The following is a 65,043-nucleotide window of genomic DNA, read 5'->3' on the forward strand; positions in this document are numbered from 1 at the left end:
ACCACTCCCACAGCTGGGGCTTCTTGACAGCCTGGAGAAGAGTCAGAAAAATCTTGCATGCCAGGCAGCTGGCCCTTAAATGTTTATGTGCAAACAATCTTCCTAAGGGGACCATAGTCCCTGAATTTGAAGCCAGATAAGGCCTCTCTGATAACATAGCTCCACTCAGAGATAGTCTTTGTAATTAATGGTATGGAAAAAGAAACACCAGTGAACACCTGCAAGGGTTCTGTCCTCCACTGTGGGACTGACTATATCCATGTGGGGCCTGGGGGGTAGACATACCACTCTCAACACCACCTTTGATCCATGCATGGAAGTCTGGCATGCTGTGTGACAAAAGCGCATGAGATCATATGTCCCAGAAGTCAGAGGGTGATCTCACTGGTATTCTTGGATGGGTTTGAAGTCTGTTGATGATGATCTCTGTCTGAAATCCCTGCTGTGGAAGGTAGAGTCTGACAGTGCAGCTATGAACTCTATGGTGTGAGCTGACAGCTGTGAATTTATTGACTTTGAAACATAACAAGGGAAAATTTTAGGATGCTGTGCTTTGTTGGTCACCTGTTGCATTAATCTTTGAATTAGCAGGTCATCAAGGTATCTCATTTCTATCTTTTTCTCCTTAGAAGAACTGCTTATTGCTGATAGACACTGGGTGAAAACTGTTGGAGATATAGAGAAGGCAAAACTCTGTACTGGAAGTGGGAAACTAGTATTTCCTGTGATTGCTTTCTGTTAAGAGTTGAGACAGAATTGCCCTAGAATCCTGGGAGGAGTTGGGAGCACAGAACTGCCCTGGAATCCTGGAAGCAGTCAGCACTACATCCCTGCAGCTTATGGGCAGGGGGGAAGAAAAGGGCTCTATGCACAGCCCTTGCCTACAGGCACTGCCCCCCAGCAGCTCCTATGGGCTGGGAACAGCAAACCATGGCCAATGGGAGCTTCAGGGGTGGCACCTACAGGCAAGGGCAGCACATGGCAGAGTGGCTTGCCCTGCCCCACCCCACCCCCAGGAGCCACTGCTGGGCATGCTGGCCACTTTCAGGAGTGGCATGGGGCTATGGCAGGCAGGAAGCCTGCCTTAGCCCTGCTGCACACCACTGCCACCCCACACCTGCTCAAGGTAAGCAGGGCCAGAGCCCAAACGCTTCCTGCCCCCCAACCGCCTGCCCTGAGCCCCCTCCCACACCCTGCACCCCCTCCCACACCCTGCACCCCCTCCCACACCAGCCCTATATTCATGGTCCTGCATACAATTTCCCCATCCAGATGTGGCCCTTGAGCAAAAACAAAAAATCATCAAATCTACTTTAGGCACATTATGCTGACATGACTGTAGAAAGGCTAAAACAGGTGATTCTGGAGGATCGCAAGGTTGGTACTATCATCTAGGACACTTGTTGGAGGCACATTTTTGCACAGGTAAAACACTAAGTAAGTTTGTATATTTATTGTCATGCATAGACCATGTAACAGAATATACAAGTTGAGAGGCAAGGTAATGTTACACTTTGGAACTAAGGCCCTGTTCCATAGAGACAGGAGCAGCAGCTGGCCTGAAACAGAGTAGGTTACCTGAAGCCATCTTTGGGAGTCACATGCAGTGTTTGCACAAGCCCGTGAAGAATTACTAACTATAGTAGTTTATACACACAGACAGGGAAAGAAACTCCTTGCTGGTGGGTCAACTCACCCACAGGCCCCGCTTAATATTTTTTACTAGAGGGCAGGGCCTTGAGTACTGGTGATCGCCGGGCACGCAGGATACGGCTATAGGGGCTGCTCTCTGCCATACGAGGATGTGCAGGTGAGCGGGACAGAAAGCCGTGCAGGAAGGGTTTCTTGCCAGGAGGCTGACTTGGCTGCAGGTTTTCCCTATTAGCACAGAAGCGTTTCTTTAAAGTAGATGTTGAAGGGGCCTGGAGCTTCTGCACAGTATGGTACTGTTCAGCAATACAGGTTGCCTTCTTGCGCAGATCTAGCTTCACCAACATCATGTTGTTTTGCAACTCCGCCAGTGTTTGGTCCTGAGAGGGGGAAGCCAGCACTATGGTTACTCTTACACATATGGTCCCATGGAATAATAAGGGACAGTACTAACTGGTGGCTTTCTTTATCCTGATCTGCCCTCCAGCAACTGAGAAAGGAAGGGGAAACGGACATGGGATTCCTTTCTATTCTCCATCTTGCCCCCAATAAACATATATTTCCATACATTTAAGCAGCCAAGTTTTTGGTGGCATTCAAGTGCCTAGGCTGAATCCCATGCAACCCCACAAAGAGCAATTGTCACATAACCTGTCTAGCCAGGATGTCATCACAGGTGCAGAGGGCTTCTCGAAGTTTTCCTGCACTTGTAGTGTGACAACATGCTCTCTCAGCAGCCTGGAGGGATGCCCCAAGTCTTTGCAGCTCTGACCGCAGCAGCTTCACATTCTGAAGGAGGGTGGGAAATTCAGTGCAAGCAAGAGACTCAGCAAGGCAGGACAAACACCCAGTCCTCAAGGCAAAGCTATACCACAGCAGCCCTGACCTACATCTCACTCCTCAAAGATCCCACTGGAGCAGGGATCAGTACAGCAGCTCCCTGAACTGGGGAGGCAATACATCCCACACTCCAGAGGAGAATGTTACCAGCAGAACACTGGCTTCCATAAGGGTGTGGCTGAAGCTAAGCAGGTGATCATGAAATACACAGTGCTGATTGTGAACTGGTAAGAGCCCTCCAAAGGGGTTCCCATATCCTCATAGGGGTGCAGTTACCTTTTGTCCATCCTCCAGCTTCCTGTCCACATCCAGAGTGAGGGGTTTGGCAGAAGGAGGTGGCTCCAGCTGTTTCTGGTACCTGTGCAACTCTGAAAACAACCAGGAGCAGAGTGGGGAAAAAACATCTCATGCACATCCCCAGCACAGAGATCTAGGTTCTGTATAATCCAGGGCCCTGTGAAACACCTGGAAGCAGCAACAGGTGCACTAAACCAAAACTTTAGAATTGCACAGGTCAGGCAGTTCAGATCTAGAACTGCTCCATTTGAAACTCCTCATACTCAGGGCTTCTCCTTTTATTTGGGTGAGGGAAATTTCTTCTCTTAACTCTGCCCCCAACTCTTATTTACAGTGCCTAGAGGCCCCAGTAGGCTAGGCATTATTCGTACATATAGGGAGAGCCTCTGCCCCAAAAACCAGCTTTATCTAAATCAACAAAGGGTGGGTGGAGAAGTAGCAGCACAGAGAAGTGAAGTGCCTGGTCACATGGTAGAGCTGGGACTAGAACTCTGGTCTCAAGATTCCCATTCCCACTGCCTTGAGCACCTTTCTAATCAGAGCTCTTTGAGGAGAGCCCAGGCCCCATTCAGGCCACCAAGGCACGAATGCCACACCTGCAGTCGTGGTGTTCAGCTCTGATTGACACTGCTCCAGCTTGGCTTTAACTTCCAGCAACTCCTGCTGCAGAGTGGATGCAGCTGGTCCTGCTCGTTTTGATCTGCGCAGGGGCTGCTCCTGCTCTTTCCTCTCCAGGGCCTCTGACTGTAGCTTTGCCTCCTGCAGAGCAGCCTCCAGCTCTTCAATCTTTTCATCACGCTCCTGGGGAGGAAGGGCGGATTTGCTCAGAGCCAAGCCCTGTTACTAGGAAGAGGTGCCAAACTTTCCCATGAGGAAACTTAAGTGGCATGTGGGCTGCAGTTCACTAAATTGTAATAAACACACACAGCTTCCAGCTACTCCTAGCTGGGCATTTTAAAGGTCTGCACCTTCAAGAGGGGTCTGCAGCATATCCCCAGGCACCCGCCTGCTCAATTGAATGAAACCAAACAGTTCTGTAGCTACCCACCATCGCCAATAAGAATAGGTGGGAAGAGAAATCTACCAATCCTTAACATTAATCTGTCAATTTTACTATTTTCTCCAGAATGTACACTAAGACTGGAGGGTGTGTTTGCAACGTGTTCAGAACACAGGAAGCAAAGATGCTGTTTTTCAGCAGACTGGCTGCCTGTTAGCCCTTGCCAAACAGTGGCCGTTCTAGAGCCCTGCAACCAAATGGGACCTGATGACAAGTGTTGAGACTGGTTCAGGTGGGTAAAACCTGGACCCTCTCAAGTGTGGGTCAGTAACAGCTGTGTGCTCTGCTCCTGCCCACTGCCACCACCTGGCTGCGCTGCACGTGCTATGGAGTGAGTGTGCCAAGGAGTCCCAGCATGCTGGCCCCAGGGCAGGAGATGGTGACTGCAGCTCTGGCTCAGGTGGCGTGGTAACTCAACCTGCTTACGTTTTGGTCCAGTTTGGGCCCAAAAATTAGGCCCACGCTGACCGTGATGCTGTGCTACATAAAACAGCAGCCAAGAAGTTGGAACTGGGGACTAGCCAGAGCCCAAGGCCTGTAGGGAGGAGCAGAAGATACAATTGGAGCGGTCACATAAAATGGGAGGCTGGAAAGTCTTGCTATTGTGAGAGTCACAGAAGATTCCTGGGCTCAGACAAGCTCTTCTCACATCTCTGGCTCTGCTCCCAAGCCTGGTTTCCTCATGCCCCCTCCCTACAGTGGGTCCATTTTCCCCCACATATACCTGAATCCTCTCCTGGTAATAATCAGTCAGTGACTCCTTCAGATTGTTCAGTTTATCCTCATACAGTTCCACCAGTAGCTCCTTCTGCGTGTCCAAGTGTTGGCTGCAGAGGGAGGGTACAATGTGACATTGATGCCATGTGTACCAGATAAGAGATGTATAGGGGAGGCTCAGAGTTGAGGGGTGATTAGCAGAAATGAGTTCCCATTTCCCTTGCAGTATGACAGTACCTGCACCACTGCTCCTTCTGTTGCAGCTGCTCTAGCATCTCATTGCAGAGCTCCTCACGGAGGCGCATTTCCAGATGCATCCTGTCCTGCCGCTCCTGCACCAGAAGATCCCACAGGACCTCCACCGCTCGCGGAAGGTCCTGCAAGGAGGGCACAAGATGATGTGAGCCTTCTACCTATGTTTATGCATCAAAGAATCCAAGCATAGAAAAGGTTTCCCTGGCCCAGTAGAGATTTCACTGGGCTGGCCCTTGATCTTGGATCTGCCACTGAATTACTGTTCACTCCCCGCTCTTTGTGAAGGGCTGAGTATCATTCTTACTGTGCATTATTTGTCCTCACTAGGATTTGCAATTCCTCCCAACTTCACGTCACTGAGTCAGTGGATCTGCTGCTTAGTACCCTTTTCCCAATGGGCAGATTGTTAAATGAGGCTAACTCCACACTTTCCAGTAGCCCTTTGCTGTCAGCTGTTGCCCTTTCCTGGTCAGCAGATGCTCCACTCATGGGACAGTGTCATGTCCAAGCTGATTTGAGACATGGATGCAAGTGTCCGTTGTGCATTGAGGGAACCTGTGAGGCTTAGTACTAATGGTTCTCTGACCCTCCCAGCGTTCACTGATTCAATAGTTGTGCTGGCAGCCATCTGGAGCTGTTCCCATTCCCAATAATTTACAGTGCCTGAGCTCCAGTCCCACCTTCCTGCTCCCAAAGGCTGGGGCTGAGACCAACTCACCCCTCCATCCCTGCAGGTCAGGGTGGCTTCACAGGGTACAAGATAAACGATCACCCACCTCCTTATCATACATGGACACTTCTGCATCATCGTCGCTCTCTTCATCGGTCTCCACTTCTTGCTTTGAGCCTGCCCCTGAACTCCTACTGTCTCGCCTGGTGTGTTCCTTGATTAATGATTGGATAGACGGTAGTGCCAGCTTTGTGGGAGGCGCTTGAACAAGCTGAAGAGACAAAAGAAGTCCATGGTTATGACCCCACAAGGTCTGTGGACCAGACTACAGGCTCTTGGAAGATCCAGAGCAACTTCTGCATTACTGGGCACCCTGGCCCCTAGGCACTGGCCCACTGACCTGGCTGGCTATGGCTGAGAACTTGGCCACATGCAGGGTCTCATCATACGTAGATGCGCACTGGTTAATGTTGACAATCATGCAGGAACGCCCACGTCCCGTGAAGAAGCCTTGAAACACACGGGTCAGCTTGCTGTCCCGGAAGGGAACAACATTCTGCTTCAGCCTGAAGGGAGAAAGGAGAACCTGCTCAGCCCAACAGCTAAGCACCTGGGGAATCCTCTTCCTCCCCCTCATCTCCTGTACACACTCACTTGGACTGCTGATTCTGGCGTAGGGCAGCGATGCAGCGGCCGAGCGTGTGCAGGGAGGTGTTGATGTTATTTGCCTCCTTCATGCGGTCCCCGCTTTTCTGGTTCTTGCAGCGCTCCGAGCCAGCGAGGTCACAGAGGGACAACCTGAGGAAAGCCCAGGGAGATATGTGATCTGGTCCCACTGGCTCTGCCCCACCCCCACACTCCAAATATCCCATGATCCCAGCTCTAAGATCACCCTCCCTTTAAAAGCCCATCTTCCAGTTTCTTTGAGAAGGTGCACAAGCTGCTTGGGCCCCAGGACAGCTGATGGGGTAGCTGTCATTACAAACCTAGAGGCCAGTCAACACTGCCACCAAAATCAGGGTTGGGGACCAAGACAGCCAGAAATCCCTGATTCCCTGGTAGCAGCTGCTTTCCAAGCACAGAGCCAACTTGCATTTGTAGTTTATTACGTTGCTGGTAGGCAAATCCATTAACAGCAGCTCAGCCACAGGGAACCCCACAACCCCGAGATGGGAGCAAGACACCCTATTCACAACAATTCAGTGGGGACCTGGTGACTCAGATGGTGCTTTCCAACACCTTTCATAGCAGTTCTCCTTTCTCCCCCCACCCAATTGCCAACCCCAACAGCAAACCCCCCATCCTTAATGGCAGCAAAAATGGGAGAACTGAGCACACAGGAGCTGCCAACTTCCCTGCCCCATACAAAGAAGTGCAGGACTCACTCGCTGATTTTGGGGAGCATCTCACTGCTGCTTCCCTTCAAGTGCAGAATCCGAATTGAGAAGACGCTGTGACTGCAGGGAGCAAAGACAAAAGAAGCTTGAAAGGAACACGCATCAAATGCTCCTGGAAAACACCCCAGTTCCACAGCTCCCAGCCTCAGAATAAGACCACCACCACGCCACACCAATCCTCTTCCCTGTCTCAGACCTGCGGCTGGAGTTCTCATTCAAGTGGGTGCAGGCAAAGCTCTGGTTTTTCCGCCCCAGTTTCAGGAGCTTCCAGGCCTCATCAGCATCTTGGACATTGATCCAGTTCAGATCTGAAAGAGCAGACACAGATCAGGCCAGGCAAGTGGGAGAGTGACAGAGACCAGGGTTGCCTTCCCAGGCACCGGCTACCTACCTTAGCCCAGGCTCCATTACCAGGAGCCAATCTGAGCTCCCCCAACATTATCCATTGCCGGGACCAAACATTAACACAACAGCACAACTGAGAGCAGCTGCTGACTGGGTAGAAGATACCACAGAGCACGCTCCCTTCCCCATTAGTGCCCCTCTTCACACACATCACATCCTCCACCTGCTCTGTCACCCGCTCGGTCTATAGCTCCCTTCAGTCTAAACCTGAGCTGGCAAGGCCCTTCCCCAGATGTCCCCAGAGCGTAAGACTGGGTAGCTTTACCTTTCACATAGGGGCTGCCAGTCTGGTCTTCGCACAGCCGCAGCATCTGCCTTTTGCGGTATTGGCCAGGCAACGGCGTGTCCAGCAAGTCATAGATCTGCTCATTGTAAATCTCAAAGAAGGAGACCCAGATGGAGACCTGCACATCCCCCGTGAGGAGTGAGATGCGGTCTGGATCAGTCCAGCGAGGACCCAGCTCTGGGAGGGAGAGGTAAAAAGGATGGCAGTGATTGCAGCAGTGCCCAGCATGTCCCAGCTGAATAGCTTGGGACTGCGAGAGGCTGCAGACACCCCCTGGCCCAACAGAAACTCTCTACCCCAGCCCAAAATGCACTCCATATGCCCTGCCTGGGAGTCCCCACCCCCAACACGGACTTCAAGCCAGGATATGCTAGGTATCCCCTTAGCTCTCACATCTTTCCCTTGTCAAGAACTTCCTACATGCCCTGTCTCTGATCTGGAGAAGCACACAACCTTCTATACTGGATCCCTCTATGGCTTTGGTCCTGGCTACCCAAGACTCCCTACTCTCCTTGGGTTCAAATCTATCGGATAAGATCAGCTGACTGTCCCTAGGTTTCCCAATCTAGGGGACAAATGCTTTCAGTGGGGCCCCTCAGCTCCAGAGCCTGCTTCCTTAGTAGTCTGACAGAGCCCAAGCCATCAGCCAGCTGGGTGTGGTGGAACACTCAGCTACTCAGGTAGGTACCCCCTTGTGGGAGGGGCATGTCTATTTCTTTCATGTTGATTGTTGCCCCAGGATGACACAGTGGGCAACGTACAGAACAGAGAAAAGAGGTATTCACAGCCCAAAAGAAACAGGGAGCCCCAGAGAAAGCAGAATCCTTACTGCCCCTCCCACAGCACAACTATCCAATAACAAGGGTGAAAAATCCACTCCTCCCCAATCGAGGAATGGGTGGCAAAGGACAGCAGGGCGCTGGATGTACCTTCTAGCTGGCTGATGCTTGACTGGTTGGCAAACTGGCTGGTAGAAGAGAGGCCACCAACCCCACTGTCAAAACTGGCACTAGTGGCAGCCTGGAGCTGGGACTCTGCACTGTGGCTCTTCTTTAGTGGAGTCAGCACTTCCTCCTGGAAAACCATGGACAGTGAGAGTCCGACACAACCAACATGCTCTCCTACCTGCCCTGAGACCCAGAAGGGACACTTACCTCCCGCAGCCCCCCGCACAGCAGGACCAGCTTCTTGGTCTCCTCCTGATGCACCTGTTTGCTGTCCAGCCAGGCAACCTCACTGGAAAGCGAGGGCTTCAGATCCATAGCCTTGTAGAGCCGATCCTCCACACTATTAAAGATGACAGCTAGGGAGCGAGGCAAGATCCCACCATCTTTGCTGCTCCCTGGAGGAGAGAGCAGCAGCAAGCTGAGCACTCATACAGGGAGAAATCATCAACCTATCACTGGATAGCAAGGGCTCCTCTTACCTTGGATGGTGTGTGTCTTCCCAGAGTTGGTGATGCCATAGGTGTAAACCAGCCAGTTCTGCCCATGGAGTACATCCTTTAGCACTTCGCCCATCGTTTCATCAAAGAATGCCTTCTGCCCCACCTCTGCCCCAAAGATCTGCAACCACAAACACCACAGGGGAGCAAGGATGACGCCACATGGTGGCTTCCCTCCCTTGGCTGAAGCACCCACTGCTATTCCAGTGCTGCCCTTCCCCCCGCTCCCCCTTTGCCAATACCCCTCAAGCCTGACACACAGCCCTATCAGCTATTCCAGTCCCAGCCTTTCCTGAGCACACGCTGCCAGTTATGCTTGATCCAGTACATTTATGGTTACATGTTTCTTTAGAGAGAGAAACAAATCCCGCTAAGGTGGGTTGCATGATCTGGGCCTGAGCACCTACCTGGGTGAAGGTGAATTTATGCACTGCCTGGCCTACCCCCCGTGCAGTGCTCCGCATGGTGAAAGAGTCCTGGGGCGCTCTCAGAAGGAGGGTCTCTGAATTCTCAATGCAGACACAGCCCTGCGGGGTACAAACAAAACTCCATCATCGCAGTGGCTCAGAAGAGAAATCTCCCCCCCACCCGCGACTCCACCACCCAGACACAGCATGAGGTTATGGAATCTCCACTTGCAGCACAACCACCCTGTTCCCGGTGGGTTGGGGAAATGGATTCTTGTATTTTCCACATGCAGCTCCTGCTTGGCCCCAGGCTCTCACCTGATCCTCCTGTTTCTCCAGCTCAGATGGCTTCAGGGGCCGGACTCTCAGATACACCTTCACTTTCCCATTATTGTCCTCAGATGCAGCCTGCAAAACCCCACACAGGTTAGATACATCAGCCACAGGGGAAGTACCAGAAAGTTCTGTAAAATTCAGTGCACCAATGGGAACCATAGCATGCGGCACAGGTAGCTCATAGGACTCATGCCTCAGAAGCTTCTGGGCACTTTACTGGTACCTGCTCCAGCTTCAGCCTCAAGTGCTCCAGAAGTTCAAAAAATAAGCTTGCTCAGGCACATCCACTGGGTTCCCAGGCAGCCACTAGGCAGCTCATCCAGCAGTACTGGAAGTGAGGATCTAGCACAACTCTCACCCCATCAGAGGCACCACCCACACAGATCCCGACTGGGGACAATGATGGCGCCCCAGGCCAGACCATACTATTTAAGCCAGAAGGAGGCACAGGAAGTTGACTGAGCAACTGAATGACTTCCTGACTCATGGGTGTACCAGACCTGACTCTTGTTTGATCCCTGGACTTATTCTGGCTCTGGCCTGTAGAATGGTTTAGATGAAGAAATAAGCAGAAGTTAGGTTTTGGGCCTAAGCATAGAGGAGTATGAGAAAATGAAGTTACTACACTGAGAAAGCTAGAGGTAAGTTGGAGACAAAATGTTATGGGAAAATAAAAGTTAGCAAGTGCATGACCCAGGGTTATGTTTTGGTTATAAGGTTTCTGAGAATTATGAATTTATTAAAATGCTATCTATATTGATAGTATGGGAAGGACATTGGTGCAGATGTTAATTTAAATAATGTCTAATAAAAAAAGCCCATAAGAAGGTGATAGAAATAGAATTATGGTAAAGAGCAGTTTAATGTTAATTAGTATTAGAGTATAAAATGAGTAGCCTTGCCAAATTGCAGGGAGCCCCAGTTGTCAAAATGGTACTGTTTGGTTCCAGGATTATAAGGCTGTACTTCCCTGTTAGTGGACTGATACTCATTGATTCACCATTCTATCTTTAAGTGAGAGTATAACAATATCATTAGTGAAAGTGGTAATTGCATGCGTGTTTGTTAAAAAGAAAATAATTAAGCAAACTTTGGCTGCATAATTCAAAGTGTCACTTAGTGGTCCTCTATTAAATAAGTTTTTGATAACCAGCTGAGAGGCTTGAACCTGAAAACGGAGTTTGATTTGATTACACCCTTATCTTAGTCACTTAATATTAATTGGGAACATTTTCATCATTAAGGTTACAAACCCCTGGCTTGGTTCCTGGACTACAACTCCAGTTCTGACCCCCTGGTTTGGTTCCCGCTCTGTTGGGCTGATATCTTAACCCGTTGGTGCAGCAAACAAGCCAAAGCTCAATGTGCAGCCCCCTCTGCAAATGAGTCACCCCTAGGTCAGATCTCTGACCCATGAACTAGAGAAAGAGAGCCTAGAGCACTAGACCTGGTGCTGAGGCATGAACCAAAGGCTGTAAACCAAAGTCAGACCATTCAAGCACTATTAAAGCAAATGATTACAGGTTTACTGCCCAATACATAAACTTGGCAAAGCTGCTGCTAGTGTTGCTAAAACATACATTTGTAAGTACTAGGCACTAAATATTTATGTAAATACATTTCAAAAAGCTAGTACATGTTCATCCCAATCTAGTACTAAAAAGATAGTTTGACAAAATAAAGGTTTTTTTCAAACTATCAGCAACAAGGGGAGATGATAATCATCATGAAGCATGCAAGGTGATACATAAGTTGCTTGTCTCAGTCTATAAATGTCGGGGTACCTCGCCTTAATTCTTTGTGTGGCTAAGGCAGAAGCAAAAATTCCCACTGCTGATTAAGCCACGCTGTGCCATGGGGCTCTCATGTTAAAGTACTTGTGCAAGTCATTAGAACTGTACCATAAGGGCAATAAACCTGGCAAAGTGCCTTTATCACGGAACTGCGCCTGTGGTCTTTCTCTACAAGAACCAGGGAGGTCTGCTAAATTAGCAGGCTATGCTAGCTGCTAGCAGTGAGAACATCAGAGCTCCAGAAACAAAAGCATTAAGCAGCCTTCACACACTCACCTGCTGGGATTCCCCCAGGCTTGGGGAAATAGCAGAGAAATCTGATAGCAAATCTTTGCGCAGGCCGGACCCAAACTCCGCAGCTGTGGATTCGAGCAGGGGCGAGGCTGTGACCTCCTCGTCAGAGAGCAGCCCCTGCGGGGAGAGGAGTCCCTGGGCCATGGTCCTCACAGGTGGCTCCGGCCAGGAAGGGGAACAGACAAGGTGAGCTCGACTGCATTCCCTGCCCACCCCCCCTCCGCCCCAGCGCCCCCCCCACGCTCCCGCCAGCCCCTGCCCACCCCCCCTCCGCCCCAGCCCCTGCCCCCCCCACGCTCCCGCCAGCCCCTGCCCACCCCCCCTCCGCCCCAGCCCCTGCCCCCCCCACGCTCCCGCCAGCCCCTGCCCCCCCCACGCTCCCGCCAGCCCCAGCCCCCCCCCCCGCCCCAGCCCCCCCCCCCACGCTCCCGCCAGCCCCTCCACGCTCCCGCCAGCTCCTTCCCCCCCCTCCGCCCCAGCCCAACACATCCCCTCGAGGCCCCCCGGCCCCGCCCCCACCCGCTCACGGCCCCCCACTCACTTTAGATTTGGGGGCGACTCTGTCCTGCTGCTTGTTCAAACCTCGCGGTCTGCCCGCTTAACCAATCAGAACGCGAGCAGCCCTACCGCCAATCACAGGCTGGGACGGGGCTGAGGGAGTCAGAGCGAGGCTGGGGGCGGGGCAAGGTGACGGCGTTTATTTCCCAGCCGCCCATGGGCGCCCGCAGGCCGCTGAGTGAGTGTTTCCCGGCGAGCTTTGCGCTTGGCTCTACCCCCTTCCCGTGGTGGGGCTGTCGGGGAAAATGGCGGCCGGGACGGGGAGTGAGTGAGGGGCGCGAGGCGGGGAGGTGCCGCCTGCGGGACTGGGGCCGAGGCCGGGGGCTGGGGGAATGGGGCTGGGGCTGGGGCTCGGGAGGGGGGGAGACTCGGGGGGCGGGGGCTCGGGAGGGAGGGAGGGAGGGGAGGGGAGGGGAGGGGGGGGGCACCCCACCGCAGCACCCTGAGCTTTCCCTTCTGCCTGGCAGAGCACAAGCTGCTGGGCGCCGGCCCCACGGAGCCATGGTCCGTCCGGGAGAAGCTCTGCCTCGCCTCCTCGGTCATGCGGAGCGGGGACCAGAACTGGTAAGCGGCGAGAGCCTCTCCACGGCTAAAATCCGCCTCCCGGGCGCCGGCCCCACGCGCCGCCGCCTCGCTCGCTCCAGAACCCGACCCGCGGTGGGGCTGGGAGAGCTCACACTGACCAGAGCCCCGGTTCACAGACCTCCTGCTCCAGCCGCAGCGCCTGCAGGGAGAGCATCTCCTGGAGCTCTTCGCTACAGGGAGAAGGACCCGTCGTGACTGAGCCGCGGGCCCATGTCCGGGAAGGACTGAAAGCAGAGTAGAGAGGGTTGAGAATCGAACGACTATCTGTCACGGCAATTGGCTGGATCCATTAACTGTGTCTTTAAAGACTTGTAACTAGGGCTGTTCAGCGATTAAGAAAATTAATTGCATGATTAATCGCACTGTTAAGCAATAATAGAATACCATTTATTTAAATACTTTTGGATGTTTTTTCATTTTCAAATATATTTATTTCAATTACAACAAAATAGGAAGTGTACAGTGCTCACTTTATATTTATTTTTGATGACAAGAATTTGCACTGTAAAAAAACAAAAGCAATCGTATTTTTCAGTTCACCTAATATAAGTCCTGTAGGGCAACCTCTTTATCATGGAAGTTGAACGTACAGATGTAGAATTATGTACAAAAAAAGCTGCATTCAAAAATAAAACAAGGCAAAATTTTAAAGCCTGCAAGTCCACTCAGTCCTACTTGTTCAGCCAATAGCTCAGACAAACAAGTTTGTTTACATTTTTTAGACATAATGCGTCTGCTTCTTGTTTACAATGCCACCTTAAAGTGAGAACAGGCGTTCTCATGGCACTGTTGTAACTGGCATTGCAAGATATTTACATGCTAAATGTGCTAAATATTCATGTGTCCCTTCATGCTTGAACCACCATTCCAGGGGACATGTGTAGATAAGAAGAGGACAGCATTATCTCCTGTAAATGTAAACAAACTTGTTTGTGTTCGTGATTGGCTGAACAAGAAGTAGAACTGAGTGGACTTGCAGGATTTAAAATTTTGCATTGTTTTATTTTTAAAAGCAGCTTTTTTTATAAATAATTCTACATTTGTAAGTTCAACTTCCAGAATAGAGATTGCACTACAGTACTTGTATGAGGTGAATTGAAAAACACTACGAATATTTGCACTTTCAAAATGATAAAAGAAATAATCAAAAATAATATATACTTTGATTTCAGTTACAACACAACACAATATATATGAAAATGTAGAGAAACATCCAAAATATTTAACACATTTCAATTGGTATTCTATTATTTAATAGTGTGGTTAAAAATGAGATTAATCATTAATTTTTTTGAGTTAACTGCAATTAATTGACAGCCCTACTTATTACCATAGTTTTTTCCTCAATTGTGCATGTTTTTGCAGAGTGAGTGTAATGTTGTCCTTAGGGTATTATCAGGAGTCTGAAACTCACTTTCTTCCAAAGGAAGCTTTAGTTTGTTTGGAAATGGACAGATCCCTTCAACAGTCCTAGGGCTAAAACTGGACAATTCCCAAGAATGCACTAGCTAACTTATTTGTATTACGAAAGTCTCTAGGACCCAAGTCAGGGACCAGCACCCTATTGTGCTAGGTCTTGTACAAAGACAGTACCTTTCCCAAAGAGCTTATACTCTTAAGTACCTAGGAAAGTTCTGTACATTACACATGCTATGGCTAAGTGAGCAGTGAGACAGGCTAGCACCCTTCTGCCATGTGTTTGGTGAGGACAGGAAGGCAAGTTTCCAGTCATTTACCTGCTCTTTCTTGCAGGGTATCAGTCAGCAGAGCTATCAAACCCTTTGCAGAGCCAGGCCGCCCACCTGACTGGTTCTCTCAGAAGGTAAGATGCTGGCTTTTGAATTTTGGAAAGGGGCTACAACTTGCCAAGACTGGCTTCTGGGGGTATGGCTGCTTGAAGGTCAGTAACTTGAGATAGCAGGGAAGGAGGTGTTTATCTGGAGGAGATGGGGAATCACTTTTTTAATATTGTCATTTTTCTAGTCCCAATTATGTCCTATGAAGAACTGGTCTTGGTCCAGTTCTAGCCAACCCAATGTCTTTGAGATATTCTTGGCCTGTACCAACTCTGAGAACATCCTGCAGCTGCTCCTCATAACTGTAGTATTTCCCTTCTTAGACACATACATTATTAGGCTGGGGAATCTGCTTTTCTTTCCTCTGGCAGATCGGTATGGACAGGAGCTGGGAGTGGGAGGAAATCCTGGTACGTTGAACCCACTTGCAGTCATAAATGTGACTCCAATGTGTGCAGCTGTGTCCCTATCCATACCTCTGAGAACACACTCAGTGGGTGATAGATCTTTGAAGAGGGGAGCCCAGTACCCACATGAGCTTTGCTGATAGAATTGTCTGTGATGACTGTTCTCTGTGTGCTCTAACTCCCTTTGTTTTTTCCCTAGCACTGTGCATCTCAGTATTCAGAGCTTTTGGAGACCACAGAGACCCCCAAGTAAGTGCAAAGGATGAGGCATGTGGTTTCTGCAACAGCTCTTGGAGGGCTCAACAGTTTATCTGGCAGTGCATTTGCCCGAACTGTTAAAGGAAGAGCAGGCAGGGACAGGGAAATCTAGATGTGATATCTGGGCAGGGAGGGTGACTGCTGCCAAGGGAGGAACAGCTGGGAAGGAAGCATAGAAATATTCACCTAGAATGCTCTTTCTGTTCATCCAGTTTCCTACTTCAGAGGACTAGACCCTTTCAGATCTAAAAGTTTCTGTAACTGGTTACTGTAACATTTATTCCTGAAATGGTACTGTTCATTCATATATATCACTTCCTGCAACTTTTATAATATAGCGCATTGTGGAGCTCCTGAATTATCTTGGCCAGAATTCTCAGCAAAGCTCCCCAAAGTAGCATTTTATGATAGTTGCAGTCCACAGTTAGAAAGATAATGTAACATAATGCATCCCAGTAAGGCAGTAATATTAAACAAGAGTGTATTTCATAAAATATATGGCACTGGTGTTGCACCCAAATAGTTTTGTTTTTTTTATACAAAAAAGTCTTGATCACATGCATTGCCATATAAACCAAAAGCTGTATGCATAAAACTACAGTTCAGAATAAGAAAGGAATCTGGGATTATAAAAGACCAAGCTTTTTCCACTTCTCACTATATGCTGCTCTTTATATACCCATAGCATTTTGGGATTGTGCAGGGAAGAGCAACTGAACCTCCTGTTCTTTCCATCTATACTAACACTACAACAGTTTAGACTGAAATGTTTCAGTCTGTGCTTGGCATAGGCCCAAGTTCTGAGCTAGGGTGCTTATGCTGGCCCTTAACACCCAATGAAATTAGAGGGAAAACATTTCCTAGTAGTAGCTTTTTTTTTATGCTACACATAATTAGCATGTGGAACTCACTGCACAGGTTACTGAAACAAAGAGTAGAATTCAAGAGCGGGATTGAGCATTTATGGATAGTAAGAATCTTATCTGAAGTTATACTAGCTAGGGTAAAAATTTGACAGGAAGGCAAACCCTCCTGCTTCATGGTATGAATCATCCACTTTTCCTTTGAAGATAGGAAGAAACTAGCCCCGTGATGGGGTTTTCTGCACCTTCTGAAGCATTTGGTGCTGGCCACTGTCAGACAGGCGACCTGGCTTGGTCAGCAGGAGGGTGTTTGAGCAGTGTGAGTTCCAGTATTTTCTCTGGGAAAAGAAGGGGAAGAGGTAAACTGGGGACCAGGTTAGTTGCTAAGGAAGAAGCTGATAGGGCATGGCTGGAGTGGTGGGGTTGTGTGGGCAGCAGATGGTGTTTATAGGAGGACTGGGGGTTCCTGTGGTTGGTGCTTGTATCATTTTCCTGTCCTTGTTCTGTAGGAGAAAACGTGGTGAGAAAGGGGAGGTTGTGGAAACCGTGGAAGATGTCATCGTGCGGAAACTGACAGCAGAACGAGTTGAGGAGTTGAAGAAAGTTATCAAGGAGACACAGGAGAAGTATAGGTACATATTAGAGGGGTCAGGCTCTGGTCTGACTGAAGGGAGTGAGTATAGCAGAGGGAACTGAAGAGTGTACATTGCAGGCTTGGTGTGGAGCTGAGGTGACGCTGTGTCTGTTTGCAGGCAGCTGAAGAAGGATGCAGAGCTGATCCAGGCTGGACACATGGATAGCAGACTGGAGGAGCTGTGCAATGACATTGTGGTGTGGGTTATCTTATTATTTCCCTGTTCCAATTCCCCCTGAGATTGTACTTCTCAGAGCCCTTGGGCTTGGGGATATTCCCCCTTCTCTCTGTCTCTCTTTCAGTCATTGCACTCCCAGGCTTGGGAGGAATAGCTAAGCTGGACAGATGCTCTGGCTTTTAAGGGTTATATTTGGAATGGGAGCGCAAGCCAATATGGAGTGACTCTTGGAGCTCTCCAGCACTGGCATAAGGAGCCTGGTGCAGGCTTGCAGTGTCCTGTTGGCATCATCTTGGGTGTAGAGCTGAGTGAGACTCCCTGGAATGTCTCTCATTCCCTGACTGAAGCCTGACTACTCCTTTGCTCAGGGCAATCGGCCCTTAGCTAGGAGGGACGTCTCATTGACATATGAAGACTATGGAACAGATGTCTGACCTGCTGGCCCTGGGGGAGGCACCAGGTGGCTTTTGGGTCCCGGGGGCATTGTGCCACCAAGTACTTTGTTTGCTTTGTTCAGGAAGAAAAAAATGGAAGAAGAGGAGGCAGAGGTGAAAAGGAAGGCTACAGATGCTGCTTATCAGGGTGAGATGGGACTAACACACAGGAGCGCTTGTTTATTTAAAAAAAAAAAAAATTTGGGGTGAATTTAAGGCTGGTTAGGATCCAGCCCTGAGAAAGGGAGGAACCTGCAGAGGCCCAGGTAAGAAGAACCTGGATACTCTGCTCTCCTTGGCTCAGGGTTAGGAGGAAGAGGGATGCACGCAATTTTCAACACCATATTGTAAAAGTGCAAAATGAGGAGAGTTGAAAGAGGAACCCATAAAGTAAAAATGCCCCATTAGGCAAGGGGGAGAGCTGGATGCAGTCCTTTGCAGAAAAGGCACCTGAAGGGAAGCAGGAGAATGGCCTGATAAGGAATATTAGAAATGGACCGGGAGTAAGACTCTCACTAGTCATGGAAGATAAAACTTACATTCATGCCTGAAGGTGCAGCAGCAGAAAGATGGGTTAAATATTCAGAACAACTTAGTAGCTTTCGGGACAGTTCAGCCATGGAACCAGTGGTAGGGGAGCTTGTGCAGACCCTGCCACTGGGCAGGTTCAAAGCAGGGATCCATCAGCCATTCATTAGGGATGGCATATGATGGTCAGCCTTGCTGTGGTACAGGAGTTGAATTAGGTGACTTTGTGGCAATCACTGTAACTGAAGTGGTTGATTTGGTGGTGTCTGCTAGGCCAGAAGCAGAACTGATTCCAAGGAAGTTTCCCAGCTGGAGCCTTGGGGTCTCACTTTCTTTCCATTCTCTTCCAGCTCGTCAGGCAGTTAAGAACCCCCCACGAAGGTTGACCGGTGTGATGGTCCGCTCTCCTGCAGGTTCATCCTCCCCTGGAAGAGACTATGCTCTGGGGGACTTGTCTCAGCAAGCTGTGGAGGAGACCAGCCCAGGGGTAAGGATGCTTCCCCTGGTAAGAGAGAAAGCAGCAGGGACTGGGGAGCTCTGTGCAGCTTAGGAGTGCCCCTTGCCTTGCCCTATCTTAGTGCTGTAGTATGGCCAGTGTGCAGTATCATCCAGGATACAAATTCCCTTCAGTGTCTGTGATGAGGTAATGGAGCAGGTATCTGGGGCAAAGGCAGGGAGTGAAAAGGTGAAGGCACATGCCTGGAGCGGTGCAGTGAATGAATGGAGCAGGCCCCTGGGGTGTGCTGGGTCAGTGGCCTTGGGGGAAGGGATAAGTGGGTCTAGTCAGTATGGTGAAGGTGTGGCTTTGAACAGTGTGGTTTTTCTCTTTCTCAGGTAACTCCAGGGACATTGCCCAGCACCCCAGTTGCCTCCTTCATTGGGATCCCTGACACCCCTCCAGGCTCAGCTCCCCTGGATGCCCCCATAACCCCAGTCACTGATGATTCACCCCAGAAAAAGATACTAGGACAGAAAGCAACTCCGCCTCCTTCCCCTCTGCTCTCGGAGCTACTGAAGAAGGGCAGCCTCCTCCCCACAAGCCCCAGGCTGGTATGGAGCACTCTGCTCACATATACAAACATACTGATGAATTTATGCTTCAGACTCTTGCACTGAATAGGAGAGCTGTAAAGGGCTTGCAAGATCTGGATAGTTGTTGAAGATTCCAGCACAGGGAAAATCCTAAAGCTGTCATTAAACCCTGTGAGCCACAAAGGTGGAACTTTTTCCTTGTGAATTCAGGACTGAAGAGGTTGGGTAACTCAGGGCTAGTCTTTGCTATCAGCTGCTGGAATCGATGCAACGGTTGTCGATTTAGCAGGTCTAGTGAAGACCCACTAAATCGATGGCAGAGCGCTCTCTGGTCAACCCTGATATTCCACCTCTTGGTAAGCCGACTGGAGAGCTTCTCCTGTTGATGCAGCGTAGTGTGGACACCGCAATAAGTCGACCTAAGCTACGTCAACTTCAGCTACATTATTCACATAGCTGGAGTAGCGTAACTTAGGCCAACTTACCCTGGTAGTGAAGACAAGCCCTCTGAAAGCAAACTGTCCCCTTTGGGACCTGAAGAGTTGGAGTAGCAGACTGCCATTGAGTGACACTGCACTCAGAAGGGAGATCAGAGCAGAACCCCTAGTTAGTCTACTTGGAGGCCTTGTATCTGTATCTGCTTGTCCGCATCTCAGCCCAAAGTTGAATTTTAATTTTCAACAAAAATCAGCTTTACTTATAAGTAGGGAGGTCAAACAAATGCCCTTTATGCAAATAAAAACTGAGACCAGGATTGACAGGTTTGTCCTGTCCTGGACTAGTCCCTCAATGGCTCATGTCCATAGCCTAGACAGTTGTTAAAATAACCACTGTTGCTAACACCAGTTCAACCCTACTGGTGTTAATGATGTTGGGATCCCTAGTATTAGAGGGGCAACCAGTTGCTGACACTCTTCAGTAACTTGTTTCTTAGATCTGTTCTGAAAATGGAGTCAGCAGCCATCAGCCTGTCTCCGCTTTGGTTCCTAATGTTAACCTTGGTGGAGCTAAATAGGTGTTAATATGGGAAACTTCTAAAAAACTGTCCCTCATGTAGATGGGTGGCTAGTGAGGCTGAGGACTTCTCACAGGTGCGGAGAAGTTTGGCTCACAAAGAAGTGAGAGACTTAGAGAAAGGGATAGGACCACCTCAATCAGAGAGGCAGGTGTTGCTGCTGCCTCACTTCCAGTCCCCTCCACTTGCAGAAATGCAGTTGGCTGGGGTAACTCTTCCGTACTGTTCTCTGGAGTTCTCATCCAGCAGTACGCCAACTTAAGGTATGGGGAAAACCGGGTAAGGCGTTTGGCAGTTTAAGTATTACAGGGGGTTTCTTGCATTAACAATGCCATTTGGCATCCATTTTCAACTCTGTCATTTGCTCGAGGTTACACAGTGAGCCAGTTACTGCCCCTCTCACTTCCTCAGTTTTCCCATCTGCAAAGTGAGGCTGTTTCCCTGCCACTTAAGGGGTTGTGAGATTTAAATACTGATATTTGTAAAGCAGTTTGGGATCCTTGGGTAGAGGGTCTAGAGCACAGCAAATAATGCACTCACTCTGACTTGCAAGGCAACAGCCACATGGCATCTGTTTCAAATGATTGTAATCAAATATTTCAACCAGCCATGTTTGTGTGTCAAAGCAAAATGCACCTCAGTCAGAGGCTGGACTGGGTTGAAATGTGCAGAAGAGGCTCTGATCCACAGATTGGTGGATATATTAACGGGGTGCATATCTAGGGGAGAATCAGTGATGTGAACATGTCTCCAGCCCAGGAGCTTCATCTGTGTCCTCCTTTGGCAGGTTGGTGAAAACGAGATGGCAGTGACTTCTGGTCACATGAATAGCTCAGGAGTCCTCCTGGAGGTAGGAGGGGTCCTTCCAGTGCTGCATGGTGGGGAAATGCAGTTGGCATCTGGTGCTGTCCCTGCATCCCCTGCTGCTTCAGGTAACCCACACAGACTCTCTTCATAGTTCTCTCTTCTGGGGCACCTGAGGCTTTGGTCTGCGAAATATAGTTTCATAGACGGTTCTATAATAAACCCTTTTCAGGATGGGGTCCAAAGACAGCCAGGCTGTCTGCTCATCACAGTCCATTAAGAAATCCATTGACACTTCTTTGCTTTCTTTAAAATGACTCTAATCCTGGCAGAGAACGAAGCTGCAAAAACACTGGATGATAGGAATTGCCAGGCTGGATCAGATCATGGTCTTATAGTCTGGTCTCTTGTCTCTAACAATGGCCAACACCAGAAGCTTCAGGATAGGGAGGATGGCCTAGTAGATAGGAAACCTGGTTCAACTACGGATTTCTTGTAAACTTTGGCAAGTCATTTAATCTGCCCTTTGCCTCAGTTCCGAGGTATTGTGATGGAAAAAAACCACTAATTATTGTGAGGCATTTGGATATCATGGTGCTGAGGGCCAGGTGAACAGGTAGACACACAGGTGCAAGAATATCTGCAGTGAACAGTTACAGAACAGCCTGTCCATGGGAAGCTTTCTTCCTGCCCTTGGCCAGTTACTGGTTTTCTCCTGCTTTCTGAAGCAGGAGAGGTTATGCCTTTTATACATGTTTTATCCTATCCAATGTGAATGTTCTTTCTGCTTTCTGAATGTCTGATCTTTTGAATCCTGCTATCGGAGCTGAAGTGGTTCAGTAAATTCGTGCTGGAAGTAGGATTTAAGATGCATAGCAGCCCTTGAACCAGGAGGCAGCTGTCAGGACTAATTTGCAAAGAGAATCTCTCTTTTATTCTTCCCTCACTCTGATCACTAGGAACTGCATTCTTCCTAGTTCACACCATGTGGCTCTATTTGCGGCAAGTTTTTTAAAGAGGGCCCTTAACATCTTTTGCATGTGTGGTGTAGCCTCTGCAGTCTCTTTACATTAAACTCATGGTGTTCCCATAGTCTCTGCATGGTTCTGGCTCAGACTGCATACCTTAGAGTCATGCATTTCTGACACAGTCTACCAGCATGGCTCTCTGCCCATAGGTCATTTACAGTACCTTGGGCTCAGGAGGGAGCAGTCAGTCCATGAAGTCTGGTGATTGCATTGGAGAGCTCAATGGCTGTTGCTTCTTGCTCATGTGCTTTTTCCCTGTTGTACTCTGTCAGGTGCTCCTACTCTTTCTCGGCTTCTAGAAGCTGGTCCTGCACAGTTCACCACACCTCTTGCTTCCTTCTCTGCTGTTGCCAGCGAACCTCCAGCTAAACTCCTGCCACCCCCTGTAGAGTCTGTGTCCCAGGCAACCATTGCCATGATGCCCACGCTGTCAGCACCATCCGTTGTGCCACCAGCTGCAACTCCAGAAAGCGTAGTGACAGGTGCGTTCCTGAACTACGCACTCATGGGTGGCTTAGTACTTGAAAGCAGCGCTTCCCAAAGGCTCAAACAGATAGAGATGTGAGCTGGGGCTTCTACCTCACCTCAGATGCTGGTGAGGGAGCATGGGCATGTAAAGCTGATTCCTAGATGGGTGGCCGAGCTGGGGTTCCTGAGGAGAGGTGCTGGATGGGGTTTACAAGGGAATATGCTGGGTGGGCTGGCTGCTGGCATGGTGTGCTGGATCATGATACAAGAACTAGGTTCCTGATTTGCATCCATTATTGGGTAGCAAGCAAATTGCCCTGTGTGTGTCTTTATCCTTTTTGGCCATACTGCTGTGGGTGGGCTTGGGCTATGTGAGAGAGGCTGCTGCTCTTTTCCACCTTAATGGTCACTGATGCTGGCAGGCTTTCACCTGACTGGTCTCTGAGTTGTCATTCTCTTATCCTTATCCAGTGAGCCAGTCAGACAATTGTGTTTCCATGGAGGCAGTGTCTGATCCCCACACAGTGACGGTGTCTATGGACAGCAGTGAAATCTCCATGATCATTGATTCCATCAAGAAGGAGTGTCTGGGTACTGATGCTGGCAGTGCTGCTGGGCCTTCCAAAGATCACGGCATGGATGGGAAAGAAGACCTGGATCTCGCTGAGAAGATGGACATTGCAGTCTCCTATACTGGGGAAGAGCTGGACTTTGAAACTGTTGGAGATATTATAGCCATCATTGAGGACAAGGTAAATGTCAAAGCAGGCTGGGAAGCCAACTGCATTTCTCTCCAGGGCCTGGATGTATTTATCTCAGTTGTTACACAGAAGCAGGATTAGGAAGTATTTCTTGCTCATTCAACGATCTTCACCTGCCTATTTCCTCCCTGTCTGTCCAAGTTATTAAGTTCCAGTCCCCTGGCAACCCCCTAGTATGCTGGCAACAGCTGTGTAGTGTGGTGTTGCACTCAGAGGAAACCCTTGGGTTTCAGCTGGCACCAACATTGAATGGGGAACAGATCCCAGACAGACAAACAGATAAGTGCTACTAGCACTATGTAGTCCCGGAAGCCCCATGTTTCTGAGCGTGAAGGCCCCAAGCTCTGCCAAGGAGTCTCCTGGGCCACAAGTACAGGCAGCTGAATCTTATTTCTCCATATCATTCAGTACTTGACGAGACCAAGGAACCTGGTACTGAGTGGCTAGTAGGGAACCTTAAATCATTGCTAGCAATCTGTGATGTACTTGGCCCAAAGTGGGAGTTACCCATCTGAAGACACAATATATGTGGCCTGTCCATGGGTGTCGGGACCTGTTAATGTCTTCTCAGTAATGGCTCTTCCCAGCTCCTTAATACCCCTGTTTTAACAGCCAGCTCATAAGGTTTTGAGAAGCCATGTTAGCATGGGCTGCTGGTGACCCAGCCATTGGGGGGGGCTAGCCCCTCCCCTTCTGCCTTCCCCTTCAGGAGCCAGAGCACTCCCACATGGCCCCCAGCGCTGGGCAGCCAGGGGCAAGGCCCCAGAGCACCAGGCCAGGCACAGCCCCAGCCACCCTGAATCCCTGCAGAAGGCAGGCCAGCCAGAGCAGAGTGTTGGGAACCGCAGGAAGAAGGTGCCTGGACCGTGGGTGGGGCCATGTTAGGCTGTTTGGGGAGGCACAGTCTACCCCTACCTATGATACCCGCTGCCCATGCATGCTGGTTTATTGTTTAGGAATTAAACTGATGCAGCCGTTGCAGCTTCCTCAGCGCTGGGTCACTGTGGCCCTGGCCTGTTAGATAGAGATGTGTTTGGGGTGGGAAGGGCTCTCTGGCTGAACCAGTGCAGGGGTTCTGCTCTCCTTGCTGACCTTTGCTTGTACTGCTGTCTTTGTTTTGGTAAAGGTAGATGACCATCCTGAAGTCCTGGATGTAGCAGCAGTTGAAGCTGCTTTGTCTTTCTGTGAAGAGACTGATGACCCTCAGGCCTTGACTGGCCCATGGGAGCATCCGATTCAGCAGGACCACGAGAAACAGGCACAGATCCCCCATGTGGCAGTGACTGTGAAGCAGGAGAGGCGAGACTGTGACGAACCAGAGGCAAAGGAAATCCAAGACCTAATAAGCATTGGGGAGCTGGGGTCAGAAATAAAGATGGAATCTGCAGAGCTGGAGCAGAACGAATTGAACTCTGCAGGAGCCATGCAAATAGCAGAAACACCTGAGCTCAGGAGTCGAGAGACAGAGGAGCAGCAGAAAGCAGCTGCTGTTGTGGGAGAGAACTCTGAAACGGAGACAGAATCAGCCAAGGGAGAAGCAGCAACACACAGTACGGTGAAGATAGAGGTACATAGGTGGGGAGGATGTGTTGGACTGGTGTGGTTGAAAGCAGGTAACCGTTGGCAGTCAAGGAAAAGCAGCTCAAACATAGGGGTCCATTCCTTCTCTGGAGATGTCTCTTCAGTGAGTACGCTTGGAGCAGAGTAGTGACTTTCTTTGTGGGTTATGACTATTGCTGTGCGAGAGAGACTGAGGACAAGTATTAATATTTGGTGGCATGGGCCCCTTGGTGAGGGCCTTACATGCTAATTTTTTGGTGGGGAGGGATAGCTCAGTGGTTTGAGTATTGGCCAGCTAAACCCAGGGTTGTGAGTTCAATCCTTGAGGGGGCTGTTTAGGGATCTGGGGCAAAAATTGGGGATTGGTCCTGCTTTGAGCAGGGGGTTGGACTAGATGACCTCCTGAGGTCCCTTCCAACCCTAATATTCTATTCTATGATCTTTGAAGCCCTGAATGTATAATAAGTATATCTTTGCGCTGTCTGCTGCCAGTCCATGTGCAGAATTGCTGTTGTCCCGGCATTCTGTGAAAACCCACTGTCTGTCTGGGACTGGGTTTGGGGTAGTGAGATACTTAAATTTGTGCATTTCTGTTCCCTCCAGATACCACCTGATGATGATTCATCCCCTCCACATGTCCTAAATGCAAGTGATGACTCCTCACAGGCTGATGTTCAGCACAAATTTGAGCTGTCAGGTAATTTAACTGGGCTAGGATATCTTTTACCTGCAACTTTAAAGTCCATTCAGCTAGTGTGGTCTGGTTCAGCATGGGGTGAAGATAATCTATGGAGAAATAGGGAATAATTAATTTGGAAGGGGAGGGTACTGGTGCAGGAGGGGACGTTCTAAAAACTGCTCCTGGAAATGAAAATTTTGCTCTGTCTTTTCCTCCCAGAATCGATGAAGGAAGAGACCCGAGCTGTTTTTGGGAAGGTAAATGGCCTTGAACTACTTGAGTCCAGTGGTTTAAAATGAGTTTGATACCGTTATGTTGCTGCTGCCTCTCAGCTCTCACACAGTGGATAGGAAAACCAGTGGGTGCCGCGTTCTCCGCCTGCGCACGTGCCCCCACCGAGTAGGAGAGGGCGCCAGTATGTATCTGCATCTGATATCTGTAGCTTAAAGGGACTCACTCCAGGCCCTTGTAATACTTTGTGGCAAGGATTTCAGTGTTTGTGCAAATGCCCCTAGAACTGGCTAGCAGCTGTGATACAGGGCTCCACTCTGCTTACTGAAACAGTCATCTTTTGGAGGCGGTGACCCAGGCATTGTTACTGATAGCTGCATTTTGATTAGGTTAAATTGATGGAATTTGATCTTATATCTCAGGATGCTCAGGGTGAAGATGAGGATGAGGATGGTGCCAGTGAGGCTGCCAGTCTGGAGGAACCCAAGGAGGAAGACCAGGGTGAGGGGTACCTATCGGAAATGGATAATGAGCCCCCTGTGAGTGAGAGTGATGATGGCTTCAGTATCCATAATGCACCTTTGCAGTCACACACGCTAGCTGATTCCATCCCCAGCAGCCCTGCCTCCTCGCAGTTGTGAGTATCAGTGAAACCTTCAGCCACCCACAATGCAAATCTCAGTCCATGCTGGGGAAAGAGTATGGGATTATCTCATTTCTGTGTGTTGCTGGCTGATTGGGCCTGTGGTGGAGATTGGCTGCTGATCTGTCTGGCTCCTGTGGTCTCCTTACTCCCAGGAGCATTGTGCAGACAACTCCATCGAGCCAGCTCACAGGAGACAGGTGTGGCTTCCTTTCCTTTGGCTTGCACGGAGCAATGTGGGTAGATCCAGGGCTGACTGAAATTAGGCTGCTGCCGCAGTGCAACATTGGAGCTTGTTGAAGGAAGTCTTGCACCTGGCAATGACCCTGTGCATTTGGCTAGGGGCTCCAGTGCATCCCGCTCTGACAGTCCTCCCTTTTCTCCTTAGCTCTGTTTGCAGTGAGGACCAGGAAGCGATTCAAGCCCAGAAGATCTGGAAAAAAGCTATTATGCTAGTTTGGAGAGCAGCAGCCAATCACAGGTAAGTGGACTTGATCCTATCTGGACTGGTAGGAAGTCGGGACCTGTGCCCAGCAAGCTGAAGAGGGGAATTATTTGCTCTCCTGTTCCCCAGGTTGGTCTCCACTAGTGCTTGGGCACTCCCCACATCTGTCTGGTGGTGGTTGACCAGAAGGGCATCCGTGTATGAAACAAGTGCTTAGTGGTTCTGTCTGGCAGAGCATGCTCCACCCTCAGACCAGGCGTTCACTCTGTTACCAGCGAGGGGACTGACTGCTCACAGTTGCCTTCTTCTCCCTGCAGATATGCCAATGTCTTCCTACAGCCTGTGACCGATGATATAGCACCAGGCTACCACAGTATTGTGCAGAGGTAAGTGGCCCAGCTGTCGTTGCCGTCAGATTCTGTCTGACATGTCTGTATTGGAGTCTCTGGCAGGGGATTACTAAGCCTCAGCACACAGTCAGATTGCAAGGTGGGAAAAGAAGCTCATTACCATTGTCAGTCAGTGGAAAAAAGGCTTCCCCAGGACAGGTACATGTTCATTTACAGAAGAGTCTGTGTTCTCCGATTGGATGGGGTGCACAGAAGTTGTGTTCAGAACAGTGTGTCGGTGGTACAATAAATGGCTGTTGCCCTCCTGTCCCAACTTAGTCCCTGCTGGCCTTAGTCTGTACGTTTATTTTCATCGTCTAGTCTCGCCTGCACATCGGAGGTCACAGAACCTCATTTACCCACTTCTGTAATGGGCCCATAAATTCTGGCTAAGCTATTTGAGTCCTCAAGTCTTGACTTAGACTCCAAGTTACAGAGAATTCACCATTTACTCTAATTCAAACCTGCAAGTGACCCATGCCTCACCCTGCAGAGGGGGGTGAAACTGCTCAGGGTCTCTACCAATCTGGGGAAAAAATTCCTTCCTACCCCAAATAGGGCAATCACTTAGACCCTGAGCATGTGGCAAGACCTACCAGCCAGACATCTGTTAAAGAATGCTTTGTAGTAATTCAGAGCCCTTCCTCCCCCCCCGCCAGTATGCTGTCTCCAGCCACTGGAGATACTTGCAGTTAGCAATTGCGGATGAGCCATATGCCATTATAGGCAGCCTCCTCATACCATCCCCATGATGGGTTAGCGACACTCCCCCCCACCCCACCCCACCCCCACGCACCCCTCAGCTCCTTTAAAGAGCTGATCTACTGTCATCTACATCCTGCCAGGCAACTCTCTTCAAATATATTACTAGAACCACCTGCCAGCTCAAGCAGTGCCTCATGCACCATCTGTGGGCTCTGCACTAGCTCCCTTCCCATTAATGCCAGGAGCAAACACCTCTGTTGGGCACCCCACAGTACAGCCCCAGAGTTGCTAAGGATTAACGCTCTCTTTGAACCCATTCAGAAGATGGCATCTCATCTCACTTCCTGTCCTGAGTCTAGAACCATTGATGTCAGGGAAGGCCTGTTTGACCATGATGGTGCTAGACAGACTAGCTGGAGTTATTGGACTCCTGACATAGAATCATAGAACCGGGAGTAAGCTCAAGAGGTCACAGAGTCCAGTCCCCTGCACTTGTGGCAGGACTAATTATCTAGACCAAGCTTTTTGGGAAGAGAAGAGTTGTGGAGGATAGACCATGTTAGTTTTTCTTACTGCTGCTTCTAACTGCATTTCATTCACAGGCCAATGGATTTATCTACCATTAAGAAAAATATTGAGAATGGGCTGATCCGAACCACAGCTGAGTTCCAGCGTGACATTATGCTGATGTTCCAGAATGCAGTCATGTACAACAGCTCTGACCATGATGTATACCACATGGCTGTGGAGATGCAGCGAGATGTCTTGGAGCAGATCCAGGTAAAGGCTTGAGCTGAGGGCAGTGTTGGACAGAACTTATGCACTGGTTGATATGGGAGGTACTGAGCAGGTCTGTAGGAAGAGGCTACTCGGCTCTGAGTGCCTGCTGCTTTTTTGTGCCCTCTAGAATTTCCCACTGGGTTGGCAAGTCCCAGCTGATAGTTAAAGTTAACTTGATGAGTTTGTGTGGCTTTTTTACTCTTCCCTCAGAATGACTTGTAGCTCTTTAGGGCTGGGGGGAGCTTACGATGAGAAGCAAACTAGAAATTGAAGTCCCCTCCAAAGTGGTCATGCTCGACCTTATGGTTTGTGGGAGTAATGCCACTAACTGAGCTTGTTTCACTTGATACCATAACTGAATATGTGGTTTCATGCAGCAATTTCTGGCCACGCAGCTGATCATGCAGACATCAGAGTCCGGGATCAGTGCAAAGAGCCTGCGTGGGCGAGATTCCACTCGGAAACAAGATGCTTCAGAGAAGGTGAGGGGAAAAGGAGGCTGGTGATTTATGCTTTTGTGTGAGAGAGGGATTCCTTCAGGAGGATCCTACTGAGCTGCAGAAGAGGGTCACCTAATCAGACCCTGGGGTGCATAAATGCAGTTGGGGTTAGACTAGCTCAGAGATCCTTATGTGAACAAACCTCTCTGGAAATGTGACCCTCAGTTAGAGTTTAGAGGTGGCAGCTGTAGGTTACCACATAGACAACTTTTGTGAATCACCCCAGCAATTGTGATAGTTCTGTCCTTTTGTTTGTATTAAAGTAGTAATCGGAACCTTAAAGAAGCAGGGGGTGGTTTGGAGGAGTCCCTGCCTGGCAGGGAGATTGGGGTGGAGAATCAAGAACTGGAGAAATGCTCCAGTGTCCCTCCCTTGGATGGTCTGGTTTGCCGATTTTTAGATCCAGAAGAGACTGTTGTGATCATCTAGTCTGATCTCATGTGTAACGCAGGCCAGAGAACCTCACCCAATAATTCTTGCATCAAGCTTAACTTGTTGCTGAAGTAATGTGTATCTTAGCTAGGCATCCAGTCTTGATTAAATCATTTCATATGGTAGCAACTGATGTATCCTGTCATCTGGGAGCTACATAGCTGCTGTGGGAAATAGAGGCTGAGTGCACAGAGCTCCAAAGTGGCGTTGGGACACAGCAGACCTTGATTGGAAACAACGTGGTGGAGTGAAGGGAAATTCCTGTCCTAGTGTTCTTGCTGTCACAGAATCCTCACTTGGTGGTCCTTCCTTTTCCCCTAATTATTTATTTGTTTCTATGTGATATCTTGCGGGAGGGAAACTTTCGGGTGCCTGCTTCTCTGCCTTTATGAGCATGCAGGTTGTGTGGCTTCTGTAGGGTGTTTGCATGTTCATATCTGTGCAATCTGATCAGTAAATCTCTTTGGCCTTTTGACAGGACAGCGTCCCCATGGGCTCTCCTGCCTTCCTTCTCTCTCTCTTTGTAAGTATTGAGTGACTGCGGCAGGTAACTGTGAGCTGGAAGGTACTGCTGGCTCCTTGTCTGGGGGATTGTGGCACACTCACAGAATCTGTGGCGTTGTAGCGATGCATTAAACTAGTGGATGTACATCTAGGGTCATCAAATAAGAAACTTCTCAATCCCATTGCCCTCAGGGTAGGGAACGGCTTTTGCCTTTCCTTCTGGTTTGCGGGGTTGCGGCACAGTCATCTACTTCCCTTTTCTCCCGTGATTTTTGTCTTAGTTTCTCCCCACGTAAATGGGAAGACAGATCTGTTGTGCTGTTTTTTGTGGAATATGTGGGCCCAGAGAGTCAAAGGTGTTAAAGCAGGGATCAGCAACCTTTCAGAGGTGGTGTGCCAAGTCTTCACTTATTCACTCTAATTTAAGGTTTTGTGTGCCAGTAATACATTTTAACATTTTTAGAAGGTCTCTTTCTATAAGTCTATAATATATAACTAAACTATTGTATGTAAAGTAAATAAGGTTTTTAAAATATTTAAGAAGCTTCATTTAAAATTAAATTTAAAATGCAGAGCCCCCTGGATCGGTGGCCAGGACTCAGGTAGTGTGAGTGCCACTGACAATCAGCTTGCGTGCCGCAGGTTGCCTACCCCTGTATTAAAGGGACCCTGTCATAGTACAACATTAAACAGTTACACAAGGCTTGGGGTGTAACAGAGACCTTGGCCACCTTAGTTCATTAAAAATCTTTTTAACATTTTACTAAAGATGCAATAAAGAAGGAAAAACATGTGAAGTATTAGGTAGGGCTGTCAGTTTAACAGTATCCCCTATTCCCTTTCCCTTTAGCACTAGAGCGTTTAAGGAAAACTGCCAGTCTTTTATATGGTATTAAAGAATGGTGGTAATTGTCTTTTAAAGTCCGATCCTGTTTGCTTTGGAACAAGACACATGCGGGGAGAGAGAGAAAAGAACAGCAAAGTCAAAAGAGGGTCAAATACTCAGATGCTGGGGTGCATGGAGACACTGGTTAGAATAGCTCTGCGATCATTATGTGAACCAGCCTCTCTGGAAATGCGGCTTCTGGTGCTGACTCTGACTTGCTGCTTCTCTGCTAGAGAAACACAGGCCCTGCACGTGGCCTTATCACCCATTCCAAAACCTGGCAAACTTGTACCTCTGTTGGACTGTTTAGGGCATTGCTCTTGGCTCCCTTTGATTGCAGTGTTACAAAACACGCAGTCTTCGCTGGTGAAGCCAGTCTGTTAAACAAAAGGAGATGGGTAGGAAAGAGAAGAAATGAGGTGGGGAAGGATAAGGATACCTGAGGAGAAGAGTGACAAAAGGAACCAAGACCTCCCGTAGCAGGTGGGATTTAGGATTTAGCTGGAGCCAGTGGAGGTCTGTGTAATCTGGATCCCTCTCTCTAGCCAGGTCTGATCAGGACACCCCTCAGGATCAAGATGACACAGGCGTAAAAGTGGGTTCTAGGAAACGGTGGTGGTGGCAGCAGCCATGATGGTGAAGCGCCAACCAGTCCACTGGTACTTCAGCCAGCTTGATTCTCCCCATTGTCTGTCCTTTTTGAAGGACCCAAGAGGGAGTGATGGGCAGAACAGCTGGTACCCTGGTGGTCTTGTACACCACTTAGGCCTAATTTCCCACACATCGATTTTAATCTATTGATTTCCACTCCCAAACTCTTGTTTACCAAACATGATAATACAGTAGGCCTTTTTGTTTAGACTAATTCAGTCTTTGTCTCAGTTTCATACCTTTTCCTATACTCTTTTTTTTTATGGGAGACTGGAACATTTAATAAACTTTATACACTCTTCCCCAGTTGAGCTCCCCATTGGGATTGGCCTGCTAGACCCCAAATTATTACAATGGGTCAAATGCAGCACTGCAGATTCTTATACACTTCACACCTGTTCATGCATATATAGGAGCCCTCCTCCTCCCATCCAGGACAGTGTGCACTGAGAGCAGGCTACAGGACTGGGGGGATCTGCTCTGATCTTTGTTTCATGGATCCAGAAGCAACCACAGGCCTCTTTAGGCACCTCTGCTGTGCCTCTCGGCTCATTTGGGAGAGCCTGGAAAAGCACTTCCTTTCCTGGGAGCTCAGGCCCTTGAGCTGGGAACAGAAGTTTTGAGGGTTTGTTTTCTCACACATCTGTTAGATAGAGATGCTGCCTCTGCTGAAATGCTTGTCAGCCAGAGGGAGAGGGATCCGATGAGAAGAAGCCCTCCAGTTGCCCTGCACTCATGGAGAGTAGCTGTGCGGAGAAGCTAGGGAGCTAGAGCCAGGGTCACCAAGCTGGAGGAACACTTCCTATAGGGATGAGCAGCTGGTCAGGTATGTTAGCCCGCAGTCCCCTCTTCCCATTTGAACAGCTCATCTGGAATGTTTCACATAATAAAAAGCAGCACTGTATTAGCCCCAAAAAGCCTGTCTCTCCAGGTGAGAAGCAGCTGAACTTTTGTCTCTTCCTGCTTTCAGTAGACCATAGAGGCATTGGGATTCTGAGTCCCCAGTGGGACTTCATATATTTAGACCCACATTGAAGACCTTCCTACAAGAGTCAAGGAAGTCTCCCCTGCCTATCTTACAGCAGACTGCAGTGTACTTCCCTCCCCTAGCTTCCAGTAAGCAGAGAGCTTTGTCTTCCATCTGTGCAGTTTCCCAGTTCCTTGAGTAGGGAAGGAAGCTTTTTCCATCCTTGCTAATACTAGACCTTTTTCCTTTTGTTTGCATCTTGATTAGGATGGGGGAACCCGAGGGCGTCGCTGTGCCATTGAGGCTGACATGAAGATGAAGAAATAAGGCTGTAGGCAGGAGGCAAGGCACTACTTGGCATCTTGAGCCAAGGTGTGAGCACCATGCCTGCCCATCTCACAGAATAGGGGAAGAGCTGAATGCAGGCAGGATTCTTGCTGAGGCCTGTTCCACTGTCCTGGCTCATCTACATGGAAAACAGTGTCCTCTCTGATAAGTGTAAGCTGAAGAAACTTCTCTGGAAAGGAAGAGCAGCCCCCACTGCCTGTTCTAGGGCAGCAGTCTCAGGCCACGTCTGTGTCCCAATGTTAGCTAGCTAGCTGGTGGCTAGGACATACTGTAATGTGAAGTGTACAGATTTTTATTAGTGAAGTGTAAATGTGTATAATAAAGTATGGGTGAGAATCCAGGGTTTGTGTGTGTGTATAATGTGTTTGTATTGACTCATGTCTGTGTGCATCACTGACCTCTGTTGAAGGAAATTAAACTGATTTAGAATCATGTACATAGCACTTCTTATATTCATGGATCCTGAAGTACTTTCCAGTTGTTTGCATATACCACCAGCGGCTGAAATGTGGCCACCTCTGGATTGGAGAAGAGCATCTAATGCCCAGAATGTTGCACCATAGTGGGGTAGGAAGGAGAGGGAATTCGGACAAGTGCATCAGGATATGACCTTGCTCTTATGAAGAGGACCAGAGGCTCTTTAATCTGCAAGAAGTGTCAGAACCTCAGCATTTAAAGTCTAATTTGAGACTTACGCACTGTAAATGTACATTCCTCATGTGATCCCATAGGCCATAAATTCTGCAGGTTTTGTTTTGGACTGTATTTGCTGCTTCCTGAGTTTGCAGTAGGCAGGGGAATGGGCTGCCTTACGTACTTACCCACCCTGTACCTTGCACTGTATTTAGTCCTCTCACCCAGGGATGCAGGAGCCAGAGGGCCTGTCTACACTACCAGCTGGATCGATGGGCAGCGATCGATCCAGTGGGGGTCGATTTATCATGTCTAGTACAAACACGATAAATCAACCGCCAATCGTTCTAGCATCAACTCCAGTACTCCACCTCAACGAGAAGCGCAAGGGGACTTGACAGGAGAGCGTCTCCCATCAACACATCTCAGTGAAGACACTGTGGTAAGTAGCTGAAGTCGACGTACATAGATCAATTCCTCCCTTCACCACCACCACCACCCCTCCCCGCCCGAGAGTCAAGAATTTAAAGCCAGAAGACACCACTAGATCATCTAGTCTGGCCACCTATATTTCACTGGTTACCCCTATATTGAATCAAATAATTTGTTTCACTAAAGTATAACTTCCAGAAAGGCATCCAATCTTAATTTGAAGACCTGAAGAGAGGACAAATCTACAACTGTTGGTAGTTCTAATCGTTAATCAACCTCACTGTTAAAATTTGTCTAATCTGAATTTGGCTGCAGTTTCCAGCTACTGGTCCTTTTTATGTCCATCTCTGTCAAATTAGAGAGTCTTTTAGAATCATGTATTTTCTCCCTTCGAAGGTACTTTTTAGACTAGAATTGTCACCTCTCAATCTTTTTGGTAAACTAAACAAACTTACAGTGAGAGGCAAAGAGCTCAGGCATTTTTCCAGCCCTGAAATAATGTTCGTAGCTCTCTTGTGCATCCTCTACATTTTTTTCAACATCCTTTTTGCAGAGATTGGCACCAGAATTGGCACAGTATTCCAGTATGGGTACCAAAGCCATACGTGGAGGCAAGATCTCACAACTACTACTCCCCTGTTGATACATCAGGTATCACATTAGCCCTTCTTGCCACAGCAGTGCAGTGGAAGCTCATGTTTAGTTGCTTGATACTATGACTGAGTCCTTTGCAGAGTGACTACCCTCCAGCATGGTCCCCCGTTTTATAGGTATGGCCTGTATTCTTTGTTCACAGATGTATGACCTTGTACTTGACTGTATTAAAATGCATTTTCTTTGAATAGGTCCAGCTTACTGAGGTATCTGGATGGGTCTGTTTCACTACCCTGTCATCATTGTTTACTGCTCTGCCAATCTTTGTGTCATCTATAAAATTGTGATTTTTATATTTGCTTCCAGATCACTGATGAAATGTTGAATAGCATCAGACTTAGCACCAATCCCTGTGGAACCCCAATAGAAACTCCACCAGTCAACGATTTCCTATTGACAACTACTTGTTGAGATCTATTAGAACATAAGAACGGCCATACTGGGTCAGACCAAAGGTCCCTCTAGCCCAGTATCCTGTCTTCTGACAGAGGCAATGCGAGGTGCCCGAGAGGGAATGAACAGAACAGGTAATCAAGTGATCCATCCCCTGTTGCCCATTCCCAGCTTCTGGCAAACCGAGGTGAGCAACACCATCCCTGCCTGTCCTGGCTAATAGCCATTGATGGACCTATCCTTCATGAACTTATCTAGTTCTTTTTCGAACCCTGTTATAGTCTTGGCTTTCACAATATCCCCTGGCAAGGAGTTCCACAGGTTGACTGTGCATTGTGTGAAGAATAGTTCTTTTGTTTGAAACCTGCTGCCTGTTTCATTTGGTGACCTCTCCTTGTGTTATGAGAAGGAGTAAATAACACTTCCTTATTTACTTTCTCCACACCAGTCATGGTTTTATAGACCTGTATCATATCCCCCATTAGTCATCTTTTTCAAGATGAAAAGTCTCAGTCTTATTAATCGCTCCTCATATGGCAGCCATTCCATACCCCTAATCATTTTTGTTGTCCTTGTCTAAAGCTTTTCCAATTCCAATAACTTTTTTGAGATGGGGCGACCACATCTGCACAGAGTATTCAAGATGTGGGTGTACCATGGATTTATATAGAGGCAGTATGGTATTTTCTGTCTTATCTATCCCTTTTTTAATGATTCCCAACATTCGGTTTGCTTTTTTGACTGCCGCTGCACATTGAGTGGATGTTTTCGGAGAACTATCCACAATGACTCCAAGCTCTGTCTTGCGTAGTAGCAGCCAATTTAGACTCCATCATTTTACAGGTATAGTTGAGATTGTTTTCCAATGTGCATTACTTTGCTTTTATCAACATTGAATTTCATCTGCCATTTTGTTGCCCAATCCCCCAGTTTTGAGATCCTTTTGTAGCTCTTCGCAGTCTGCCTGGGATGTAACTATCTTGAGTAGTTTTGTATCATCTGCAAATTTTGCCACCTCATGGTTTACCCCCTTTTCCAATTCATTTATGAATATGTTGAATAGGACTGGTCCCAGTACAGACCCGTGGGGGACACCACTATTTACCCCTTTCCATTCTGAAAACTGGCCATTTATTCCTACCCTTTGTTAACTAGTTAAAAGATAGGAAACAATCCACGAGAGGACCTTCCCTCTTATCCCATGACCACTTTCTTTGCTTAAGAGCCTTTGCTGAGAGACCTTGTCAAAGGCTTTCTGAAAATCTAAGTACACTATATCCACTGGATCACCCTTGTCCACATGCTTGTTGACCCCCTCAAAGAATTCTAGTAGATTGCCGAGGCATGATTTCCCTTTACAAAAACCATGTTGACTCTTCCTTCATCTGTGTCTGACAATTTTGATCACTATAGTTTCAACCAGTTTGCCCGATACTGAAGTCAGGCTTACTGTCCTGTAATTGCTGGGATCGACTCTGGAGCCCTTTTTAAAAATTGGCGTCACATTAGCTATCCTCCAGTCATTTGGTACAGAAGCTGATTTAAATGGTAGGTTACAAACTACAATTAGTTTGCAATTTCACATTTGAGTTCCTTCAGAACTCTGGGGTGAATACCAGCTGGTCCTGGTGACTTATTACTGTTTAGTTTATCAATTTATTCCAAACCCCCCTCTAATGACACCTCAATCTGGGACAGTTCCTCAGATTTGTCACCTAAAAAGAATGGCTCAGTTTTGGGAATCTCCCTCACATCCTCAGCTGGGAAGACCGATGCAGATAATTCATTTCATTTCTCCACAATGGCCTTATTGTCCTTGAGTGCTCCTTTAGCATCTCGATCGTCCAGTAGCCCCACTGTTTGTTTAGCAGGCTTCCTGCTTCTGAGGTACTTCAAAAAGTAATAGCAATTTTTTTTTTTAGTCTTTCGTTAGCTGTTCTTCAAATTCTTTTTTGGCCTTCCTAATTATATTTTTACACTGCATTTGCCAGAGTTTATGCTCCTTTCTATTTTCCTCACTAGACTTTAACTTCCACTTTTTAAAGGATGCCTTTTTTTCCTCTGACTGCTTCTTTAACTTTTGTTTAGCCACGGTGGCTCTTCTTTGGTCCTCTTACTATGTTTTTTAATTTGGGGTATACATTTAAGTTGAGCTTCTATTATGGTGTCTTTAAAAAGTTTCCATGCAGCTTGCGGGGATTTCACTTTTAGCACTGTACCTTTTAATTTCTGTTTAACTAACTTCCTCATTTTTGTGTAGTCCCCCTTTCTGAAATTAAATTCTACTGTGTTGGGCTGCTGTGGTGTTTTCCCCACCACAGGGATATTAAATTTAATTATATTATGGTCACTGTTACCAAGCAGTCCAGCTTTAGTCACCTCTTGGACCAGATCCTGTTTTCCACTTAAGACTAAATCAAGAATTGCCTCTCCTCTTGTGGCTTCCAGGGCTAGCTGCTCCAAGAAGCAATCATTTAAGGTGTCAAACTTTATCTCTGCATCCTGTCCTGAGGTGACATGTACCTACTCAATATGGGGACAATTGAAATCCCCCATTATTGAGGGTTTTTTAATTTTTATTAGCCAGTTCTTACTCCATTTACCATGGGTTTTATTGATATTCAATAGAGCTAATTTTTAATCATTTTTGTACAGTACTAAGGATGTGCCTACATGGGAAAATTGACTGGCATGAGTGTAGTGAAATAATTATACTGTTATAACTCCTTCTGTGGATGCTGTATTGCAGAATAAGAGTGACTCCAGAAAAGAGTAATTACTCTGCCTAAGTCAAAGACCTAATTTAAAAGCCTTACAAAAGTTTAAGGTTATTACATTAACACAGTTACAAGTTTCACTGATAAAGGAAGTAATCTCATCAAAGAATGGAATTTGGTATTACAGGACCTTTTTTCTATAGAACTAATGGTATTCAGATCTTTCTTCCTCCTCCCCCCCACCCCCTCCAAAAAAATTATTTTAGCTGGGATTGATGGGCAAACTGTCCTATAGGTACCCACATCACCCTACTTGCCCTTTTTGAATAGTGGCACAACAGTAGCTGTCTTCTGGAATTTTCCCTCTATGCCAATATTTATTGGAAAATTAACAATAGTGGGCCAAAAATCTCAGCCAACGCCTTGAGGGTGCAAGTTACCCAGATGTGTTTTAACAATGTTTTTCTTGTAGATAATTGTTTAACATCCTCCTTAATTACTCGTGGACTGGAACTTATTTCAATATCCTTGTCTAATATTAGTATAATCCTCCTGCTTCTTTCCAAATAAAGAACAGACATATTTATTGACACTTCTGCTTTTTCTACATGTAGCCTGCTCTGTGTATGAAATTGGAAAGGTATGCTATTTTACTACCCCACAATTTTCCCAAGCAGTTCTACGTAAGATGTAGGTAAATGCTTTACGTAACATCCAAATAAGTCCACTTGTTAATATAACCAAACAACATCAAGCTACAACTAAAAAGAGAGCTTGTAGGGTTATGAACATACTCCTAAGATTCACAGAAAACAACAATAGACAAAATCATTCAGTAGAGCACATCAGTGAGCAAGTCCTGATCCAGTTGATGCTGGTTGGCAGATGGAGTGCACCCAAGGCTTTAAGCAAATATCTCAATCTCCTGTACCTCTAAATTATTAAGCCCATACAGATCTATGGCCAGATTTTACCATAATAAATGTGGGCCCTGCCTTTGTTCACGTGTGATGTTCCATGTGACTACACTTAACTTATGTCCGTAGTCAGAAAGCTGTTTGAGTCAGCTAAGTCCTTAATAAATCATTTGCATCAATACAATTATTTCCATAGTTATTAGTTGCAAAAACACCTAAACATCTATTTTAAATTTATTTAAGCAATTCTGTTGTGTGCTGTATTTCTGCAGTTAACTTGTTTGTGACCATAGTATGAGACTATACACTTATTTGACCTCTAGGTCAAACCCTCAGGCTTACTTCAGGTAACTGAAAATTAAGCCTGCTGCATTAGCCCTCACACTACATAAATGTTACCTTTATACTACAGCAAAGCCTTACACTTTTACTGTCTTCGTTCTCCCACTCCCTTTGTGGCATATGTCGTCCACTCTAACAAGCATTATAAACCAATCCGCATCTACCCCTTAGTTGCATTATAATATTTGGCAGCCAATATACTGTAACATAACTCAGATATGACTAGATCATAGGTCAACATGCATCATTATTAACAATGTCACCGTCTAATAAAGGGTCTGTACCATTGCTGAGGTTCCTTTACTTCCTTATAGACTTTTTTAAAAACCTCCTGTGATTGGCAGAACTAAGCACAACAATTTTTTTTCCTGATGTCTTGAGCTTTCCTTAGCAATTTTCTGCAGCTCCTAACTTCTAGTTGATGTTGCTTGCTCTGTATGTCCCCTTTTACCATTTATATATTGTTTTTGTATTGTAATTTCTGCCTTCATTTTACCACTGAACCAGCGTGGGATTTTAGCCAACAATTCTTCTCTGGATCGTGCAAATGTGGCTTTTTTTTGCCATTTAATAAAAACTTCCAATTTTCATTCACATTTTTCTGTCTGAGTTTTTTCTGCCCATCAATTTTGATAGTTTTTCTCAGCTTTGGGAAATGAGCTTTTGTAGCACCAAATATAGATAGATAGATAGTTGGGACTGTCCTCTATTTGCTGACACTGGATGTAATCGGTTTATGATCACTGGTCCCGAGACAAGAACCAACTTCCTGTCCGGTAGTTAATTATCTTTATCAATTATAATGTCCAAAAGTTACTTTGCTGGGTGCAATACCTTTTGTGCTAGAAAATTGTCATGTACCATTTTTAGAAACTCTAATGATGTTTTATTACTGGCAGCATGAGACTTCTGGCATACATTTTCCAAATTGAAGGCCCCCATAATACCATATTTCTTTCCATACCCCACAAGATTCTGTGCCTGAGTAATCAATAATGCTAAACATGTAATGTTGTCTTTAATGTAGCATATCACACACACACACACCCCCATCTTTTACCCTCTCTGTCCTTCCTAAGCAAGTTATAACCAGGTTCCAGTAATGCCAATTATATCAAATTTCTTCTTATCTATGAGAGTTTTCAGTTCCTCTTGCTTGTTACTCAGACATAAGCAACTGAAAGATTTCTCCATTCTTTGTCACATCATTTCAATTTGTTTGTGACACACTGAGTTTATATCACCTGTGATGACTTAGCACCTTCCCCTTATGTTGTTTTAATGGTACCTAGCTGCTCTAGCTAGTCTTCTGCCAGCCAAGTTTATGGAAAAATAGATCCTGTCATACTAACTGGATTTTTTTTGGATGAAATTACCAGTTCGGTTGATTAAAAGTAATAATGTTGATGTAATATGCTTAGACTTCCGAATAGCATTTGACTTGGTACCACACAATATTTTGGTTAAAAAAACTAAAACAATGTAAAATTAATATTTCACACATTGCATGGATTAAAAACTTGGCTAACTGCTAGCTCTCAAAATGTAATTGTAAATGGAGAATTGTCATCAAGCAGCTGTGTTTCCAGTGGGGTCCTGTAGGGATTGGTTCTAGGCCGTATGCTATTTAACATTTTTTATCAATGACCTGGTGTCATGGATCCACAGGATCGGTGCTTTGAAACTGTCTTTAGGAGGACCCCCTTCAGTGTGCCAGACCCCCTAGACATCTCACTCTTCTTCCAGGGTAAGCCACATGGCTTCACTGCCTCCTTAGACTGGACCTTTGAGCCTTCAGCCCCCCTGCTTTACAATGTGAGCTCCATTCAGCAAGTCCAGCTGAGACAGACCGTACTGGAGACTTGTACGCTCCTCAGGGATTAATGTGCCTCACCAAGCATTTGCAGCAACACTCACACAGCATTGTCAAAACAGTAGGGTTTATTCATTAACTGGAACACAGCACAGGAAGTCCTTAGGGTAGCACAGAGGAATTAAGGTTAAAGAATAGTCCATTCTGGTCAGCCCAGCCAAACTGTATTGAACCCCTTGGTTTAAGCTCTGTCTTTGAGTCTAACCTCCTTCGTCAGCCTCCAGGGAGAGCCCTATCTCCTTCCAGCCCCCAACTCTGATCCCCCACCTCACACCTTCCCAGTCTTTTGTTCTCCAGATGGGGAGTGTTGCTCAGCCTCCGTGCTGAGAAGTGGGGAGATCCAAATCCCTTTGGGTCCTTGCTTGCTGGGTGTCAGTGTCTGGTCAATTAGCTTTGCCATTGTCTTTTCAGTGCTCCATTGATATGGGGATCTATCCCCAGACAGGTGACACCCGCACCCAGGTCTCTTATCCTGCTCTGAGCACAAACAGTCCTTTTCCACCTACTGTATAACAGCATATGGGCAAACTGAGGCACAAGCTGGCCTCATAAAAATATTATGAAATATTCCCACATTATTAGTCATGATTTTATGTTTTTTCCAGGTGTGACAAAGTTTGCAGACGATACAAAAATTGAGGGAATGATAAATGAAGAGGACAGGTCATTGATTCAGAGCAATCTGGATCACTTGGTAAAGTGGGTGCAAGCAAACAATGTGTGTTTTGGTATAACTAAATGTATACAATGAGGAACAAAGAACGCAGGCCACACTTACAGGATGAGAGAGTCTATCCCGGGAACAGCAACTCTGACAAAGATTTGGGGGTCCTGATGGATAGTCAGCTGAACATGAGCTCCCAGTGTGACACCATGGCCAAAACAGCTAATGCAATCCTGGGGTGCATAGAAAGGGGAATCTTGAGTATGAGCAGAGAGGTTATTTTACCTCTGGATTTGGCACTGGTATGACCACTGCTGGAATCCTGTGTCCAGTTCTGGTGCCCATAATTCAAGAAGGATGTTGACAAACTGGAGAGGGGTTCAGAGAATAGTGATGAATAATTTAAAGATTAGAAAACCTGCCTTATAGTGACAGACTCAGAGCTCAATCTCTTTAGCTTAACAAAGAGAAGGTTAAGGGGTGACTTGATTACAGTCTAAGATTACATGGGGAACAAATCTTTAATAATGGGCTCTTCAGTCTAGCAGAGAGAACTCTAACACAATCCAGTGGCTAGAAGTTGAAGCTAGACAAATTCAGATTGGAAATAAGGTGTACCTTTTTGACAGTGAGGGTATATAACCCTAGGAACAGTTTTCCAAGTGGCATGATGGACTCTCCATCACTGACAATTTTTAAATTGAGACTGGATGTTTTTCGAAAAGATCTGCTATAGGACTTATTTTGGGGTAGTTCTCTGGCCTGTGCTATGCAGAAGGTCAGACTAGGTGATCACAATGGTACCTTCTGGCCTGGGAATCTATTAATCTAAATTAGCCATCCTAACTGTTCATACAGCCTCTTCTCCCACTGTAATGTGGCCCAGTGTTCCACAAAACCAAAACCTTCAGCTTCACGCCAGCCAGGCAGCTAATGGTTCATCTCCAGTATTTTCCACCTTCATTTGTTGGACCAAAAGGATTCTGGAGAATATAACTTGACTTTCCACTTAAGATCCCTGAAGTCTTAGAAAATCTGTAGTTCCCCATAATGGTTCTACTGTGTCATCAGTGAAGACTTGCCAGACAACCTAATAGCCCTGTCCATCTGGCAGTTGCATCTCATATTTTCGCTCCAGGGGGACAGCGCATCAGCTTATTATCTGTGTGTCTCTTCCTGAGATCTCTCTGCACTCTTTTTAATAAGGAGTGGCTGATTACTATTGCTTGCTTTCTAAGGAGGTTTGAAGAACCTCTCTAAGTAGCTGCTTGCTTCATATCACAAGGATGCCCATGAGGTTTGTCCCCTATAGTTTTCTCTTCTTTTCCTCAAGACAGGTTCCTCAGTTGTTGACTCGCTGGGTTATCTGAGAACTCTTTGATACCTGTAGCCAGGTTGAATGCTTCCTGGTTCTCTTTCCCATCCTGGTCACAAATTGACAGTCCACTTCTTCAGTTTCTACTCTCTCCATTATTACCAATCACCTTTCATCCTGTCCATACTCCGTTCCTCTTCCTTCCCTCTAAGTTTGCCAAAGGAAGCTGAAAGTGGAAGTGGGAGATTTTGGCTCTGACCTGTCTTGGGGCTATTACCCCAACACTGGAGAATGGGATAAAGAAACTGTCGTGAAATGAAATGCTGCTCCCTGCATCTAATGATGAAAGAGTCAACTAGCAGAATGATTTAAATATGTCTCAAATGATAGAATATCAGGGTTGGAAGGGACCTCAGGAGGTCATCTAGTCCAACCCCCTGCTCAAAGCAGGACCAATCCCCAACTAAATCATCCCAGCCAGGGCTTTGTCAAGCCTGACCTTAAAAATATCTAAGGAAGGAGATTTCACCACCTCCCTAGGTAACGCATTCCAGTGTTTCACCACCCTCCTACTGAAAAAGTTTTTCCTAATATCCAACCTAAACCTCCCCCACTGCGACTTGAGACCATTACTCCTTGTTCTGTCATCAGTTACCACTGAGAACAGTCTAGATCCATCCTCTTTGGAACCCCCTTTCAGGTAGTTGAAAGCAGCTATCAAATCCCCCCTCACTCTTCTCTTCCTCAGACTAAACAATCCCAGTTCCCTCAGCCTCTCCTCATAAGTCATGTGTTCCAGTCCCCTAATCATTTTTGTTGCCCTCCGCTGGATTCTTTCCAATTTTTCCACATCCCTCTTGTAGTGTGGAGCCCAAAACTGGGCACAGTACTCCAGATGAGGCCTCACCAATGTTGAATAGAGGGGAACGATCACGTCCCTCGATCTGCTGGCAATGCCCCTACCTATACATCCCAAAATGCCATTGGCCTTCTTGGCAACAAGGGCACACTGTTGACTCATATCCAGCTTCTCGTCCACTGTAACCCCCAGGTTGATGCAGATACATTAAGTGTTGCTGCAGATACATTAAGGCACAGGAAACAATGCACTGAAGTTTGTCTAGTTTAACCAAACCGAGGAAAAATAGAACTTATCTGCCACCAGCTGTGCCTCCTTCTGATGGGAGTTGTACATTGTGTGACCTGGATGTTAAGCAGATTGCGAGACAAGAACAGTATGAGAATGTTAGGTCCCCCAAAGAAGCAACAGCACCAGTCACTAAATGAAGATACTAAAAGTGACCAAAAATCTTTCAAAACTGGGCTGAAAATATATCCAAGCAGTAAGTCTCTCACCCTCCATGGGGCGTTTGCCTGCAAGTCTGAGGTGGCATCTCTGCTCCGAACACACATCACACTATCTTCTTGGAAAACTTACTTTTGGGGCTTACATTTCTCAGCTTTTTCTAGAGAGCTTAAATAAAACCCTTTCGGCTGTTGGAATGGGCAAGGAGACTCCACTGTAAATAAAAAATTCAGGGCTATTTGTGCTCAACCCCAAAACAGCTGATTTTTTTTAAATGATATAATTTGGCAAATATTTGTTTCCCTGTATTTGGAGGGGAAGGGAGATACAAAAGTGAAATTGTAAATGGAAGTAAATGGGACATGTACTATGCACTGTATGTAACTGATAGATTCAGCCCTCGAATCCTACCATCCAAACTGCTGAATTTCTCCACATACACACTTCTTAATGAAGGAAGCAGAAGGGACATATTATGTTTAACAGGTCTTTTTCCTGGGCATGTATATGTACATAAACTTTAATATTAAATTAGTTCAGGAGCAGATTTGTGCAGTCCTATATTATTTTTAAATCCACAAGTCACACAATGCTAAAGTGAAGGTTCTTGCAGTAGCAGTAACCTAGCCACATTTCAGAAATGTAGACCTAGCTCAGCCTTCCGGTACATTTCAGAGTCCAGACTGCTCACAGGAGATAAATAAGGTTTTTGTGTTGTGCCTTTCCACTCACTTAGCACCAGTTTGAGTCATCATGTTGTCTCATTGTCATTTCAAGAATCAAATTCCATCTGTTTCCTCCAACAGTAAAATTGAAGGAGGGTCTCAATAGCAAACTCCTCCTGCTGCCATCTCCAGAAAGTAAACAAACAGCTTTCCTGGTGCCAAGGCCACATGGAATGTTGAGTGCCATGGGTCTGATCTGCAGAATGCTGAGCACCGCCAGTGCCAAGTGCAGTCGGTGGGAGCTGTGGCTGCTCAGCACCTCTGCAAATCAGGCCCCACCTGACTAATATGAAACTCCAACACCACTGCTCAGAGCTGCCTCGCAAGAGCTTTGCACTGGTCTATGGTCCATCCAGAAGAGCTTAGAAGCGAGTTTTTCTGATGGACTGTCAGGTCAGAATTGCATTGTAAGGATTCAGGATTTTGAGGATAGGCCAGTCCTGTTTGTTACTCTAATGTGAATCTGGAGCAACTCCATGGACTTCTTTGGCATGATACAGGATTTACACCATTTAAGTGAGCAGGGGTCTGTGCTGTTGAGGAGAATCTGAAGAAATGGTTTTTCACTTTTTCAAAATATTTTCATCTTCTTAAAGTGCCCATAGGATTCTCCCCCAGTGGAGTACAAATGGGTGGTTATGTTTCTTCTGTTCTAACTCCCTTAGGGCTGGCACACACAACTGACCCCACCTTCTCCATCTAATCACAGCTTTCACTTAAAACAAGTGTTTCTAGAGCTCTTGTTCTGAGGAGACTCCAAAGTGCTCCCTTGGGAGCTGAGGTTGTCATGGTGAGCATTCCTTGAAATCAGGGATTATTCACAGTACCTAAATAGCATTCCAGTTCCTTAGGCACCACTCCTCCGGGGAACTCTTGCTTCTGTCAGCTGCATTCTCACATTTCTGCACCCCTTCTGTACAAGACAGACAAAGGTGCAAGCTTCATTCCTGCCCAGTCCCCTCTGAGTGCAGTAGGATGAGTGCCCTCAGGGGTTGGGTGCTGAGATGCGAGAGAGGAGTGTAGTATAAAAACTTAGGTCCAATCACTCAGAAATTACAGTTTCTGTGGTGCAGCGGGAGCCTTTGATTGCAGCAGAAAATGGGCTGTGACCTCTGGGGTCAGGAGTAGGTTCTGCTCCGAATGTGGGTTTTCCAATGTTTGGCTTTCTGAGCATGCAAGGGAATGAGCTGGAGTCTGTGCAGTTTGGGATTAATTTGTAAACGAATGGCTTTACCTGTCCCCTTGTGTGTGTTTGCAGATGGGTCGTGCGTGGCTGTGGTTGGAGTCCAACAGAGAATCTCCCAGTGACTCTGTGAAGAGTAGTGGCTGCCTGTCTCTCAGCAGCTCCTGGGACTCCAGCCTGGAGCTGGAGGTGGGGAGCTGGAGGATGACTGAAGAGGCTGCTGTGGAGGAACAAGAGGAAAGCAGTCAAGAAGAAGAGGATCGCAGGCTGGAGTCCAGGGAACCTCTGGTATGGGAGGATGGCAGAGAAGAGTTCCAGGAAGAGGCAGGGCAGTGTGAACAAGACAATCTTCTGCAGTTCCTCTTGGAGGTAGGGCTGCTGCAATGGGTAGCTGGAGAAGAGTCTGCATGACCCATCTTCTAGAACAGTGCTAGTCAAAGTGGTGGTCCTCAGACTGGTGCCAGTCCGCAAGCCATCAGCTGCCGGTCTGCATGCACATTGGAAAAAAAACTGCCGGTCCCCCACATCAGATCGCTTGAGAAGCACTGCTCTAGAACAATGCCTTGGAAACACTGATGCTCTGAGCATCTCTGCCATGTATAACTGTTAGTGTGGAAAGAAAAGGAGTACTTGTGGCACCTTAGAGACTAACCAATTTATTGGAGCATGAGCTTTCGTGATGCATCCGATGAAGTGAGCTGTAGCTCACGAAAGCTCATGCTCAAATAAATTGGTTAGAATCATAGAATCATAGAATATCAGGGTTGGAAGGGACCCCTGAAGGTCATCTAGTCCAACCCCCTGCTCGAAACAGGACCAATTCCCAGTTAAATCATCCCAGCCAGGGCTTTGTCAAGCCTGACCTTAAAAACTTGCAAGGAAGGAGATTCCACCACCTCCCTAGGCAACGCATTCCAGTGTTTCACCACCCTCTTAGTGAAAAAGTTTTTCCTAATATCCAATCTAAACCTCCCCCACTGCAACTTGAGGCCATTACTCCTCGTTCTGTCATCTGCTACCATTGAGAACAGTCTAGAGCCATCCTCTTTGGAACCCCCTTTCAGGTAGTTGAAAGCAGCTATCAAATCCCCCCTCATTCTTTTCTTCTGCAGGCTAAACAATCCCAGCTCCCTCAGCCTCTCCTCATAAGTCATGTGTTCTAGACCCCTAATCATTTTTGTTGCCCTTCGCTGGACTCTCTCCAATTTATCCACATCCTTCTTGTAGTGTGGGGCCCAAAACTGGACACAGTACTCCAGATGAGGCCTCACCAATGTCGAATAGAGGTGGACGATCACGTCCCTCGATCTGCTCGCTATGCCCCTACTTATACATCCCAAAATGCCATTGGCCTTCTTGGCAACAAGGGCACACTGCTGACTCATATCCAGCTTCTCGTCCACTGTCACCCCTAGGTCCTTTTCCGCAGAACTGCTGCCTAGCCATTCGGTCCCTAGTCTGTAGCGGTGCATTGGATTCTTCCGTCCTAAGTGCAGGACCCTGCACTTATCTTATTGAACCTCATCAGATTTCTTTTGGCCCAATCCTCCAATTTGTCTAGGTCCTTCTGTATCCTATCCCTCCCCTCCAGCGTATCTACCACTCCTCCCAGTTTAGTATCGTCCGCAAATTTGCTGAGAGTGCAATCCACACCATCCTCCAGATCATTTATGAAGATATTGAACAAAACCGGCCCCAGGACCGACCCCTGGGGCACTCCACTTGACACCGGCTGCCAACTAGACATGGAGCCATTGATCACTACCCGTTGAGCCCGACAATCTAGCCAGCTTTCTACCCACCCTATAGTGCATTCATCCAGCCCATACTTCCTTAATTTGCTGACAAGAATACTGTGGGAGACCGTGTCAAAAGCTTTGCTAAAGTCAAGAAACAATACATCCACTGCTTTCCCTTCATCCACAGAACCAGTAATCTCATGATAAAAGGCGATTAGATTAGTCAGGCATGACCTTCCCTTGGTGAATCCATGCTGGCTGTTCCTGATCACTTTCCTCTCATGCAAGTACTTCAAGATTGATTCTTTGAGGACCTGCTCCATGCTTTTTCCAGGGACTGAGGTGAGGCTGACTGGCCTGTAGTTCCCAGGATCCTCCTTCTTCCCTTTTTTAAAGATTGGCACTACATTAGCCTTTTTCCAGTCATCCGGGACTTCCCCGGTTCGCCACGAGTTTTCAAAGATAATGGCCAATGGCTCTGCAATCACAGCCGCCAATTCCTTCAGCACTCTCGGATGCAACTCGTCCGGCCCCATGGACTTGTGCACGTCCAGCTTTTCTAAATAGTCCCTAACCACCTCTATCTCCACAGAGGGTTGGCCATCTCTTCCCCATTTTGTGATGCCCAGCGTAGCAGTCTGGGAGCTGACCTTGTTAGTGAAAACAGAGGCAAAGAAAGCATTGAGTACATTAGCTTTTTCCACATCCTCTGTCACTAGGTTGCCTCCCTCATTCAGTAAGGGGCCCACACTTTCCTTGCCTTTCTTCTTGTTGCCAACATACCTGAAGAAACCCTTCTTGTTACTCTTGACATCTCTCGCTAGCTGCAGCTCCAGGTGCGATTTGGCCCTCCTGATTTCATTCCTACATGCCCGAGCAATATTTTTATACTCTTCCCTGGTCATATGTCCAACCTTCCACTTCTTGTAAGCTTCTTTTTTATGTTTAAGATCCGCTAGGATTTCACCGTTAAGCCAAGCTGGTCGCCTGCCATATTTACTATTCTTTCGACTCATTGGGATGGTTTGTCCCTGTAACCTCAACAGGGATTCCTTGAAATACAGCCAGCTCTCCTGGACTCCTTTCCCCTTCAAGTTAGTCCCCCAGGGGATCCTGGCCATCCGTTCCCTGAGGGAGTCGAAGTCTGCTTTCCTGAAGTCCAGGGTCCATATCCTGCTGCTTACCTTTCTTCCCTGCGTCAGGATCCTGAACTCAACCAACTCATGGTCACTGCCTCCCAGATTCCCATCCACTTTTGCTTCCCCCACTAATTCTACCCGGTTTGTGAGCAGCGGGTCAAGAAAAGCGCCCCCCCTAGTTGGCTCCTCTAGCACTTGCACCAGGAAATTGTCCCCTACGCTTTCCAAAAACTTCCTGGATTGTCTATGCACCGCAGTATTGCTTTCCCAGCAGATATCAGGAAAATTAAAGTCACCCATGAGAATCAGGGCATGCGATCTAGTAGCTTCCGTGAGCTGCCGGAAGAAAGCCTCATCTACCTCATCCCCCTGGTCCGGTGGTCTATAGCAGACTCCCACCACTACATCACTCTTGTTGCTCACACTTCTAAACTTAATCCAGAGACACTCAGGTTTTTCTACAGTTTCGTACCGGAGCTCTGAGCAGTCATACTGCTCCCTTACATACAGTGCTACTCCCCCACCTTTTCTGCCCTGCCTGTCCTTCCTGAACAGTTTATAACCATCCATGACAGTACTCCAGTCATGTGAGTTATCCCACCAAGTCTCTGTGATTCCAATCACATCATAGTTCCTTGACATCACCAGGACCTCCAGTTCTCCCTGCTTGTTTCCAAGGCTTTGTGCATTCATATATAAGCACTTGAGATAACCTGTTGATCGCCCCTCATTCCCAGTATGAGGCAGGAGCCCTCCCCTCACAGACATTTCTGCCTGTGCTTCCTCCCGGTATCCCTCTTTCCCACTTACCTCAGGGCTTTGGTCTCCTTCCCCCGGTGAACCTAGTTTAAAGCCCTCCTCACTAGGTTAGCCAGCCTGCTGGCAAAGATGCTCTTCCCTCTCTTCGTAAGATGGAGCCCGTCTCTGCCCAGCACTCCTCCTTCATGGAACACCATCCCATGGTCAAAGAACCCAAAGCCTTCTCTCCGACACCACCTGCGTAGCCATTCGTTGACTTCCACGATTCGACGGTCCCTGCCCAGGCCTTTTCCTTCCACGGGGAGGATGGACGAGAACACCACTTGCGCCTCAAACTCCTTTATCCTTCTTCCCAGAGCCACGTAGTCCACAGTGATCCGCTCAAGGTCATTCTTGGCAGTATCATTGGTGCCCACGTGGAGAAGCAGGAAGGGGTAGCGATCCGAGGGCTTGATGAGTCTCGGCAGTCTCTCCATCACATTGCGAATCTTAGCCCCCGGCAAGCAGCAGACTTCTCGGTTTTCCCGGTCGGGGCGGCAGATAGATGACTCAGTCCCCCGGAGGAGAGAGTCCCTGACCACCACCACCCGCCTTCTCCTCTTGGGAGTGGTGGTTGTGGAACCCCCAACCTCAGGACATCGCATCTCATGCCTTCCAACCAGCGGAGTCTCCTTCTGCTTTCTCGCCCCAGACATATCATCTGGTCCACTCTCTGCAACGGTACCTGCGGAGAGAACATGAAAGCGGTTAGTTACCTGTGTCTGTGTTACTGGAACCCGGACATTCCGCTTACCTCTTCTGGTTAGTCTCTAAGGTGCCACAAGTACTCCTTTTCTTTTTGCGAATACAGACTAACACGGCTGTTACTCTGAAACCTGTTAGTGTGGAGCAACAGAGACCCCTAGAGCCCATTTAGATGAATGACTGTATTCTCAAAGGAAAGTCCAAGTCTGCCATATTTAAAGAGGGCACAGTGGCTGGCTGGTTGTCTTGCCTGTGGGTCTCCTGATCCTGATGCAGAGCCAACCATTTAAAAGGTGATGGGCTGACGCTCTTTTAATAATGCTCTTGATTTGGACACTGTGCTTTATTAAAGTCCCTGAAGGTGAAAAGGCAGCTGTAATGGAGGAGCCCTATGTGGTTCATGCTGCTGATCCCTCCCTCCTCCTAATCACTCATGCTCTCGTAGTTTGAAGTTGGTAATAAATTGCTCTGTGTTACAGGTGACCCACCTCATGGAACCCCTCTGCATTAGTGGCACAGACTCAGAACAGAATCACTGGACTTTCTGTGGCTCTGGGCAGCAAGAGGAAAGGGAAGTCCTGAGCTTCAAGGAAGAAATGGCAGGACCACTAGTCCCAAGAGAGGAGGAAAGGCAGCTGCAGCTCCTGATAGAAGAGGCTGGGGAACTGCACATCCCAGGAAGAGAGGTGCGGGAGGAGTGGGTACCACAGGTATCAGGAGAGCTGCAGGTCCTGGGCTGGGAGGCTGGAGAAGCTGAGGAAGAACAGATTCTAGGAGAGGAGACAGGAGAGCCCCAAATTCCAGGAGGGGAGGAAGGGGATTTAGGAGAGCAGAGAGAGCTGCAGTTTCCAGTGGAGAATGGAAGAGAAATGGAGGAGGAAGAGAGGAACAGGAAGCTGCTTCTGGATGAGACTTCCTCGGACATGAGTGCGTTGGAGGAGGTGCTCCCAGGCAGCGTGGAGGTAAATGCATGAAAACACCTAGTCTTGTTATCAAGGCAGTGGACTCGGAGTCTAGAGACCTGGGTTCCTTTCAGACTGCCTGTGTGATCTCGAGAAGTCCTTGTGGCACCTTAGAGACGAACAGATTTATTTGGGCATAAGCGTTGGTGGGCTAGAACCCACTTCATCAGATGCATGGAGTGAAAATACAGGAGCAGGTATAAATACATGAAAGGATGAGGGTTGCTTTACCAAGTGTGAGGTCAGTCTAACAGAATAAATCAATTAATAAATCTCAGGCAAGTCACAATCTCTCTGGGTCTCAGTTCACCATCTGTAAAATGGGGATAATGATCCTTAGTTTGTCTTCTGTATTAGACTCTTTGTCTCCTGTGTGTCCATGCAGGGCTCAGACTAGGCCATCTCAGTTTCACACCTCTAGGTGTTACTGTAATAAAAGCAATGATAATGCTGGGTAGGACAGTACCCTTGCTATCTGTGGCCAAGCTCTTTGTGTTGCCATGTCACAGAGTCAGATACAAGAGATGAAAAGTGCCTTTGAGGGTCCACCTGCTTCTCCTGTACAGCCAGGCCAAGGGTGTCCTGGAGATGTATCTATAGGGCTCGCTCCAATTTCCAAAGTCCCATATGATGGAGTAGTCCTCCATCTCCCTGGGGAGCCTGTTCCACAGCCTCAAATCTCACCCTCTGGCGCTTTCCAAGGTGCCCTGTTCTGAGTCAATCCACTACTCCTAGTTACGCCCCCTCTAGCACCCTAAGTAACACTTCTGTCTGATCTAGATGGACAGTGGACTAGATGGATCTTGGGTTTGATCCAATATGGCAATTCCTGTGTTCCTAGGTGAGCTTGTAGTTGGCCTTTGGTTAGCTTCTCTGTGAGCTTGCTCAGGAACCGAAGGTTTCGTATGGATACTGATCCTGGTAGTTGGCTCGAACTGATGTAGCCAGGATGAGATTCTTCAGTGTTGGTTGGACTATTGCATGTTTGAAAGAGGAAGGGAAGATTCCTTCCCTGAATTTGGGATTGGCTCTTTTGGTCAGGAGTGGCCCATGACTCTCTTACAACAGCCAGGAAAGTTTTGGCTCATATTCACACATTTTGAGTCGAGATTCTTTTATGGTGTCCAGAACTTCCTAAGGTGTGACCGTCCTGACTCTGGGAGTGCAAGCAGTTCTGTAGAGGAGAGGGCCCATGCGTTTTGAGAAGCCTTCCTGACTGTGCACGATCAGTTCAGCAAAGTTCAGGGTTCCATTGTGGGCTGCAGGCCAGTGACCTCACTGTTCTCTGACCAGTCAGGATCACATCTCAGTTTCCTGGTGGGCTCTTTTAGTAGCTTCTTGATCACTAGTTATGCTACAACCTCCTTGGCCTGCTGTCCCTCCTTGCCAAGGTACCAGTACCTGTTTCCTGATTGACCACGTGCCTTAGTTATCAATCCTCCCGTCTTCCTTTTCCTCAGCTAGTCCATCATCATCTCCCCCTGCCGTGTGTCTGCTGCCTCCCTTTCAGTACCCGTGTGGCCTCTCTTGGTGTCTGAACCTGCTATCTAAGCCCCCAACCTTTCCCTCCAGAGCTGAAACCATCTCAAACCTGTGTCAATAGACCACACAAACTCCCTATGGCACAGTTTTCCCTTCACAGCCATTTCCTGTTTGCTGCTGGTCAGGCCCCTTCCCTTGCTAAACTCTGTTAGCCACTGGTCATTCTGCTTCTTTTCTGTCCCTGGACCCCCCCGTATGCCACTCCTAGTTTCTGGACTGACCGGCGGAAGGTAACACCCATCTGGGCTGTTCTTTGGGGACTGCCTTATTGATGGACAGAGTGTCTGGTAGCACGAAAAAGGTATGGTGAGGGGATATTGGCCACCAGTCTCCACTGGACTGAAAGGCTGAAAGTGAATGTCAGATGCTCAGAGGGACACTCACAGCTCCTACAGGCTGAAGGTGAGTGTCAGACGCACAGAGGGAGACTCACAGCTCCTTTCTGCCCACCTAAGAGAACAGCTTCCAGGAGACCATAAAGACCTTGTCTTGAAGCTTGGCTGTAATACGGGCACATGCAGCAAGTCTGTCCCCTGGCTGGGGGATTCCAGTTGATCTGCTGCTTTGCCAGGCATCCCTGTCACTGAAGAACCCAGCCCTGCAGGCATTATTCCTCCTTTCTGTTTGTTTCCAGGGTGATGTTCTGGAGCAGCCTGCAGAACGTGCTCAGGGCGAGAGCCACTTGTTGGAGGAGGACAACGATCTCTCCGCACATGATAACAGTGATAGCTACAGTCCTTCTAGAGCATCCCTGGTGGACTCCAGTCTCATGAGCGCAGCCTCCTCACAGCTGTGAGTAGCACAGCCCTGGGTCTGGTAGGTGCTGCTGATGCTGTGGCCCCTTCGCTCCACCTGCATGCCGTAGCGTGGACCTGTCTCCATGGGCCCAAGACAGATAGCATGTACATGGAGGGGGTCATCTCACGGAAGGTGAGCGAACACCAGGGAACGGGGGAAGGAGAGGGCCCTGGATGCCTGGGTGATAATAGAGCATCCAACCTTTGGATGCTAGTCCTAATGCAGGTAAAGTGAAATGGGGGGTGGGAACCAAATGTACAGGAAACCCCAGTGTTTCTTTCGGGGTTACCTAGCATGTTCTGTCAGGCACAAGAGTCCAGGCCCGCTCCCAGGTGGAGATGTGCTGAGGCAGGCGAGCCAACCCTGCCCTGGGGAGGGTGTGTGACAGACAGGCTCTGTTACACACTGGAGAAGCTGGTTTGGTTTTCCAAAGAAAAGGATGCAGCAGAACATAAAATAAAATCTATTCTTCCAGGACAGGAACGAGAACAAAAGTTACCAGAATAAAGCCCTTTGCCCCAGTGTGGTTTGCGGCTTCTTGCCCAGTTCTGGACCCAGCTTCCTGGCCTCTCCTCAGAGCTGCCCTGATTCAGCTCATCTCACCTTCTATGATTGCTACCTATAACCCTGCGTCTTCTTGTGCCTCAAGTCCTGGCTGATTACCAGTTTGCTACACTGTGATTTAGTAGTGGTCTAACTGTAGTAACACTGCACACCGGATACCCATCAGTCAGAGCTATCACTGCCTCCTCCTATGGAGATATTCACACCAATTACAGCGTCTCGTTCTGTGGAGAGAAAGACAAAAGACTAGACTCCTTGTCCTGCTTCATTCATTTCACAGCCATTCCCACACTTGTAGCACAAGGAGCCAGACATCCTTAAAGTGACAGGCCACCATCGCATAGACTCCCACGTGAGTTCTGTGCACTTGTGTGGCAGGAGGCTAGGTATGATGTAGGGCCATGGGATGGAACATGGGAACTGGAGGGCTGCAGCAGGGACAAGGCCCTGATCCACAAAGGGACTTAGACATTGCAACAACTAATGTCAGGTGCCTAGAATATCCTTGGCATCCACAAAGCCTGGGTTAGGTGCCAAGGGTCCCTGTACAATGAGGATCCACAGAACATGAGCACACTATGCAGGCACCACCTAAACTGGCCAATGGGATAGGCTGAGGAGAGGGAAGTATCCTAAGCCCCACCCCCTCACAGCATTCAGTTCCTAAATCCAGGGTGCGTGGAGGTATTTGTCTCTGCTTGCGATCCACAGCCAGGAGCCCTCTCCTGGAGTCAGGTGGCTGAGGCCTTCCTTACAGGGTCATAGATTCCAAGGCCAGAAGGCCCCACTGTGATCATCTAGTCTGACCTGCTGCTTAGCGCCGTGACACATTAACGAGATAACTTCCCAAAATATTTCCTAGAGCAGAGCTAATCTCAGAGTACTCCCTGGGATGTGAGAAACCCCTGTTCAGTCCCCTCTCTGAAGCATGAAGAGGGATTCCCTAATCAGATAGGAGCCCTAACCCCTGGACTATAGAGTTATACTCACTTGTGCTCTGACCTCATTCATATTTAATTCATTAATACAAAGTGGAATGGCCTCAACAAGAGAGACTGAAAGACCCCTACCTTGGACTCTCCAACAGGCCAATGACGAGGGGCCTTACCTGAAAGCAAAGCCCTTTGCTTCACCAAGTAGAAAGGGGCACTGAACCTGGGTCTTCCACCTCTGAGGTGTGTACCTTAGCCACTAAGCTAAAGGCCATAAGAGAGGTTATTGCCCTCTCCCCCCTGGCCATGCTGTGCAGGGCAGCCATGCTCTGAGCATGCCTACCAGTGTGGGCCCTACAGGCAAGCTAAACAGAGGAGTGCCAGTTTCCATCCATTTGGGGATCTCATTAAGGCTTATACCTGAGGTGGGCCTCCAGACACCTGCCTAAGGCAGCAGAGCTCATCCCCAGAGGCAGAAACTTCGGTGCTGAGGGAACTTTTACAGCCTGGTGAGTTTAGGCACCTACAGGGTTAGGTGGCAGCTGAGCAGGAGTTGTGTGGATCACAGCAGCGCTGAAAGTCCCTTTGTGGATCTGAGCAAAAGAGACTCTCCACCACCAGACTGAGAGAGCTCAGTGATCCCGCGGGAGCTCAGTGACTTCTCCCCAGGTTTTGCTGCCTTTAGTAAACTCTGCACATGGTATCACATGGTGCCTTGGTGGCTCAACCATTGCTAAAGACCTGTTCTAGCCTGTGAGTTGTGGGTCCAATGGCAACTGTTGCGACTGAGCTGAACCCTAAAGAGAGTCTCTGGAGGGACCCAAACAAAGGAAGTGCCTTGGGAAATACTTCCCCATAGATCCCTGATGGGGGAGCCACTCCATACATCCCTGATGGGGAGACTTGCCCTGTAGCTACCTGGAAGGTGTTTTGTTTAGACTACAAGCTAAAGAGCAGTGACCTTCCCTTCTCCCGAGTGTCCTGGAGGCCAGCAGTGGCAGTACATCCCCCTGCTCTTTATCTGGCATGATGAGTTGATAACCTCTCCTCTGTGCAGGGTGCCGCTCAGCTGCGCTAACTCACTGCGACATTTGCTTTTCAAAAAGACGCTGCTGTCCATCTGGAAGATGATAGCCAGCCACAGGTGTGTATCTCTGGGGGACAGCTCGTACCGGAAATTATCTGGGGGAAGTTCTCTGGCCTGTGTTATACAGGGGGTCAGACTAGAAGGTCACAATGGTCCCTTCTGGCCTTGGACTTTTTGAATCAGTGAACTGAGGGGAATCATCAGAGCTGAGGTGTGGGGAGCAGGACTGAAGTGTCAGGGGACTGTGGGCTGAGGGCAGTGGCAGAGCTGGGGTGAGTGGGAGACAAGTCCAGGGCTAGAATAGCAGAGGGGCTGCAGATTGGGACTGAGGGGCAGCAGCAGAGCTGGGATTGAAACTTCCTGGCCCCGTCCACACTGTCCCTAACTCTAACCCCAGGGCCCTTCCATGAGGGCAAGAGTAAAATGGATAATTTCTCGCTGGGTTCACCCACATCCGTCTCTGTAGCAGGAATGCCTCCTGCTGCAGGGATGGGACTAACGCGAGGCACTGGCCCTGTATATTCCATCTGATTAACTTGGCAGCCACTGGTTCGAGCAGGAAACGGAGTTCAGATTCCTGCCTTAGCGACCACCAACAGTGAACTCCGAGGTTTCTTGCCATCCTTCCTGTGTTTCCCCTAGGGATTGCTAGTCACTGGCCCCACATCAACCTTCATGGGCACCAGGGAAGAGGAACAGTGGACCTGCTGCCCCCTCTTCGAGAGTCACGTGAACAGTGGGGGACAAACCTGATTCTCTCCTGCCTCTTTGGGCTTGTCCCTCTAGGTACTGTGGCCCATTCCTGAAGCCGGTGTCAGACAAGCAGGCTCCTGGGTACAAGGATGTGGTGAGAAGGTAGGAAGGCTGCTCTAGAGCATTTTCATCTGCTTCCTCTACCTTCCCAGAGCCCCAGCATGTAGAGAGGAAAAAGCTATGGGGCAGCTTTGTGTCATCTGTCCCATGTTTGTCACCATGGTATCTGCTCCCATCAGGGAACAGGGTGGGAAGGTTCCCTACAGTGTCTTCTCCAAGGCTTAGTCCAAAGCAGTGGGGCTCCCATCCTGCCCCAGCTCTCCTGAGGAGACTCTCCTGTCCCTGAATAGACCTCACTCTTTAGAAACTTTTTCTTATATACAGCCTCCATTTTGCCTTTCAGCATCCATGTTCCTTTTTGAAATGTCACACCTTTGGCGCACCTAAAATACTCCCACTTCCTCCTGTGGGTTTAGACCCTTCAAATACTTTGAAGTTGTTCTTAGCCCCAGCCCCTGCTGCGATGCCTCCAGGAACCAGCCAGGCACGGTGGTAGGTGGGGAGAGCTGATTTAATTTATTTTCATAGAAACCCCTTCCAGGTGATTTGGGACCATTGATTTGTGAAGTGACCCTGCAACAGCACCATGTATTATGCCCACCCTCCCCCTTGTTTGTCATTAATGCCAGTTTGTTTGTGAGCTGCTATGGGCAGGACGATGTGTTTGTACAGCACACAGTGCACCAGGGCCCTGTCCTGATGGGGCCTTTACATGCTACAACCAGAATGAGCCAAGCTATGCAAAATTAACGTAGTCCTGCCTCACAAAGCGGGCTCTTCCAGCCCCTGAACATGGCTGTATTATCACCCAGAGGGGGCTTTCCAAACAAACGGGGCAGGGGCGTCCTCAGCTTAGAGTCTGAGCAGTGAACAGCTAGGGTGGGGCAAGACACAGAAAAGGAGCTGTGTGAGAACAGCTTCAGCTACAGCTTTATGGGCTCTTGGATGGCGCAAAGCCTGACTCCCAGGCCCCTAGTGGCATTCGCAGCCCTGAGTTAGATGCCCATGTTAGCCATGCATTGGCTGGGGAGAGCTAGGCACCTCAGAAAGGGAGTCATGGAGCCAGCAAGCTGAGAAGGGTACTGCTGGGGTGAAATTCAGAGGACGGGGATGAGGCTTAGGGCATCGTCTTTATTCAGGCTGCTGAGTTGTGAGCCCTCTCCTGGAGCTAGGTGTTTGAGCCAGATCAGATCTTTCTCATGGTGGGGGAAGATAAAGGGAAATGCACACACCCCTTGTAGCCAAAGGGCTAGGAGTGATAGCTCTCACCTGCGCTATAGGGTTCAGGATTCAAGTCACAGCTCCAAATCAGGCAAGCATGGGGATTCAAGCCTGGATCTCCCACATCCCAGGGGAGCACCCTAACTGCTAGGCTACTCACTGTTTGGGGCTGTGTCTCCCACTCTCTCCTGCTGGCAATGTTCTAATTTGTAAGGCTAATTTCTTGGCACATGGACTTGAACCTACCTTTCCCACATTCCAGGTGAGGGCCCTAACCTCTGAGCTATTGGGATACCTGTATCAGCCAACCTGCCCAAAAAACTCTTACCCCAGCAGTCTTTTATGTACGGTAGGCATATTCAAAGTACACCTACCACATTGAGGTAGGCAGGGGAGTGCCTTGCTGGAGCATGCTGTTGGGGCTTAGGTGTGAGCTAGAGGGCCAACGAGCTTGGTAGTGTCAGGACATACATCCCCATCAGCAGAAACTCAGGTGCCTACCGGGTTAGCAGCAGCAGAGCAGTGGTTCTTTGAGTAGTGTCCTAATGGGCGTCCACTTCAGGTGCGCATGTGCCTCTCGAGCCCTTGACTGGAGTTTTCCATTTGGCCTGCACATGTGCCTCATGCTGCACACCAAGGGTGTATAGGGCTGTGCAGGCGAGCTGCTGTCTCTGTCACCTCGGCCTGGCACACAGCTCTGGCATGTCCACCTTCTGCCTGCCTCAGCGTGTTCTGCAGTTGTTCTGTTAGCGGTAGTTGTTAATGCATCATTCATTAGCTAGTTGTGAGAGAACTGATGTTTTTCTTCTCCCTTTTTTCCCTGCTTTTTTTTTTTTTTTCCCGGGGAGCCTATTTGGCTTGGCTGTGCATGCCAGGCTCACCAGGTTTCAGATGCCGCCTCGCCTGTCAGGAGGCTGTTCTGGTCAGCAACGACCACCCTAGATGTATTTATTGCTTGGGAGAGGCGGGACTCTCTCAAAAGTGTAACTTTTGCCTGGCTCTCATATCTAGAGCACATAAGAATGGGGAGACCAAATTGAGGCTTCTGATGATGATGCATGCCCTGCAGCCCACTTCTGAGTCAGGAGACAACCACACACACACCACACACCCCTCTGACCTTGGCCCAGATGTCCCCTAAGAGGGAGAAGACTTCAGAAGACTCAGCAAAAGCACCAAAGAAGCACCAAAGAAGCAGAGCTTGGTCTTCCACTACAAGGAGCTGGCTCCCAAAAGACCCCAATCTCCCATTAAGTCTACAGTGTCGGAGGCCTTGACCTCTTGGTTCAGTATTGTGGAGGCAAAAGACTCTTTCTCCTGTACCGGTGGGTCCAGGAGACGCGGCGCACTTTGGAGAAGCATGGGTCCAGCAGGCCCCTGGTACTGTCTCTGAAGGATGGGAGGCCCACGACATATACTTCTCTAGAATGGCACCATCTACATCAGACATAACATCAGTGCCCTCTCACTCGGCACCTTTGGTATCAGGAAAATTGAAATGCCAGACACCTTCAGTCCCGGTGCCGATGCATTCCAGATCAATGGTACCATCCACCTAAATGCCGTGGCACTGACCCACTCAATATTGCAGGAATTCCACTACTCTAGGGACTGGTCCATTTTCAACAAGCCAGTGCCCCCACTGCTTAGCGGTACCAGACAGCTCTTGGTACCGAGACCCAGTCTCTGAATTACCATTGTTTCCTGATACTACAAGTGTCTCTGCCTTTTTCTGCTGCCTTCCCCGACCCACACCATTGGAAGACATGGAGGAGGATGAAGGAGAGAGTCAGTCAGTTTTGTCTTTAGCAGTGCAGGGTTCCCCTCCTCATCCATACAGGAATCCATACTTCAATAAGGATCCGCATCCACAACAGGGATGGTGGGATCAGCCCTGGGTGCCACCCCCTCTCCCTTATGCCCCCTCAGTGGCCTGGGATCCTTGGGTGGCATATCGTCAGCAATTTTCTAGACCTCAGGCTCGAATGCACCAAGAGACTAGGGTTACACAGTCTCTTCTACCAAACTCCCAACACGAGGAGACCTTTGAAGAACAGGAGACTAGAGTGGATAAGGAGGCTGCCCTCAAACCCCTATGTCATCCTCATCTGTGGATGAGGTACTCATGCCTCCACCACCATCAATGGCTGACCATTTTTGCTTTTCCAGGACCTTGTGAAGAGGGTCGCTGACGCCCTTCAGATACCTCTTGAGTCGATTAAACAAGCTCCTGGACATTCTGCAGTCAGCAACATCCACCTGGGTTGCACTACCCATTAATGAACCGCTCCTAGATCCAGTGAAGACTGGGCGGCAAACTACTGCTGTCATCCTGCCAATTTGCAAATAGGCAGTTAAGAAACATTATGTTTCTCCCAGGGAGTCAGAACTTTTGTTCTCATACTCTCTGCCTAATTCCCTGATAACAGATGCTGTAAATGAGAGTGGTAAACAGCATTGCTCTAGGTCAGGGGTCGGCAACCTTTGAGAAGTGGTATGCCAAGTCTTCATTTGTTCACTGTAATTTAAGGTTTCACATGCCAGGGCCGATGGCTGGAACCCCAGACTAGCAGCGGGCTGAGCGGGGCCGGCAGCCGGGACCCTGGCTGGCAGGGGCCGGCGGATGGAACCCCAGACCGGCAGTGGACTCAGCCGCTCAGCCTGCTGCCAGTCTGGGGTTCCAGCCGTCGGCCCCGCTCAGCCCGCTGCCAGCCTGGGATTCCGTTCAGCCAGTCAAGCAGTGGGCTGAATGGGGCCGGCAGCCAGGACCCTGGCTGGCAGCAGAGTGCCACTAAAAATCAGCTCGTGTGCCGCCTTTGGCACGCATGCTGCAGGTTGCCGACCCCTGCTCTAGGTCTACCCTTTATGATAAAGACCAGAAGAGGTTAGATCTTTCTGGCCTAAAGACTTACTCATCCATGACCCTCCAGATTCGTACCGCAAACTATCAGATGATCATGGCCAAGTACGACATCATGAATTACAACTAATTTGCAGCCTTTATTGAACATCTTCCACAGGAACATAGAGAACTCGTTCAGGCCATCATCAGGAAATGTCAGTGATTAGCCAGAACCTCTCCAAGTGTTCTTAGATGCTTCGGACGCAACCGCCAGATCCATCTCCACAGCAGTTGTTATGCACAGGGTTTCATGGCTGCATCTATCAGGGTTTTCGAGAGCAGTTCAGAATACTGGTGAGGACTTTCCATTTGATGGTCAGAAGCTCTTCTCGAAAACTACAGGGCCACACTGGGGTCTCTGGACATATATACCCCTATGAACAAGAGATTTAGCAGGTCTCAGAATGCCCAGAGATTGTGCCCTGCCCAGTTCTCTGGATTTCACAGAACCGCCGAACCCACTAGAAAGATTCCAGAGGAGGAGAGGTCCTCACTCTCCTTCATCGAGTACCCAGTCATCATCAAAACAACCATTTTGACAGGTCAATGGAGGGTTCAATTCTGCCCTCACCTCTAGTTTGCAAGCTACAACCTTTTGGCCTCCGCCCCACTTTTGGAGACCATCTTTCCCATTTGTAACAGACTTGGCAGCATATTACAAGAGACAAGGGGTCATGGAGGTTATAACATCAGATTACACCATCCACTTTACATCCCTTCTTCCCTCCCATCCCCCTTCCTTATCCCTCTTCAGGGACCCCTCTTACGAGACCACATTGAGTCAAGAAGTGCACTGTCTCCTTTGTTTAGGAGTGATAGAGCAGTTCCCATCTCCTCGCAGGGGGCAAGTTTTTCACTCAAAGTATTTTCTCATACAGAGGGTGGAGACTGATCTTAGATCTAAGTTGACTGAACAAATGTGTGACATCTCAGAAGTTCAGGATGGTGACTTTGGCAACTATTAGTCCTTCTCTGGAGATAGGAGATTGCTTTTTGGCCCTTGACCTGCAAAACACCTATTTCCATACAGTGATTCACGCTGCTCACAGGAAATACCTACATTTTACCATGGGCGAGGAGTATTTTCAATACCATGTACTTACCTTCGGCCCCACGGGTGTTCTCAAAGGTTCTAGTAATAGTAACTGCTTACCTTCAGTGACAGGCAATTTTAGACTTCCTGTGTCTCGATAACGGGCTACTCAAGGGCCGATCTTACACAGCAGGGTGGACCTCCACCCAGACAGCTCTTGCTCTTTTCCAGGACTTGGGTCTCCAGCTAAATGTAAAAAAAAATTTATGTTAGTTCCAGTACAGAAAATACAATTCATAAGGGCATACTTGGATTCATTAGCAGCCAGAACCTTCCTTCCTGTGAATGGATTCATAACCTAGGCAAATCTGTGATAATTCAAGGAAGACTCCAAACTACTATAAGGAACTATTTACAACTTCGAAATCATATGGCAGCTTGCATCTTTTAACTAAACATGGAAGATTACACCACCACTGCTTTCAGGGCTGGTTCAGAAGGTTCTATTCCTCAACCAGAGACAGCTTTGGACAAACAGGTCACAGTTCCCCTCCAGGTAAAGGACTCCCTAGACTGGTGGAAAAAATCAACTCAGTGCCTGCGTGGCCATCCCTTTCATCCGCTCCGCTCCATTGATAACTGTGACGATGGACACGTCACTGTGAGGGTGGGAAGCAGACATCAGTACCCTTACAACTCAGGGCAGATGGTGATCTAAGTAAACAGGTCTTCATATCAACCTGTTGGAACTCAGGGCAGTCAGGAATGCCTGCTTTCAGTTCTGATGCTTCATTGGGGTAAATCAATCAGGATCATGACAGAAAGTGTGGGTTGCATATTCTGTATCAACAAATGGGGAGGTGCAAGATCCCTTTCCCTGTGTGTCAAAGCTATAAAGTTGGGGAACTGGTGTATAGCCCATCAGATTCTTCTTCAAGAAGTGTCCCTGTGGGTGCTGCACTGTAGATGTGTCTGCGTCCCTGCTCTGCTGTCTGGGAGAGAACCACATACGTGTGGCTTATGTCAACAACTGAAGCTGAGGTGCAGAAAGGCTAGAGAACTGAGACTTAAGCTTCTCCTAATGGAGGTGCCCCTTCAACCGCAAAGCCTGGTTCCTTCATGATTCTAGCACATAGAATCACACTGCTCTGAAGAGGTACAGGAAGTGTTATTACACAGCAGGAAAATGACTACCCAGCAAACTTACCTACAAAAGTGGACCAGATTTCGAATTTGGTGCCAGCCCATAGGAGTCACTCCGGATACGGCCACTCTACCTGTAATCTTAGATTACTTGCTGTATCTCAAGATATTGGGACTCATTAGCTCGCTATAAGTACACTTAACAGCAGTAGCAACCTTCCACCAGCAAATAGAAGGGACTCAATTTTCTCCCGCCTGACAACAAAGAGGTTTCTCAAAGGCCTAGCGAACCTCTTTCCCCAACCCAGGCATCCTACCCCATAATGGGATCTCAGTCTACTTTTAAAAGGACTATACCGCCCTTTGAACCCATGGACTCTTGTTCTCTGACTCACCTTTTCATGAAGACGGTGTTCCTGATCGCCATCACCTCAGCAAGAAGGATTGGGGAGATAGTGGCTCTGATGGCGTATCCACCCTTCACAGTGTTCTTCCATGGCAAAGTCACCCTCAGACCACATCTGAAGTTCACCCCCAAAACGACTTGAGCATTTCACATAGACCAGCTCATTCACCTTCCGACCTTTTATCCCAAATCTCATCAGGATAATAGGGAAGCCATCCTCCATACACTTGACATAAAGAGACCCTTGGACTTCTATTTGGACAGGACAAAAACTTTATAAAATCTCCGAGACTCTTCCTCTCTATCATGGACAAGTCTAAAGGCACAGCAATTTCAGCTCAAAGACTCTCCAAATGGGTCTCAAACTGGATCAAACTCTTATCAGATTCGTAATTTAGCACCTCCATCCACAGTCCACACACACGCTACGACATCGGTTTCCTCGTCTGTCGCCTTCTCCAAGGGTATCCCTATATCCAAAATATGCAGAGCAGCTACCTGGGCATCTGCACATTCCTTTGCAGAACACTATGCCATCCTGAGGGACTCTGCTGCAGTCAGATGCCAGATTTGGTGCCATGGTGCTATTAGCTATAGCAGACTCAACTCTGAAGCCCCAGCCTCCAGTGCGGGATACTGCTCAGGAATCACCTCAGTGGAGCATCCACAGGGACACTACTTGACGAAGAAGAGGAAGTTACTCACATAGGGACACACATCTCAAAGAACCATCGCTGCTGCATAAGATGAGTAACTTCTTCATATCTCAGTCATTTACCTTCCTGGAGTCCAGAATGTCACAGACAATATGATCAGCAGGCACTTCTCCCAGGACTACAAATGGGAGCTGGACTCTCAAATTCTTCATAGGATATTCAAATCTGGGTCCCTTTATGGTTGCACCCTAAATTCTTACCTAAAGTATTGGTGGATTTTCATCTTAACCAAGGTATTCGTCTACCAGTGTTTTCCCCAAACGATGTAAATCTCAGCATGAAACATCTATTCATACTTTAGATGTTAGATGGGCACTGGCCTTTTATCTAGATAGGACCAAGCTATTTTGGAAATCACCTAGACTGACTCCAGCACAGAAAGACCAAGTGGTTCACAATCTTTACGCAGAGAGTGTTGAGATGGCGCTTTGGGTGTGTGGTCGCTTGCTACAATGCAGATGGTGGTCTG

The 65,043-nt window shown here is 48.1% G+C and overlaps 2 protein-coding genes across 6 annotated transcripts; one reads left to right on the plus strand and one right to left on the minus strand.

The window, feature by feature from the left end:
* Nucleotides 1-1,455: 1,455 nt before the first annotated feature.
* KIF20A (kinesin family member 20A) lies at nt 1,456-12,036 on the minus strand. The gene is made up of 18 exons (XM_077824226.1): nt 11,834-12,036; nt 9,747-9,836; nt 9,429-9,548; nt 9,004-9,142; nt 8,732-8,919; nt 8,507-8,651; nt 7,557-7,754; nt 7,083-7,194; nt 6,875-6,946; nt 6,144-6,287; nt 5,890-6,055; nt 5,596-5,760; nt 4,802-4,941; nt 4,572-4,674; nt 3,384-3,588; nt 2,767-2,858; nt 2,302-2,439; nt 1,456-2,030 (listed from the first exon to the last, which is right to left on the minus strand). Exons 1-18 carry the CDS (start codon nt 11,993-11,995, stop codon nt 1,710-1,712), a joined length of 2,700 nt encoding a protein of 899 aa, XP_077680352.1. The 5' UTR covers nt 11,996-12,036; the 3' UTR covers nt 1,456-1,709.
* Nucleotides 12,037-12,612: 576 nt separating this feature from the next.
* On the plus strand, nt 12,613-33,260 carry BRD8 (bromodomain containing 8). 5 transcript variants are annotated; one of them, XR_013346794.1, is made up of 23 exons: nt 12,613-12,673; nt 12,877-12,973; nt 14,747-14,816; nt 15,397-15,446; nt 16,828-16,950; nt 17,071-17,151; nt 17,648-17,712; nt 18,443-18,579; nt 18,927-19,142; nt 20,927-21,071; nt 22,244-22,453; nt 22,911-23,191; nt 24,327-24,767; nt 25,364-25,457; nt 25,659-25,696; nt 26,093-26,307; nt 26,702-26,794; nt 27,076-27,144; nt 28,455-28,632; nt 29,010-29,114; nt 30,043-30,087; nt 32,256-32,431; nt 32,840-33,260. XR_013346794.1 is itself a non-coding variant. In XM_077823553.1 (22 exons), the coding sequence occupies exons 1-22, from the start codon at nt 12,655-12,657 to the stop codon at nt 32,897-32,899; spliced, it is 2,832 nt and encodes a 943-aa protein (XP_077679679.1). In that variant the 5' UTR covers nt 12,613-12,654; the 3' UTR covers nt 32,900-33,260. The 5 variants fall into 5 exon arrangements, 4 of the variants coding, with proteins under 4 accessions (XP_077679679.1, XP_077679680.1, XP_077679681.1 ...); XM_077823553.1 differs by lacking the exon at nt 32,256-32,431; XM_077823554.1 differs by lacking the exons at nt 22,244-22,453; nt 32,256-32,431.
* Nucleotides 33,261-65,043: the final 31,783 nt, after the last annotated feature.

This window comes from Eretmochelys imbricata, chromosome 8, assembly GCF_965152235.1.
Source record: "Eretmochelys imbricata isolate rEreImb1 chromosome 8, rEreImb1.hap1, whole genome shotgun sequence".
Lineage (NCBI taxonomy): Eukaryota > Metazoa > Chordata > Testudines > Cheloniidae > Eretmochelys > Eretmochelys imbricata.

Coding starts and splice junctions, on each gene's coding strand:
- KIF20A (XM_077824226.1), bottom strand. CDS start 11,995: ATGGCCCAGGGACTCCTCTCCCCGCAGGGGCTGCTCTCTGACGAGGAG. Junction 9,549..9,746: donor TGGAGAAACAGGAGGATCAG/GTGAGAGCCTGG, acceptor TGTACCCCGCAG/GGCTGTGTCTGCATTGAGAA. Junction 7,755..8,506: donor AAGCATCAGCCAGCTAGAAG/GTACATCCAGCG, acceptor TCTCCCTCCCAG/AGCTGGGTCCTCGCTGGACT.
- BRD8 (XM_077823553.1), top strand. Junction 17,713..18,442: donor TACAGATGCTGCTTATCAGG/GTGAGATGGGAC, acceptor ATTCTCTTCCAG/CTCGTCAGGCAGTTAAGAAC. Junction 27,145..28,454: donor TACCACAGTATTGTGCAGAG/GTAAGTGGCCCA, acceptor TTTCATTCACAG/GCCAATGGATTTATCTACCA.